General features: G+C 40.0%; 2 protein-coding genes across 6 annotated transcripts in view; one reads left to right on the top strand and one right to left on the bottom strand.

The window, feature by feature from the left end:
* Window positions 1-6,144, bottom strand: part of LOC145410796 (dynactin subunit 1-like) — a 102,705-nt gene extending 96,561 nt beyond the window's left edge. The window contains exons 1-2 of the mRNA XM_080280909.1: window positions 6,068-6,144; window positions 2,378-2,502 (exon numbers count right to left, since the gene is read on the bottom strand). Of these exons, the coding sequence (XP_080137035.1) occupies window positions 2,378-2,502; window positions 6,068-6,119 (177 nt within the window). The 5' untranslated portion in view covers window positions 6,120-6,144. The remainder of the gene's footprint in view (window positions 1-2,377; window positions 2,503-6,067) is intronic.
* A 6,748-nt stretch (window positions 6,145-12,892) lies between these two features.
* On the top strand, window positions 12,893-67,890 carry LOC145410795 (uncharacterized). 5 transcript variants are annotated; one of them, XM_080280908.1, is made up of 10 exons: window positions 12,893-13,001; window positions 21,454-21,589; window positions 39,309-39,419; window positions 44,170-44,359; window positions 46,033-46,165; window positions 48,413-48,622; window positions 52,884-53,006; window positions 58,991-59,115; window positions 63,761-63,910; window positions 66,417-67,890. In XM_080280908.1, the coding sequence occupies exons 4-10, from the start codon at window positions 44,193-44,195 to the stop codon at window positions 66,496-66,498; spliced, it is 990 nt and encodes a 329-aa protein (XP_080137034.1). In that variant the 5' UTR covers window positions 12,893-13,001; window positions 21,454-21,589; window positions 39,309-39,419; window positions 44,170-44,192; the 3' UTR covers window positions 66,499-67,890. The 5 variants fall into 5 exon arrangements, with proteins under 5 accessions (XP_080137034.1, XP_080137031.1, XP_080137030.1 ...); XM_080280905.1 differs by lacking the exon at window positions 39,309-39,419 and adding an exon at window positions 29,945-30,284 and having other exon boundaries at window positions 59,057-59,115; XM_080280904.1 differs by lacking the exon at window positions 39,309-39,419 and adding an exon at window positions 29,945-30,284.
* Window positions 67,891-72,089: the final 4,199 nt, after the last annotated feature.

Raw genomic sequence — 72,089 nt, 5'->3', positions numbered from 1 at the left:
ATATGAGTGAGTTGTCCCAGATGATTGGATAAAAAGAGTAATTGTAAATGTATACAAGGGGAGGGGTGATGCCCTGGAAAGAGGAAATTATAGAGGTATAAAACTTTTAGTTCAGATTATGAAGGTAATGGAGAGAGTTCTAGGAGGGATGATTAGAGAAAGAGTGAATATTGATGAGATGCAGTTTGGGTTTATGCCAGGCAAAGGGACCACTGATGCCATATTCATTGTTTGACAGCTTCAGGAAAAATATATAGGTAAGAAGAGGGAACTGTACCTGATATTTTGTTTTTGTTGATCTGGAGAAGGCTTTTGCCAGAGTCCCTAGAGTGCCTAGAGTGGTGGTGAAGTGGGCCATGCGAATGCTTGGGATGGAGGAATGACTGGTTAGGGTGGTTAGGGCTATGTATGCAGGAGCTTGCACCCAGGTAAGAGTGAATGGATATTAGAGTGATGAGCTTTCCGTGAATGTTGGTGTGCATTAGGGGTAAGTCTTGAGCCCCTTGTTGTTTATCATGGTACTGTACTTGAAGCCCTCTCACATGACTTCAGAAATGGACTCCCATGGGAGATGTATGCGATTTGGTGCTGATTGTAGAGAATGAAATGGAGGCAGAGGAAAGATTTAAGAAGTGGAGAGATGGTATGGGGCACTAGGGCTTAAGTGTATCCATCCATCTATCCATCATCCAATCCTACATTGCCCCATGAGGAGTGTAGGAGCCCAGGGCTGGGCAGTTGGTCCTGACATTTAAGCTGAGAATGACCAGTCTCACCCATCCCTGAGTGGCATTACATGAGCAATAAACCCCAACCATCCCTTGGATATAAATCTTCACCAGTTCAATCAGATTGGCATGCAATAATTACCCACTAAACCACCAGCTGCCAAAATTTGGTTATATGGTTCCCACCCAGTGTAGTAAATGGTTTCCTAGTGTACAAGAGATCAGTTGGCTTGTCACTCAGTGTAGAGTCACCCACAGAAGGAAGGAAGAGGAAAGAATGAAGGAAAGAAAGACAGAAGAGGATGGAAGGAAAGAAGGATGGAGGAGAGGAAAGGGTAGACACCCGACAGCAGCACTACATCGAGTGAGTGTATGGTGAGCGCCCCTACCTGCAACTATCCACTCCAAAATATAAAGGATTCTTTCTTGATCTATGCCCTACCCTTTCACAGAATTTCATTGAAATTCATTGAGAACTTTTGGAGATATTGTGCGGTAGGTTCCGGTTACGGATCTGCCCGAAAATTTAAAGAATTTTTTCTTGACCCATGACCCAAACATCCACAAAATTTCATTGAAATTCATTGAGATACTGTGCAGTAGGATCCGGATCTGGATTAGGATTCGCTCCAAAATTAATCAATTGTTTCTTGGCCCATGAGCCACTCTTCCACGAAATTGACTAAAATTCATTGAGAACTTTTGGAGATACTGTGCAAGATACTCCAGGTCCAGATCCAGATCCAGCAAAAAATTTAATCATTTCTCCCTCAGCCCATGACCCACCCATCCATGAAATTTTATCAAAATCCATTCATAACTTTTTAATTAAAGTTGCTAACACACACACACACACACACACACACACACACACACACACACACACACACAAAAGGATGCAACAGAAATGCACAAAGGTGCTGGTATCTGCAATGATGTACAAGTGTGAAACTTTGACATGGCATGATTTAAGAAAGTCAAACGTGGAAATTTCAGTACTGTATTATGGAATATATGTGGGCTGTACAAAAAGGATAATCGAGATTTATGTGGGATGCAAGTCTACAGATAAAAGGATTGATGAGGGTTCCAGATAAAAGGATTGATGAGGGTTCCTCACTGGTATGGTCATAGAAAGAATGGATATGAAGAGGATGGTAAAAGAAAGAAAAAAGTGTACATATGAATGACTAAGGGTCATAAGAAGCATGGACAACCAAGATGATGGATTGATATCTCAATTTAATATGTGAAAAAGCAAGCATCATAAGTTGATGCAACAGACCTGAAGATCTTAGGAAATGGACAGATGAAGTATTTATGAAGATGCACCCGAGATGGGTTGTACCGCTTTTCAGACTCAGCACCTGACAGAATGGTCTCTAAAACACAGACATTTATGCACCATATATCGGTAAGAAATAAATACATAAAATAACTTATGCGGATGAACCAGCAATTTAAAAGGCTTAAATGAAAGGATGTGTGGACCATTTAGCTGGGCACTCTAATGATAGTTCTGTTATACTTTTCTTCTACTTCTAGATCATACTTAATTACTTATCCTTTCACCCTTTATTTTTTGGGGGGAGGGTAGAATTAGCAAGACAAAAGCTGCTAACCAACCTAAAAAAAGATATCCAACCAACCTGGAAATAGCATTTGCCTTGAACAGTACCATTGTTCTTGCCCTTTTTCTCATCTAGTACCACGCCTATCCATTTGCCCTGTGAGAAATGAGTTGATCCAACATACGCAACAGTTCCATGCGTATCTGTCGGGCAAACACACTTTATTGGGTATGATACCTTAATAATGCATTGCAAGGGTACCTTAAGGTTTAACTACATAATTACACAGTATAAAGCACGGTGCTCTCATAAGACACAAATCCTTTCAATTACTGCACTGCTCATACAAAATATATATACTGTATTTTGTATATAATCATCACCAGGACCTCCTATCCCACTCTAGGGCAGGGTGAGGAGTAGCAACGTCCAGACAGTCCAAATCTGCTCAATCCAATAGGCCACACTTCCATTCACTCATCATTCAAGCCCACAGAATCCTGGTTTTATCTGATACACCAAAAACTTTCACCATATTCTGTAGCTTCACATAAACATATCCAACAGAGTCAACCCAAACGCTGTCATGTCAAAAAGGGGTGCCAAATCCCTGATCATGCACTTCGTCTCACAACATTCATCCAGCCAGCTCGATCTTTTGTCAGTCCCCCAGCCTCACCAACTTCCAAACCTCTCTTCCTCACACACTCATCCACCATATCCCTCCACCTTCTCCTTGGCCTACCTCGCATCCTCCATCCATCATCCAATCCTACATTGTCCCATGAGGAGTTTAGGAGCCTGGGGCCTCCTTCAAATTTGCTCAGATATACCTTTTTCACCACGCTACAGTTAACCATTCTCTCCACGTGACCATAACATTTCAGTACACTCTCTTCGATTCTGATGTCCACCGACTTCCTCATTCTGCATCTTTCACGAATCACATTATTTCGTATCCTATCCACTCTGTACTCCACATACATTCCTTGACAGTCCTATCTCCACTGCTATCACTCTTGAATTTTCAGTTTCATGCCACACCATAGTCTCACAACCATATGTTAAAGTTGGCACTAACACTCCTTCATATAAGCCTTGCACAGCTGCAACACTCAAGCCTCTGTTTCTCATCAAGGCCTTCATAGCACCAGCTACTTTCCTTCCCTGTGTCCTTCATATAAGCCTTGCACAGCTGCTTTGCATATTTTCCCCTCTTTTCTATCACTGTACACAAGTATTTGAACTCTCTCACCATTTCCAGTCTCTCTTCATTCACCGTAACATCACACTGCGAGTCACCTTCCAGTCTCTCTTCATTCACCGTAACATCACACTGCGAGTCACCTTCTCTCTCGTTTACCAGTACTTTACTCTTTTCTACATTTACTTTCAAGGCACGACGCTCACAGACATCAGAAAAACTCTGCACTAGTCTACCAAGTTCTTGTCCGGTATTTGCAAGTAGCACTGCATCATGAGCATTCAACAAATTTGATATATTCCATCCATCACCATTCATTACCAACGTCATCACTCTCTCCATTTACTTGTGTTTTTACTTCTCTCATCATCCCGTCCATATATATATATATACTGAACAGCCATGGTGAAACCACACAACCTTGTCGCACGCCCACACTGATCGTGAATCATTCACTTTGATGCCCATTCACCCTTACATATGTCTCACTACCATCATAAAAACTCTTGACAGCACCTAGCAGCTTACTAACTACACTGACTCTGTTCCTTCTTTACCCCTGCACCGTTGTTAACTTTATACACGAGTTTTATCTGCCTCTGTGTAGAGTACAACTCTCATGTGTGGGGAGGCTCCCCACATACAGCTCTTCTCAACAGGGTGGAGTCAAAGGCTTTTCGTCTCATTAACTCGCCTCCTCTTACTGGCTCCCTTCAACCTTTGTCTCTTCACCACACTGTTGCATCTTTATCTCTTTTCTATCGCTACTTAAATGGTCACTGCTCCTCTGAACTGTCTGCTTGCATCCCTCCACCTCTATGATGGGCACGTAACACAAGTCTAGCAGCAAACTCTCATCCCTCTTCTGTCCAACTCTCTAATGCAAGAGTTAACCATTACTCCCAGTCCTTCATTTCTGCAACAGGTAAACTCTGGAACTGTCTCCCTCTGTCTGTATTTCCAGCTACCTATGATCTCCAGTCTTTCAAACGCAGTGTCCAGGTATCTCAAAATGATCGGATCTTCATTCACGTAGTATGCCTTGGCAGTCCATATTCCTCTCCCCTTTCTTCTTCCTCTTGATGATTTCTAGCTTGGTGGCCTGAGGGAGGTGCAGCCGCTTTTTAGGGTTGTCAGAAGGCTTCCTAGGCATCGTGGGCAGAGTAAAATGCAGTAGCAAGGGCAGAAAATGCTTTGAGAAAAAAGAACCGTCCAATGCAAATTATGCGACTGAGTGGCCCTGTGGCGGGAGAAATTTAAACAAAACACCACGTGACAGCAGAAGCGTTTTTAATTGGGTGACATCACGATCACATCACAATAGCGGGAGGGGGAGGCTACTTGATCGGAAGTTTTGATTGGCTGTCAGCGTCACAGGAACGTCCAGTATGGCCGTGTTGGACCGGAGGTGATCGTGCTAGAGGTGAACTCAGCGAATTTCGCCCACTTCTCGGAGTTCCGTCTGTGTTATGCTAATGCACTCGTGTTACAGTAATCAAATCATATTAAATTGTACTAATTTTTTGCTCTCCGTGCTGGACGCGAATCATGCTGGACAAACGCGTGTTGGACGCAAGGGTACTGTATATATATATATAGCACAGCTCAATGGAAGTACAGGAATAGTACATTTTTAATAGCTAACCTTCCTTTAATTGAATCTATGGAAGTTACTTTACAATGCAGTACAGCACATCTTTGTCCAATACAGATATAAAGTGCAAGACACACCTAATACACAGTGGGAGTTAACAATAAAAGTTTTTGTCTAATTTTGAGTACATGGTCTCTATGCATAAAACACACTCACCTAATGACGAAGTAATTCTATTGTTAGACTATTAGATAAACAATTAAGGCCAGACAGCAAGGTCAAAATATTCAGCAGACAGTTTAAACCATATCCATAAACCTTTACCTTCGGCTTCAATGGAAAACTGAACCATCCGGTCACTGTGAAATAGTCACGTACAGTATATATCCTCAATGTAAAATCAGGTTCATGGGAAAGCCATTGCTGCCACATTCACCCATTTGGCCAAGGTAGGACTTGTAAAGTTTCTCAATTCAGTACTTCTATGTATTGTCCCTAATGATAATATGTGATCATTCACATTTAGTTTGAGATTTCAGCACTGTAATTTAGCTTAAACTCTCATCATCCTGAGGAAAGCATTTGTATTTTAATTTTGCTGGTGCCATACAGCTTTACTCAGCTTACAAGAGCCACTTATTAGTAAACAGGGTCAATGAAGACCATAACCCCTACTGTTCAAAGGGTCTATCTTAAGGAGCTCAGAATTATCTTGAAACAGCAAGAATACAATAGGAAATAAGTCATCAAACTGATCATCAAACAGAAAGGCTTAAAGGGGGAGATACTTGGGTACTTACACAACATACCATTCAAGGAAAATTTTTAAGTGTACAATATAAACAACTGTACATACATAACTATAAATCCAAAATGATGAATAATGTAATAGCTGCTGTATAGTGAAGTAAAGTAAATTACAGTGCTGTACCCAGCCCCGACCTTTTCATATCCTGAATGGTGTACCAACCTTTACCAATGACCTCAACTCGCTGGCCCACTCGCACAGGCTTCTCAGACATGTTGGCCTATATCATTAATGCTGCTGGAAAAAATGAAGAAAAAAGCTTTAAAATTATACACAACTCTTTTATTTTTTATCAATTCTGATATCAATACTAATGGTTGACATTTTAATGGAATGACCCTACTGTATTGCAAAAGCACACCAAACCTAACTGATTCTGCAACAGAAAATACAGTACTACAGTACTTGGCTATGTTTACAAAGGCATAGAGATCATGTCCAAACAAACTGGGACTGGTGTTGCAAATTTTACCATAAAATATGTATCCATCTTGATTATGATATAGTAACCCACACAAGGCTGCTCATGGACAGCAATGTACACAACAGGTGTGCAGGCAATTAGAGGACTGTGGGAAGGGATTAGTCAGCCGAGTTTGAAAAATGCCGTAAGAATGACTATTAACTACCGGTATGTGAGATGGAAGATAATTCCACTCCTAGGTGGTTCAAGGAAAGAACGAGTGTCTGAAGATGTCTGTGATGTGGGATATTTTAGATTGTGGCCGTCTCTGGTGGAACATGTATTTGCAAGATGTAACTTAGTGTTTTTGTCTATGTCTATCTATCTACATTATGTACAATTAGACACCTTAATCCCTTAAGGGATGGCCACTAACAAATCGTCTCCATGTTGCCCTGCCCCCTGCCATGTTGCTGCCCTTCCCCCAAATAACACCCCCATCTCTCATAGACCTCTCTACTCCATCCCTCCATCTCATCCTCAGTCTCCCCCTCCACATCACTCACATACACTCTCCTAGTTAGTCTCTCACTCCATCCTCTCCACAGGGCCAAAACACCTCAGAGTATATCTCCTAATGCTTTCTATCATATTCATATCCATACCACAATGCACTTTCACTTTCTCATTTGTCAATCTGTTTCTCAAAGAAACTCCACATGCTCCTCTCAAATAACTCATTTCCACTGCTCTCACTTTTGGCTTGTGTCCTTCCAAAAAGGTCTATGCTTCGCATTCCATACGTTAAAGCTGGGATCATGAGACAGTACTGTACTGTCAATTAGTGACTTTTTTACTTCCAGTGCTTGAAAGGGTACAACAAGGAAGAAAGGTTGCTGGTTCCTTGAAAGCGGTGATAAGAAGTGAGCATGGAAGTGAAAAAGTTACTACATGACAGTACTGTGATACCAACTCTAGCATATGGAAGTGAAGCTTGGACCTTGTTGGAGGGACAGAAGTCAAGAGTGTGAGCAGTGGAAATGAGTTATTTGAGAGGAGAGACAGACGGACAAATGAGAATGTGAAGAAGCGTTGTGGTGTGGATGTAATAGGAAGCGTTACGAGAAACACATTGAGGTGGTTTGGCCTTGTGGAGAGGATGGAGAGTGAAAGACTGACGAGGGGAGTGTATGTGAGTAAGATGGATAGGGGTAGAAGGAGGAGGAGGCCAAGGATGAGATGGAGGGATGGAGTGGAGAGGTATATGAGACAGGGGTGTGTGAGCTGGGAGCAAGCCACTGAAATGGTGGGAGAAAGGGCAACATGGAGGTGATTTGTTTGTGACCACCCCTTATGGGATTAAGGCATCTGGCAATAGATAGATTGATAGTTTATTTCCCTATTTTTTATCACTGCACTCAGTGAAACAGCAACCTTTCTTCCTTGCTGTACCCTTTCAAACACTTCATCCTCCAAACTTCCATCACCACACTACCCAAGTACTTAAATGCACTGAAATTTTCAATTTCCATACTATCTAACCTCACTGGCATTCAATGACTTCGTATTTCTTGAAGATCACAACTTTACTCCTCCCAACGTTTACCTTTACATTCCGTTTCTTACACACTCTCCCAAACTCATACACCAAGCCTGGCAGTTCCCCTTCATCTTCACTAAACAATACAGTATCATCTGCAAACAACAGAAAAGGAAGTTTCCAAATGCTGTCCTCTCATTAGGGATGTTCCAACATGTACTGCCCTACCTTGAATCTCTTTTATAACTCCATCCAATGACAAACTAAACATCCATGAAGACATGAGCTGTAAATTATATCCATGAGAGCTTTCCCATATTTTCACCATATACTGATTACATTTATCAAATCTCTTGGCTACATCCTAGATTATTTACAAAATGTAGCACCAATTTCACACTGAACAACTGCAACCTTGTATATAAAACAGCACCTAATAAACTAGAAATATGCCAGAAACAGATTATCCTCGACATGCGGATTTGATAAGAAAAATTAAAGTAATCCTCCTAATAACCTTCACTTACGATCAAACTTAGAACTGACAGCTGAGGCACCACCCATCCCAGTGTCACGAACATACACATCACATTCCCGGCACACACACCAAATCACCTGCAACTCCACCTCTTTAGACAAACGATCTGCAGTTGCTATATCAAACCTGTGTGCACAGACTGAAAGAGAAGACAGCGGAAAACATACATACAGATATGAAGATCGATTAGCCACCAGACTGAGTCACCGAGCTCCAAATGATCGCTTATAATACGGTATGTCTCCAGCGCCTGGGCTTTAAGGAAAACGATATAAAGTATAACTAATTTATCATACTCTGCATTATTCAGAAAAATTGGAAATTTACGGACGAGATTATTGGAAAAATCGAAAATATCATAGTGACAAATTTCTCTCTATCTGTCTATCTATTGCCAGACGCCTTAATCCCTTATACGGGATGGCCACAAACAAATCTCCTCCACGTCACCCTGTCCCCCGTCATTTCACTGCCCTGCTCCCAGTTCACACCGCCCTCCCTCATATACCTCTCCACTCCATCCTTCCATCTCATCCTTGGCCTTCCCCGCCCTCTCTCTCCCTTCATCTCGCTCACAGAATTCAATTATTCAGCTACTCTCAGTGTGGCTGGGATGTTTTGCTGGTAACGAGGGAGGTATTGCAATAAGGCTATCTCTGCATTATCTGTCTGTAACCAGATGCCACAATTCCGTAAGAGGTGGCCGTTTGTCTTTGAGCTGGTAATTGTTTTACGGGGAGGGGCACTAACCCTCCGCCAAACCACTTGCTGACACGCAAGGAACACGTATGAGTTGGTTAGATGGTTACTATCTAGGGTTGTACATGGTTTTCTACAGGAAATCATAAGACTTGTCAGTGTAAAGTCACCTAAAAGAGAAAGGTATTATCATCATCCGAACATCTCTTCCCACCCTAGGACAGGGTTGAGGAGTATAGCAACGTCCAGAAAGCCCAAGTTTGCCCAATCCAATAAGCCACACTTCCATTCAATCCTGGCTCTATCTGATACGCCAAAAACTTTCACCACATTTTGTAGCTTCACATAAACGTATCCGACAGAGTCAATACGAACTCTATCACGTTATAAGGGATGCCAAATCCATGATCATGTGCTTCTCACATTCATCCAGCCAGCTCGATCTTTTGTCAGTTCCCTGGCGTCAACCGACTTCCATACCCCTCTTCTTCACACACTTATCCACCATATCCCTCCACCTTCTCTTTGGCCTACCTCGCCTCCTCCCTCCTTCAAATTCGGTCAGATATACCTTTTTCACCACTCTATTGTTATCCATTACTCTCCACGTGACCATACCATCTCGGTACACTCTTCGGTTCCGGTGTCCACAGCCAGACTTCCTCACTCCGCATCTTTCACGAATCACATTATTTCGTATCCTATCCACTGTCTGTATTCCACATACATTCCTCAGTAGTCCCATCTCCACTGCTGTCACTCTTTGACTTTTCATTTTCATGCCAGACCATAGTCTCACATCCATAGGTTAAAGTTGGCGTTAACACTCATATAAGTCTTGCGCAGCTGCAGCACTACACACACCACAAAGCCAGCCAGTAGACAGGGCGTGTGTGCTGGGCAATCCCCAGGCCCTGTCTTTCCCCGTTACTCTTTTTTAAGTCAGCCATTACCCCACTGACCGGGCTAATGTATGACCCGGCCTGCACTATAGGTGCAGGAAATCTGCAAACGAACGAACTGCGACACTCAGTTAAGCCTCTGTTTCTTATCAGGGCCTTCTTGGCACCAGCTACTTTCCTTCCTTGTGTTACTCTACTTTCCACTTCTTTTGCACATTTTTTCTCTTTTCTATCACTGTACTCAGATATTTGAACTCACTCACCATTTCAAGTCTCTCTCCATTCACTGTAACATCACACTGGGAGTCATCTTCTCTCTCGGTTACCATCACATAACTCTCTTCTACATTTACTCCCAAAGCACGGCACTCACAGACATCAGCAAAACTCTCCACAAGTCTCTCAAGTTCTTGTCCGGTATTTGCAAGTAGCACTGCATCAACATACAACAGATTTGAGGTATATTCCATCCATCACCAACGCCATCCCTCTCTCCGTTACTCGTGTTTTTACTTCTATCACCCCATCCATAAATATTCTCTCTCTCTCTCTCTCTCTCTCTCTCTCTCTCTCTCTCTCTCTATATATATATATATATATATATATATATATATATATATATATATATATATATATATATATATATATATATATATATATATATATATTAAACAACCATGAGGACATCACACAACCTTGTCGCACGCCCGCACTGATCGTGATCCATTTACTTAGATGCCTATTTACCCTTGTAACGCATGCCTCATTGCCATCATAAAAAGTCTTGACACCTACGGGCCTACCATCTACAGTACACCTTACACGCGCAAAACCTTCCACAATCCTTCTCTGCCTATTTCGTCGTATGCATTTTCCAGATCCATAATTGTCATAAACACCTTTTAGTCCTTTTTACAAGCTCTTTCCGCTATCTGTCTCACAGCAAATATTTGATCCACACATCCTCTGCCACTCCTAAAGCCACCCTGTTCATCTCTCACTATAGGACTTGATATCTCTCTTACTTTATAAAAATGCTTTCATGCACCTTCCCTACAACACTCAATAAACTTATGCCACGGTTCTTCATGCACTCACTTCGCTCACCTTTATTTTTGTACAAGCAGTCACAGCCTTTTTCCACTCTGCTGACACAGTTTTACTCATCCTTGCCTTCTTACATATCTCCGACAAGCACCACTCTCTCCACTGCACTTAATAATCTCTGCATAAACCTCATCAGTCTCAGTTGCTTTCCCATTTTTCAGCCGCTTCACAGCGTTCTTCACCTATGCAAGTGTCACGTTTCCTGGCACTGTATTCCATCTCTGCACACCCCCAGAACCAATCATGTTTACAGCCGCTCTGCTCCCTCTATTCCCATTCATCAGGCTTTGAAAATATTCTTTCCATCCGGTTCTTACTTCATCCCCATGCGTTTTAATCTACCACTTACATCCTTCACACATTCACAGTTCTTTTCGCTGTCCTTTCTACATTTCCGCACCTGTTTCCGGCAACCTGTTTTTTTCAGAGGACAGTAACAAAAAGTAACAGGAAAGATGGGGAAGAGAGAAGGGCAGACAGAAAAACAATGATAAGGGTGAAGGAACAAATAGGCAACACTTCATCAATTGAGTGGATGCTAGTCTCTATACAAATTGGAACCACAGCATTAAATCCAAGTAGTTTCATAGTTGAACAAACTTTTGCGGCAAAATCTGGTAAATGCGCCGGTAAGACAGCACATTTATTTCTGTGATCAAGTTTATGTGATATGTACAGTAGTCTGTATGCTGTACAGCAATAAACATTTCCAAGGGTCTGCAAAAAACAAACGTCTGACAAAGAACTGTGTGCCATATATATATATATCGCACATAACGAAAATATGTTTATAAACATATTCTGTATATACACACTTTGGCAACAAAACCATTCCATTATGTCGATATTTTCTGTCTATCTATTGCCAGACGCCATAATCCCGTAAGGGGCGGCCATTTGACTCTGAGTTAATTGTTTTAAGGGAGGGGCACTAACCCTCCACCAACCCACTAGGGAGCACGATATTTTCCACTGGGAAAATAATCAAGGCCCAGGCAGTATTGCCAAGTTAGCGGTTTTCCCGTTAAGCTGGTAAAATATTGATTTAGTGACTAGCGCGAAATCTAGCTGGATTGCATACTCGTCTGACGGTTTGCTAAAGGGATGGAAAAGATATATTTGTCATGCAGTTTCCCAAATTCAACCTGTAAAATTAATGAACTTGTAATCAATCTGCCTCCCACTCGTAAATATGTACGTATGTTACACTACTTCCTACGTTCAGTTGCCAGTTCACGTTCCTTGGCTCACGTATATTTCCTGCTCATGAGCGTCGGCGAGTCGGTTACTGCCCCCGGTGAGTTAGTTTCATTTTTTTTTTTTTTTTTTTGTGACGGAGGTACTGTTGCTTTCAACATTCACAGAACACATTTTCACCTTTCAAGATCTGGAAATCACATGTATTTTCTTTTTAAATTCATTGATTACTAAGTATAGCACAAGATAATAAGTAATTCCCATGTTTAATTTTTCCATTGTATAGCCAGATCTCTATACTGATTAATGTGTCCAATGAACAATAAAAGCAATAGTACTTATTTTTTCTTGCTGTAATCAGGCTAATTGTAATCGAATTATGAAACATTTAAACTCTTCATTAGTATCTCAGATTGCGTGAATTATCCTTATCTTAGTGTTTTTATATGATAGACATTTTAAAATCTAGCTTGTTTTTGTCCAAATCTAGCGATTTGGGGGTCCAGTCTAGCGAGTTTTGAAATTTGTAGTTGGCAATACTACTTCATTCTGATGCAATACAATCTCGGGCGGCTTTTAGAACCCACGCTAAGGCAGATGTGGATTCGGAAGTGTTGAATTTCCTTTCATTTCCAGCAATGATCAGGATTACAAGGTGAAGGGAAACTTTGTCGTAGGCAGAAGTTCACCGACAATCGCCTGCCAGCAAAGTGCGTAGCCTTCTGTATATCCTGTTTTTGGTAATCTTGAAGATTACAATACCTTGATAACCGATTTCTGGAATATCAGAAGTATCCATTCTCATTCTTTTGTGTGTAACCTAATGCCATAACTCTTTACTACCCATGCCCCTTTTTATTAGTTTAGTTATTTGTTGAATGCTGTGAAGAGTATGTATGATGGTGCTAAGGCTGCAGTGCGTGTGGATGGTGAACTACGGTAAGTGAATTTTTCTCTTTGAAGGTTGGGTTGAAACAGATGTGTCATGTCTTCATGGTTTTTCAATCTGTACATGGATGGGGTAATAAAAGAGATACAATAGCCGCGTTTTTGTTGTCCAAGCTGAGGGATTGGATTCGAAGCCATCTTCGGTGAAACCAAGCTGCGCTGTTTTTGTCGGCCAAAGTGATACGAAGCTGGCCCAAGCGTTTGTCATCAAAACCAAGACGCCTTCGTATCCCACCCAAGCGTGGTCGGGAGAAGTCTTGGTGTAGCTTGGGGAGAGTGAGATTGGCCAGCAAGGGCACATAAATGATAAATATTCTGAAATTAGCATTATGTACATAAAATTTGGGTGCAGGTGGCTAATATTAACGACATATAGAGCCAGTTCAGCACAGATAACGGCTACATGTAAGTTGCATATTCGTCAGAAGATCGTCTTCGGCGAACCCCTCTGTTTACTTTGCGATTGGCACGTAATTTTTCGGTTCTACGTATCCTGGACTGTTTTTGCGGACAAAAACCAAGCGCCCCAAGACGCACTTCGAATCCCGAGCACCAGCTTGGATGACAAAAACACGCCTAAGGTAGGGCAGTGGGTGTTGGAGTGGCCCTAGTGAGAGAGGGTAGTGTTTGGAAACCCCCTATACTCTTGTTTGCAGATGATACTGTGTTGTTAAGTGAAGGCGAAGGGGAGCTACAAGGCTTGGTGGATGAGTTTGGGAGTGTGTGTAAGAAATAGAATCTAAATGTGAATGGAGGGAAGAGTGAGGTGATGGTCTTTGAGAGAGGTGAAGTCAATGAATGTACAGTGAGGTTGGATGGTGAGGAAATGGAAAATGTGAGTACGTTTAAGTACTTGGGTAGTGTGATGAGTAAGGATGGAAGTTTGGAGGGTGAAGTGCTTGAAAGGGTACAACAAGGAAGAAAGGTTGCTGGTTCCTTGAAAGCAGTGATAAGAAATAGGGAAGTGAGCATGGAAGTAACAAAGTTACTACACGACAGTATTGTGATACCAACTCTAACGTATGGAAGTGAAACTTGGACATTGTTGGAAGGACACAAGTCAAGAGTGACAGCAGTGGAAATGAGTTATTTGAGAGGAGCTTGTGGAGTCACATGGAGACAGGCTGACAAATGAGGATATAAAGGTGCATTGTGGTGTGGATGTAGATGTGATAGGAAGCATTAGGAGGAACACACTGAGGTGGTTTGGCCATGTGGAGAGGATGGAGGGTGAGAAATTGATGAGGAGAGTGTATGTTAGTGAGGTGGAGGGTGGGAGAGGGAGGGGGAGGCCGAGGATGAGATGGAGGGATAGGGTGGAAAGGTATGTGAGAGAGGGGGGTGTGAGTTGGGAGCAGGGCAGTGAAATGACTTGGGACAGGGCGACGTGGAGGTGATTTGTTTGTGGCTAACTCTTACGGGATTGAGGCGTCTGGCAATAGATAGATAGTTACTTGTAGGAGCTGCCAATAATGGGCCAACTGGCATACTATTGTATTCCTCTCATGTTCTTATAACAATGTTATTTGTAACACCAACAATTGCTGTAGCCGGCAGACTAGCATTGTTGAACAGAGTGATGGGTGTCATGTCAAGATGACCCCAGTACAAGGACAAGCCTCCCTGACATCCCCACATATACCATGACAATCCTTCCCTTTTCCCCTCGGTGACCCCACACATACCACGATATGAGTCACACTCTTGACAGCTACTTCAGTACCAGCCCCTGTAAGCCAGCAGATTAATACTTTCCACACAGGCTCGGTCCTTCCATATTTTGTATTGAAATTAATCTTTCACCGGTTACTTGTTGCACTTCATAGATAACAATGGATACTGGGCATTTTTTTAAATATTACCTGTGTACTAGGTAAAAATATTACCTGTGAAATATGTAAAGATTGTTTAAATCACATACCCTAACCCCAACAAAGTTTCCACGAAGCAAAACATGTTGCCAGAACTCTCCAAACACATCTTACTATTAACATGGCTAAATTACAAATCTTTACGAATATAATAGGTTTGGATTATTTCAGATAAGTTAGGGTAGAGTGGGTTAGGTTAGAATAACATCAGTTAATTGATTAGATTAGGTTCATTGCAATAGGCAAACTGACAGCTTCTTCAGATACCCCAAATGGTATAATATATTTTTAATCTACCCTTTTCACAGTGTAGAAAGAAAGGTTGCTGGTTCTTTGAAAACAGTGATGAGAAATAAGGAAGTCAGCGTGAAAGTAAAAAAAGTCACTGCATGATAGTATTGTGATACCAACTCTCACGTATCGTATGGAAGTAAAGGTTGGACCTTGTTGGAAGGACACAAATCAAGAGTAAGAGCAGTGGGAATGAGTTATATGAGAGGAGCATGTGGAGTTATATGGAGAGACAGATTGACAAATGAGAAAGTGAAGGAACATTGTGGTATGGATGTGGATGTGATAGAAAGCATTAGGAGAAATACAATGAGTTGGTTTGGCTATGTGGAGAGGATTGAGGGTGGGAGACTAACGAGGAGAATGTGAGTGAAGTGGAGGGGGGGAGAGGGAGGGGGAGGCTAGGGTTGAGATGGAGGGATGGAATAGAGAGGTACTGTATATGAGAGAGGAGGGTATTAGCTCGGGGGAGGGCAGTGAAATGGAGGGGGACAGGGTGATATGGAGGTAGTTTGTTGTGGCTACCTCTGATGGGTTTAAGGCATCTGGCAATAGAGAGAACAAGTGCTTGTGGGCCCTTCGGGCCCCTCGCACTTGCTCCTGCGGAGGGCTCTTGTGTTTGTGTGCTGTTCTAGTGTAATGTTGTCACTTGGATTTTTTGCAGCTAACCAATTGATCATGTTATTTGCAGCTTCGGGAATGGAACCCAAGTTGTCCAAACGCAATTCCGAAATTCTTTAGTTGTACCTGTGGGCAAAAAATTTTATGGAGATCCTATGCCGGGCGCCAGGAGTGGCATTTTTTGGTCAAAATGTGATCGCTCATTGAAATATAGTAAAAGTTTTTCAGTTGTGATTGGACCAAGTTTTTTCTTCTCAGCGAATTTTTTGCAATTTCTGTGCCAATTTTGGTGCGATTTGAATGTGTAGTTCCGGGTGCCCAAAATATACACACACACACACACACACACACACACACACACACACACACACAGCTACTGCTGTAGTATATTAGACAGATAGCATTTCATAGTCAAAAATTACCAGATAGCTGTCAGTGTTGCATTCTGTAATAAAATTACTTCATGAAGATCATGACATTGTAAGAAGAGTTGCAATTGCAGCATGTGTGTGGTAACACTTTACCTTTTATTTTTACTCTACACTTTTTGTATTCTAAAATAACTAGATAACTATCTATGTTGCATCCTGTAATAAAATACTTTCATGAAGATCATGGCATTGTGAAAAGACAGTTGCAATCGCCACACCTGTGTGGCAAAGTTTGCTGCCAAGAGTTTTAATGAGTTTGTGTGATAAAGTTTACCACCTTGAGTTTATGGAAAGTCAGTACAGTAATCCCTTGACTATCTGTGTAGTCCGTATCCTTTCATTAGGCCTTGGCTGTATTATAACCGTAACTGGATTTATTTGTTCGTAACTGTTCATAAAGGCTCTGGCTTCTGCGGTTGGTCGGCTGCCAACAAAGTAAAAATTGATTCCGTGTCTCACTGGCATCTGTGTCCATGCGTGGGTAATAGACCCTAACCTACGAGGTGAGCGAGAATGGCTGTACGGATCCCTAATGTATGGTTGAAAGCACTCGTCCACCCTGATCATTGGAAACATACCAGCTGCACGCGAGGAAAACAGACGTAAACCACAAGATGAATGAGAATGACTGTACGGGTCCTTACCGAACGGTGAAAGTTCTCCTGCTGGCTGGATCAACAGGAATGTACTGCCCTTGGTATGATAACATAGAGCCTAACCCACCAGCAGAGCAAAAGCACCTGTCTGCCTCCTCACGGAATGATAAGAGTCCTGTGGCATCCCATGCTTCTCCCCCCCTCCACCTCCTCGTTCCTCCTCCATCCCTGCCCATGATCACAGCTGGCCGTCTTACCTCTTTCCCTCTCCCTCAGTCCTCCCCCACCCTCATGTTGCGTACCATACCTGCTTGAGTTTTAGTTTTTTGCAATTTATTAGAATACTATTGGTCATATCGAAATGACCACGAGAAAGCTCCTGAAATTCTGCATCTAGACATAGCTACCATATGTTTTGCTCTTGCAGAGCACAGGCAAAATTTTGTGCTAGGATGTTGGGAAGTTATTTGAGGATATTTTTTACACTCCAACAAGTTTGGTTTCACTGCTTTTTTGTACTTTTACTCATCAGTTTTGTGTGTTTTTATTAGCTTATTTAAACACCAGTGAAGATGTTGGTATACAATTTGTACCAATATAACCAATTTCAGGGGGGCATATTGAAATTGAGAGAAATTTTTTTCTTTGTGAGCGGAGTCAGCCATTACAGTACTCTTACTGTCTCAGAAACTTTTTGAATTCCCGAGAGGGTTAGAACACTGCAACCGTCGTCTTCATTGATTTTTTTGTGGACTTTTGTTGTTTGGGAGGGGTACTGTACATTACAATTAGGATATTTGTGGATTTTTGTTGTTTATGCATTGCATTCTTAGTGTCTAGCATTTCAGTGGATATTCCCATGTGTGTTTTGATGTCTAAATACTGCTGACCAACTGCAGAACACCGCCCAAATTAGGAGGGATACTGTGCATATTGGTATTTTTATTTATTATGTATTTTCTTAGGATTTTACTGCATATTGCAGTGTGTGCTTTGATGTCTAAAAACACTGCAGAACACTACCCAAATTTGGAGGCATACCAATACTGTGCATATTGGTATTTATGTTTATTTATTATTATTTATTTTTTTAGGATAGTATTGCATATTGCAATGTGTGCTTTGATGTCTAAAAACAGCCAAAAAACCTCAGAATACTGCCAAAATTAGGAAGGGTACTTTACATATAGGTTGGGTGTGGGTACAGTACAGGATATTGTTCCATATCCGTTCATTGTCCATATCCGGTCATACCTTTGGCTCTGTTATGATGGATAATCGAGGAATTGCTGTATTTCTGTATTATCAATAGTAAGGAGAGCTGGAACAGAAGTGAACAAAATGAGTGTCCTCAGAAAACATGCAAAGCCTACATACATTACCAGCAGGCATCATTCTTCAGGAAAAATTTCATAATACACCCATACCCCGTTATCTGGCGCATCGACAGCTGGCACTTCACTCAACTGAACACAAGAAATAGGGGAACATTCCCACAGTCCGAACAATATGAATGTCTGTTGCCTTGCTGGTCCAACACCTTGCCTCTCCCTAGGTTTGAAATGAGGCTCTTCTGGTCCTCCCATCCTCCCTGTCCCCTCTCTTCTTCCCCTCCCTCATTCCTTCCTCCATCCCCCACCACAGTGCTGCCAGGCATGTCTCCCTCCCTATCCCCCTGCCCTCCCCCACCCCAGGTTGTCTCCCTTTCCATCCCCCTCCCTCACCCACCTCTGCTTGTCTCCCATGTGTATGTGTGTGTGTGTGTGTGTGTGTGTGTGTGTGAGTGAGTGAGCGGTGAGTGAGTGAAAAAGTGAGCTGTTTGGGTTTCTTGTCTCCTTCCCTGTCCCCCCACCCTACCCCACCCCCCCTTGTCTCTCTCCCCCACCCCATCTTGTCTCCCTCTCCATTCCCCGCCCTCCCCTACCCCCTCATGGCACACTGTCAGCTGCCTGCCTGCCTGTCACTCTCAGTTGACCTGAAGCATCTCTCAGCACTGCACATCCCCCTACCCTACCCTCTTGCATGTGATGTTTTATGTGCCATTTTTTAGCAGTAGTATTGTTTATGAGGATAATAACATTACCTATGGTGTTTCTGTCAGTCTGTGTTGTTTGAGTAAGGTATATGAGAGTTTGGGTTTGGTTCTGGAACACATCTCTGGCTTTTCTTCAGTATTTTGTGGGGAAAACTGCTTTGATATCCGACATACTTGCTGACTGAACACTCCCACTGGTACACAACACTGCCAGATATCGGGGTATGGGAGTACTGTGTTATCCTTGCAGTCCTATATAACATCAGATGAAAGATACTTCAAGTAAATACTAAATATTTCATTATTCTCGATATAATCTTTGTGCAAGAGAAAAATATGAACTGCAAACCATATCAAACTGAAAATAGGTGAGTGGTGTGTGTAACAGACCAAAACTTCTGACCAAAGACAGACCTTTCATTTTTAGTTTCCTGTTGTGTTGTTCCGTCAGGGACGCTCCACTGGCGATCTTCTCACCTACCTTTCAGACTCCTGGTCATCCTCCCTTCGGGACTTTGGCGAAAGCTTTGCCATTGCACTTGACATCTCAAAGGCTTTCGATCGAGTCTGGCATAAATCTTTAATTTCCAAACTGCCCTCCTACGGTTTCTATCCTTCTATCTGTGCCTTCATCGCTGGCTTCCTTTCTGGTCGTTCTATAGCCGCTGTTGTAGACGGCCTTCGTTCTTCTCCTAGATCTATCAACAGTGGTGTTCCTCAGGGCTCTGTCCTATCACCAACTCTCTTCCTTTTATTCATCAATGATCTTATAAGCTGTACATCTAACCGTATCCACTCATACGCTGATGACTCCACCCTTCACCTTTCCATTCGGTTCCCGCAACGCCCATCTCAACAGTTACTTCAGCAAACAAGGGATGAGGCTATGGCACACCTAATGTCTGACTTGGCTCGTATCTCTGACTGGGGTAAAAATAATATGGTTGTTTTTAATGCATCTAAGACCCAGTTCTTACACCTATCAACCCGACAAAATCTTCCACAGGTATACCCACTAATGTTTAATAATATTCAGCTTAATCCTGCATCATCCTTGAACATGCTTGGGGTTTCATTTACTCGGGACTTATCTTGGAAAGATCATATTACATCTCTTGTAAAATCTGCTTCCAAGAGATTGGATGTGCTAAGCCGACTCCGCTCTTTCTTTACCCCTGCACAATTGTTGACTCTATACAGGGGTTTTATCCGCCCCTGTGTGGAGTACAACTCTCATGTGTGGGGAGGCTCCCCACATACAGCTCTTCTCAATAGGGTGGAGTCAAAGGCTTTTCGTCTCATTAACTCTCCTCCTCTTACTGACTTCCTTCAACCTCTGTCTCTTCGCCGCACTGTTGCATCTTTATCTCTTTTCTATCGCTACTTTAATGGTCACTGCTCCTCTGAACTGTCTGCTTTCATTCCTCCACCTCTACGACGGGCGCGTAGCACCCGTCTGGCAGCAAACTCTCATCCCTTTTCTGTCCAACTCTCTAATGCAAGAGTTAACCGTTACTCCCAGTCTTTCATTTATGCAACAGGTCAGCTCTGGAACTGTCTCCCTCTGTCTGTATTACTTGCTGCCTATGATCTCCAGTCTTTCAAACGCAGTGTGTCCAGGCATCTCAAAATGATCGGATCTTGAATTTGGCTCTCTATTGTATTTTGTTTTTCTCTTGGAGGGAACTGTTACTGCGGGCTCATGGCCTTTGGTTCCTTCTTCCTTGCATAAAAAAAAAAAAAAAATGTTATTACACATATAAAGCAAAATATATACTGTATACAATAAAACCTCAATATAATGGTTGTTCCAAGTGTGGCTTCAGAGTTGAACTAAAGTTGTTGATTTTTCCAGTAGCTGATCAAATAACACTCAAAGGCAGCTATGCTGAGGGCACTGACAACAGAAGCAGGAAGACTGTTCTAAGCAGCAGCTGTTTTCTAGGTGAAGGAATATATACTCATTTGGGTCTCTGCCTGCCTCTTGAACAGCTTCAGCTCATGTCTTGTTGTGATGCCCTAGTGGTGTTCCCATTTTGGCATCACCTCTGTGTCATTTTTCCCATGCTAGATCTTAAACACATCTATTTTGTTCCCCTCTAGCTCGCCTGTTAGGATGGATAAGACCAACTCATTCAATCTCTCTGCATATGACAGATTCCTCCTTCCAAGCAGGATCATAGTTGCTCAAGCCAGAACATTTTCTGTTGCTTAAATGTTTTTTTCCCCATAGACTTCTATTGAATTGGGTACATTTGGTATGTGGTCTTGTCACTACCTTGAAAGGTGTCTGAACTTCTGTGCATTTAAGAATTCAGATCTCTGAATGGTGTGGTAGAGATATGAATTTTGTGTTGGAATCTTTGCAGACAGTGAGCCCAAGTGAGCCTGTGAGCAGTTGATGTTCAGTTTCTGTAGCTGCCAAGAGGTTTGACAGCATGGAACCAACCGAGTCAAACATCAGGGTGCCAGGGATTTTGGTGCCCTCGTACCAAAAACTGATCAGTGAGTAAATACAGTACAGTACCGTAGATGAGGTGATATGATCAAGTTGATACAGAACAAGGTTCTTATGCATTCTGTTAGTGGGTGAATGCAGTTTAAATTTTGTTATTTCACATACACTCCGGCTCAGATGATAGTGAATTATAGTATAATAAGAACTGACAGCTGTGTATGTTACAAGTTAGTACTGTATGTTTCTGACCAAGAAATGTTACAAATTAGGATGTTTCTGACCATGGATAGCTGGCTTTCTTTATATCATATTCCTGACCACATAAAGCTGTGTTTATTCCATAATTATCTCTGACCACAGATAGCTAGTTTTGTCTGTTCTTTATGTCTGAACGCAGATACATTAGAACATCTCTGTTCAAATGTACCTTTTTTCAACCCTAGTTCAGTACTTTAGTTGTAGCTAATAAATAAACTTGTGTTGTATGAGCACATTTACAGGTAGGTGAGGTGGAGTCCATCATCCACTTGGCATGATATAATGCTACCTACAGGTGACACTGTATTAAGTTATATATAAGTTAATTGTTTTTCTTTACACTACTCAAAGAAACTAGTTAGCTACTACATAGTGTGGTAACCACACAGCCAACAACTAGATGCCTGGTAGTCTAGTGAGTTAAGCTTATTCCACCCAAATGTGGCCCATGAGAGTTTAATCCAAATGAGGGTTAGAGGGATATTTTTGACATTATACCACACTTGGATGTGTGGCAGGCCACCTTTACGTTTAATGTCTAAACTGAATATAGCATTGCCTCAGGTACCTTTGATCTTGATAGGACAGTACAGGAGTACAGTATTCACAGATGGATATTTTTGTCCTTTTGAATAGTGTATTTACAGGAATGGTACAGTATGCCAGTTCTAAATACATACCTAGTGTCATCATCATCGTTTTTTTTGTATTTATGTTATTTATTTATTTATTTTTTCCAAGGTAGGAGGAACCAAAGGCAGGAAGCCTGCAGGATTGTTACCTCAGAGAGAGAGAGAGAGAGAGAGAGAGAGAGCGAGAAATTCAAGATATGTTTATTTGGAGATGCTTGGACACATTGCATTTAAAAGACTGGGTGTCATAGGCAGAAGGAAATGCAAACACAGGAAAACAGTTCCAGAGTTGACCTGTTGTATACATGAAGGACTTGGATCTTCGGTTAACTCTGGCATTAGAGAGTTGGACAGAAAAGGGGTGAGAGTTTATTGCCAGATGGGTGCTAATGGAGGAGGAATGCATGTAGATAGTTCCGAGGAGCAGTGACCATTGAAGTAGCAATAGAAAAGAGATGAAGATGTAACATTGCAGTGATAAGACAGAGCCTGAAGGAAGCCAGTATGTAATAGGAAGAGAGTTTATGAAATGAAGAGCATTTGACTTCACTCTGTTGAGAAGAGTTGTGTATGGGGAGCCCCCCCACACAAGAATTGTATTGTACACAGGAACAATTAAAACCCAGTGTAAAGTCAACAGGAGTGTGGGCTTAAAGAAAGAATGGAATCTGTCGAGCATACCTGATACTGCATCCTGTAAAGGGTGGCTCCAACAAAATGAGATCCCGGTATTTGTTTCCCTACACTGCATCGACTCCCATTGCATATCATCATCTCATCTACCAGTACCTCATATAGTGCTCCTTGTCTTTCCACTTGGTTCTTAAGCCAGCTTCTTTCAACTTACCACTGTCACTGACCATTTTAGTCAGTCTTTCAGCTTCTCTGTGCTCTTATGGTCAAACCGTGTCATTGTGCACACATTTCTATTTCCTATTAATACAGCATTATCAGCATATAGAGAAGGTAAGAGCCTCCCAACATTAACCTTTCTGGCTCATTTTCGTATCTGAACCTACTGTTTTTACTGATTTTTTGTATAATATCATTCACGTAAACATTAAATAGCCATGGTTATATGACAGCCCTGTCTCAGTTCCACTCTCACCCCAGAGATGTCATCACTCAGTCTCACTTTAACTCTCACACAGGCATTGTTTCCTATGTAGAAGGCTTTTACTACCTCCATCATGGTGGTCTCCTTTTCGTATCATACATACAGTATTCTCGGCATCTTCCAGAGGGTATTCCAGTCAGTTTTGCTGTAAGCTCACTTCACATCCATGAAAGGTGCAGATAGTTCCCCCCTCCCCTCATGTCAAATGCAATCAGAAACCATGGAAATGTACAAGGTCTGTCCAAAAAAGAAACCAAACTTTTTCAGTACCGCACCAACTTGCCAGCATAGCATGATTGCGTCAGGAGTGTTGTATAGTGGGGACTTTGAGCTTAAATCAGACGCAGCTACATCATGCTCTTAAGGTTTTAACTCCAGGGGCCGTTTATTTGCTCACATAATGGCACTCGTAGGCAAGTGACAGTCATTTGCCTTAAATGGTTGGACTGAGTACCTAGGTATGAGCCCCTGTCTCCTTGATGTGACAATGAAAAATGAACCGATGGAAAAATAAATAATAATGCTTTTCATGTAGATCAGAAAGACAAAAGAAAGACTCATAGAAAACATGCAAGAGATGGAATGGGAAGGGGAGATGGTCGGGGTTGAAAATATAGGCAGTAGGGGAGAGTGTCGTGTTTTCTCAAGTGACATTCTGCAGCCATCTTCAACATGTCACAGAGTTTCACACCTGCCCTAGGTAAGTAATAATCTGATTCTGCTGTTATTTAAGTTGAATTGCCAGATATTGTATTGTGGGGTAGGTGGGGGTGCTCACCATCCACTCAGTCGATGAAGTACTGCTCTCGGGTGGTTGCCCTTTCGTCTCTTCCTTCCTTCCTCTTCTGCCTTTCTTTCTTTCATTCTTTCCACTTCCTTCTGCCTATAGGTGACTGTACTGAGTGACAAGCCAAATGGTTTCCCGTACACCAGAAAACCATATACTACGCTGGGTGGTGACCATATAACCTAACTATGGCATCTGGTGGTTCAGTGGGTAAAGGTGCTCCAACCAGATTGAGCCTGTGTCGGTTCACATCCAAGGGGTGGTTGGGGTTTATTGCTCACGTAATGCCACTCAGGGATGAGTGAGGCTGGTAACTCTCATCTTAAATGCCAGGACCAACTTTCCTAGCCTCGGGCTTGTACACTTCTCATGGGGCAACAGGTTTAGATGGCAGATGAATGAATATATATATATATATATATATACTGTATATATATATATATGTATATATATATATACACACACACAGTATACAGTATATATCCCTCAGTTATCCAACATAATAGAGCCAAAGGCATGTCTGGATAATGGACTTCTCCCCTGGCCCCCATTCGTACATATCCTATCTTTGAAAGCCATTGTTAAAGGCCACTACAGTACCATACATCATACAGCACTTATTTATTCCTGGTGTTTTACACTTCTGTCTGGTCAGGCAGACCTATAAACCACAGCCAAGCAATTACCATGGTCAGGCAGACCCATCAATCACAGGCAAGCAGTCACCAGTGCAGGACCACACCCTGCAATGACCCAAAAAAAAAAAAAAAAAAAAAAAAAAAAAAAAGGACCTGCCAGACAAAAATGTTCGCTCAGCCATAATGTCCGCCTGGACGCAAGCATTTTGTCTGGATAGAATGGAAAAATGTATGAATAATGGTTTCAAACAGCCAGATCACAGCGTCTGGATAATGTATTGTTCGGATAATGGACGTCAGGATAATTGAGGGATTACTTATAGTAAAAGTCCTGTAATCCGAATGGCTGGAGACCAAGAGTCTTTCCGACTTTTTTATTTTTTCCTCCAGATGATTGGGAGGGACCTCTTAGACCTTTAGAAATATGTGCATGATCATTAAATAAATACTTTAAAAGACATTGGTTATTGTTTTACTCACTGGAAATGCATAGAACTGTAAATGAATACAGTAATTGCAAGCAGGTGCATCCAAGTTGAAGAGCAAGTCCAAGCCAGATATGTCCTTAGATGAAGCCCAGAAAAATTTGAAAAATTTTGCCTTTAAGAATTCTGAATATTGGGATATTCAAATTATTGGTGGTCAGATCGAAGGACTTTTCTGTGTGTGTGTGTGTATAAGTAGAAGTCCGATTTTTCAGCATCTATGGTACCAGGCAAGTGCTGAAAAATCAAAATTGCCGAATTATCAAAAACCCTACCCACTCAGTGAACACTATCATCACTACTCATGTCATTACAAATGTGTTTGGAGAGAGTACTGTATACTGTTTGATACTGTACAATACTGTAATGAATACAGTACTATACATGAATATGAAAAATAAAGAAATTAGTGAACTTACTGTATATAAATGTAATGGTACAATAGGCCTACAAGTTCACATGCACTTACCTAAACTTATAGTAGGTTCCTTATTTACATATGTACAATAGAAGGGGTTGATTGGAGTCTGCTACTGCTGGAAGAAGTCCCCAGCAGTAGAAGGTCCTGCAACAGGCTCTAAGGACTCATGGAGAATTTCAAGACTGACGAAAAAAATCGGAAAATCTGCCGAACGATCAGAGATTTTCGTAAATGGGACTATTTCTCAAAACTGCCGAAATGTCAGATTTGCTGGGGAATTGGATGCCTAAGAATTGGACTTTTACTGTATATATATATATATATATATATACAGTATATATATATATATATATATATATATATATATATATACAGTATATATATATATATATATATATATATATATATATATATATATCGTCATCATCATCATCAACCATTACATGTCCACTGCTGAACAAAGGCCATCCCCAACCTTCTCCACGAATTCCTTGACTGAGCCAATCTTTGCCAAGTTTTTCATGCAAATTTCGCTATCTCATCCCTTCACCTCCTGTCTGGCCTTTTTCTGCTACGCTTACAATCTCTTGGTGTCCAGTCAGTCAGCCTCTTGCCCCATTGATTATCCCTTATTCTTGCTACATGGCCTGCTTACCTTCATTTCTGTTCTTTTATAACTTCTATAATATCTTTGATTTTAATCTGCTCTCTCAGCCAAGTTGATCTTTTCCTGTTTCTTAAAGATATTCCCAACATTGACCTTTCCATTGCTCTCTGAGAACCAATTAGTTTATTTTCCATCGATTTTGTCAGTTTCCAAGTCTCACAACCATACGTCATAACTGGAATTATACATTCGTTATATACTTTTCGTTTCATACAAACTGGCAAGCTACTTTTCATAATGTCCCTATGTTTACCGAAAGCTTTCCATCCAATTGTAATGCGTCTTTTTATTTCGTTATTATTATCTTTTTTTAATTTTAGTATTTGTCCCAGGTAATTGTATTCCTCGACTTCTTCAGGAATCTCTCTACTTATTCTGATGACGCTCTTTGGTGTTTGAGGATTAAACATTAGGTTTACTCCAGTTCATCTTTAGCCCTACTTTGAGACTTTTTCTGTTCAGGTCATTTAACATTTCTTGCAATGCCTCTGCTGTTTCAGAGAGTTTTTTTTTTTTTTTTTTTTTTTTTTTTTTTTTTTTTTAGTGTGTTCAACTCTGGGCATAGGCTTCACAGCCTGCTATCAAGGCCCAACAGTCCTCCTACATACCAGACACCTCTTCACTTCATGTCATCTGCAAATCTTAAATGGTTTAGCTTTTCTCCATCTCTGTTCACTCCTGTGTTTTCTCAGTCTATCTTTCTGAAAATACTTTCTAGGCATGCTGTAAATATCTTTGGTGATTTTGTATTTCCCTGATGCATGCCCTTCTCAGTCTTAATTATTTCTGAGTCCTTATGTACTTTAATTGTAGCAGTTCCCTTTTTATATATGTTTTCGAGCAATTTTACAATGTTCTCATTCACTCCTTGTTCTCGCAGTGAATTTATAATTGCTATGTGCTCCACTGAGTCGAAAGCCCTTTCGTAATCAACAAAACCTAAGCACAGTGATTTATTATATATATATATATATATATATATATCTATCTGTCTATCTATCTATCTATCTATCTATATATATATATATCTATCTATCTATATATATATATATATATATATATATATATCTATCTATCTATCTATATATATATATATATATATGAATGAAAGTCTGTAACAGTTGGATTTGAGCTGCTGTGGGTTGAAGTTTAGGGAGAAACTAATCTGGAGAAGTGAGTTCCTAAGAGAAATGATTCAGAAAATACAGGAATTCTGATAAGAAGAAGTTGTACAATATGACAGTGTGACTGTCAAGTAACGAGCACTACCAGATGCCTGTGTAGCACAGGAGAAGGCATGGAGAGGCGGCTCATGGATGTAACTATATTTGAGCATTTAGTATAAAAGTTTCAGTAAAATAATGCTAGAGAGGCAACAGTCCTTCATACTCGTAAGGATGTCAGTAACCTTGAAGTACTGATTCCTCTCATCCTTGTTATCTGTTTGTTAAATATCTCCAACCTGTTTATGCATTATAGTTTATCTGTTTTACATGTGCATTTAGAGGTCTCTTAATGTGTTGTTGATGACTGCAGGCTTAAATTTCCAGTAGCACTTTCTTTTCCTTTTGTTTACTGATACATATTATTGCAAACCAATTGGCTTTTAATTCATAGTATAGGAAAGTTACCATTTGAGGAGCATTTATTACATAGGGGATGATACTGGGGGCAGTTTTAATGCATTCGATGGTCAAAAAAGAGAGCTTTTGCTTGGAGGGTGGTACTGTGCACCCTGGGTGGAACAGCGGCGGCATCCACCTGGGAACCAAATGTCCATATATTTCCCTGCACCTTGCAATGGGAAGGACTCTTGTCCATTCAGGGTAAGGTATTGTGCATCACATTGGGGTGCCAGGTCTCTATGCAGTGTATTTATTGTACTGTACCTGTAAGATGGGTCCACAGAAGCAGTTGCCTACCTGTGATTTATAGGTCTGCTCAATCAGACAGACAGGGGTTAAAAAATATGTATATATATACTGTGTCCATAATTCAAAGGTTCAGTATGCAGCTTTGAGATGGACCCATATTTTCATGTTACAGGCAGGTTCATTGCTCATACCTCAGCCATGATCGATTAAGAAAGTCATCACCAGAGCTGGGTTAGACTGTCAGTAAACAAGGCTGCTGATACTGCTAAGCATAATGCAGTAATGAGTAATGCGATGAAGATAATGACCAGGGCAATAAGTTCACTCCTTATCAGAGTTTTTTTATTTGCAAGACACATTTTGTTTTCCAGCTCAGAATAGATATCCTTTGTGCAACATTGCTATATTTGTAGCATATCGTATGGATCTTAAACCTATATTGCAACCACTGCAGTTCTTCTCTGGGTAGGATCAGGATGATGGTTAACAAAATTGTGAACAGTCTTCATTGGTACATATTAACCCCTTGATATGGGAAAATTAAGGGCTTAGGCACGCCTGGGATGGTGATATATCAGGTACCATTCGTTTTAGGAAGTACACATACAGTACTCCACCCATAACCACCTCAAGAACAAGCACGAGAGTTCTGTACCAGCATTCCTCTCCTAATTAAGGGTCTAAACTCATTGATGAATCACTCTTTATCTCATGCAGATACTTAGTGGTGTTTGCACAGCCTTGGAGATGAACCTCAATAAGTGCTGTATTGTGCAAAATAAACTCTTCATATACTGTATATATATATATATATATATATATATATATATATATATATAGGTAGGTAGGAAGAAAGCCATAATTACTATGATTAGCTTTTGCAGTCAGGATTTACTGGCAGTGAGACCAGATTAGCAACATTAGCAGAATGCATGTCTCGGTCATTTGTCCATGAATTAAACTCACCAGGTACACTTAATCTTTAGAAATTTTTGGCACTTATAGGGCATAACAGTGATGTAGATGAATAACCAGATGCAGCCTAAGTGGACAGTTATAGATTCCTTAGTCAGCAGTGGGAATAATTGTGTGGAATTGATATGTACTCTGCAGTACAATTCTGCACTTTGATGCCAATCAGAAGGATGTAATGTAGTCCTTGAGTTTGTCACCTACGGTTGTGTGCCCTCACGAGGACAGCCAGACCTTGGCAAGAAATCTAAGAAAACATGGAACACTGGAAAGTTTGAATAAATGAGATTAAATATGCATTATTATGAGTGGATCTGTATTAAGCATACAAACAGTGTACCAATATAGTAATACAGTATTATAAAGTCAGAAACTGAGTTATGAGTTCACTGTTACTCCCAGTACAGTACAGGTAATTCAGTGCTAAGATGATCCTGTGGTGAGTATTTGTAGACTGATTGACAGCATTAAACCTGAGAGTATCCAAGGTGGAGGGATCCACCAAGAGACAAAAAGAAATCCATTGCTAATGAACTTTCAACTTTCCTCAGCTCTTTGGTGAGGACGAACCTGTAATACATCAGTCAAAACCAGCGCCTACTAAGCTACGTAAAGACCTGCATCGTACAGCCATCTAGAAAACTTCTTGCTAACAACATCAAAGAGGACATATTACTTCCTCTTTATAAGCTGCTGCTATGCCATATAGCAATACTTGTTGTGTTCCTCAGTGCAGTAACAGAGGTGGACATTTATTTCCCCGGGATAGGTTTATTAAAAAGCTGTGGATACAAACAATTTGGAGAGGAGAGAAGTGGTGGCCAGATTCAAACAGTGTTGTATGTAAGGAGCACTTCACTAACAAAGATTACATCCTTGCAACCAAGTCAGGTACGTTTGTACGTTTGTTTCTGTTTAGCGAAACTTCTTTTTAATGTGGCTGTTCCAACAGATCATTTACAAATGCAAATTGGTGGTAGTGCCATTGATGCTGCTATGTCTAGTTGATAAAACCACATATTGCTTCCTATTATCATCAGACATTAAGTTGTAGTATTTTGTAATGAAATTCAGTTATGGATTTCTGTTGAAGAAAACTTTCTTGTTTGTAGCAGTCTTGCATTCTTAAGATTCTGTAGCACGAGCCAGTCAGGATGGTACTTCCAAGAAAGACGAGAATACAGGTGATGGGGAGAACTGGAGCTCCTTTTTCACCAGCCCACAGAATATCCTAACCATTCCCCTTTGCTGACCTTTCGATGTGACGCTAACAAAGATTGTAGGCAAGAATACTCTACCAAACACATTTCTCTATTTTATGCAGTACTCTACATGTGCATTGCATACCACACAATATACCCCACTGCATCACAGGGGTTGGTGTTAGCAAGGTCATGCAGTCAGAAAACTTTGCTCCTGTTACCTAGTGGCGTACCTGAGGGGAGGTGTGGTGCATGCTCCACCACCACAGTTTTGGGACTAGGATGGGATGAGGCTTGAATCTGTGCCAGAGTGTACAGGGCATTTCTGTTCCCAGGCTTTCCCAGGCTGCTGCTTCTGCCCAATAAAGAGGAGCCTGAACCTATGAGTAGCATCCCAGGAGGCTGTCCTATCAGTGGGTATATAATGGCAGGGTAGTTACAGTGCCAAGGTGCTCTTGGAAGGTGTCCCTATAGCTCTCCTGGCAAGGTACTCCAAAGCCACCAGTGGGGTGAAGCAGGATGGTGGCCATGTATGAAAGTATCATTTTGTGTGTGTTACAAATGGCCTTTATCAAGTCTAAACCTTGCTGAAATTATACTGTGTTGTGCATTTGACTGCTTATAGTTTTATATGAGGGAATAATGGCTGATTTTTTGTGAGAATCCCGGACTCGTACAGGCATATGTCGGGCATTTGATAATATTGCCCGGCCTCAGCCCATGTCCATGAAGTCTGAAATCCGGGAAATTGGGGTACGGGAAATGGAGGGTCGAGTGTACTATCAAAGCAGAGGCAGTGGGGCCATGTGCAGTTTGCAACAAGGGTGTAGGAAGTAACTCCACCTTGTGTAGTGTTTGTGATAAGTGGGTGCATAAGAGATATAGTGGTATTAGAGGTAGGATGCAAAATACTGCTGATTTTGTGTATGTGGTGTGTCAGGGAGAGCATGTGGAGATTGTCAGGTGTGAAAGGATTGATCTTGCTGGAGAGTCTTTTGAGTGTGTTGTGGAGTTTTGTTATTTAGGGGACATGTTATGTACTGGAGGTGGGGCTGGAGCTAGCTCTGTTGCTAGGGTAAGGAATGGTTTTAGGAAGTTCATGAAGCTGTTGACTCTCCTGGCATTGAGAGGCTCCCCCCCCCCCCCCCAATGCTAAGAGATCTTTGAATGCAGCATGTTGTTAGGAGAGTATTGCTGTATGGTAATGAGACCTGGACAGTAAAAGGAGAGGATATTCATAGGCTCAGATGTACAGAAATGACAGTGTTTAGATAGATGTTTAGTGCATCCTTGAAATTGAGGGCTGGGGGAGCTAAGTTTACAAATGAAAGGTTGAGAGGAAGGACTGGACTGGAGTGTATTGGTGCTGTAATGAGGAGGGGCATATTCTAGTACAGGTATACCCTGGTGTAACGATGCAATTGGTTAAGTAAAAACCCATCGCTAGGTGGGGTATCGTAAATCGGGATAGATTTAACGTGTAAAATATAGGGATGCATTTTTGAGCCTTGGGCTTCCTTCCAACCAAGTCCTAAACCTATCCAAATGAGTCCCAAAAACAAGTTTCCAGCTGACCTAAACCCCAAATAGCATTAAAACAAGCTAAACTAAGCCTAAAAGCAGTTTATAACTCACCTAAACCCAAAAATAAAATTAAAAATCATCAAATATAAGTACGGAAAAAATCCAACTTAGTAAACTGTACCCCAAAATGACAATGTTCACCCCAGCTATGACAAAAGCACATTCATATAAGTCTAAAAACAGTTTATAAATCAAAGTAAACACAAAATTTAAGTCTAAAATATATTCAAAATCAGTAAGAAAAAAATGTAAGCTTATCGTTCAACCGGGTTTGACCATCGTTAGGCGGTGTATGGTGGTATTTCTACCCCCATCACTAAGCTGGAGTATTGTATATTGGGATATACTAGTACTAAAAATGAAAATTCTACCCATTTTACACTAGCTTGTCCCTTAATTTTGCCGTTTTGCAGCTTATTTCACATCTTTGTCATAGCACTTCATGACTAGTACAGTATTACTGTATGGTAGTCTGTTATTATAACTAGGCAGACATTGTTAGGAGAGGGCAGTTTCAGGCCAGGTTAGAGTAAAAAGGATAGGAAATGCGTATTGCGATCCATTTGTGCCCCATTTAATGGATGTTATTTGTTATAGCTGACACAAGTTTGGTGGCCTTCGTAGGGTCCATTGTATCCGATATCCATTAAAATGAGAGTCTACTATAGATGGATGTGTAATGCGTCCTTGAATGCAAGGCCTGGGGAGCTAGGATTGCGACTGAGGAGTTGAAAGGAAGGATGGGACGAATGTATTGGTGCTGTGATGAGGAAGGGTAGATTGAGATGGTTAGGGCATGTTGAGAGGATGGAGGATAATAGCTGGGTGTAGAAGGTGAGAAGTGTGAATGTCAGGGGTAGGGTAATGAGAGGCAGATCAAAAAAGACCTGGGAAGAGATCATAGTTTGTGACCTCAGGGATAAGGGAATGAATAGGGATGTTGCCAGAGATCGAGGAGCGTGAAGAGCTGCCATTAGGTGACCACAGCCGATGCTTGCAAGCATGTTGGAACCTTTATAAACAATACGATTGGATATGATACAAGTTATAAGAAATGCAGTACCATGCCGTTTAAGTACAGTTTACAGTGTATCAGCCATAAGAGCATATACAGATGCATATATAGTACAGGTATGGGATATAGCCATGGTTCTTGATTTATTATTTACCATTAGTAGGAGTGTCAGGTGAAGGTAGTGAATGAAGTTCATTTTCCACTCACAAAAAGTTTTCATTGCATTTTTTTTTTTTTTTTTTTTTTTTTGTAGACATAGGTTTGATGTTTGTATAACTCATAGCAGTATTGTTTATTTATTTCATAAGCTTCCTTTAACATCTGATCAGGAAATTGATTTGAATACTGCATGTAGATGTAAGTATGTAAATGACATGGAGTCTGTCATGGCAGTTAATGCTAAGAAATATGCATTGTTTGACTTAACATTCCCTGCTACTTGTAGAACAATTTGGAAGTTAGTTGACTGAACTGCTATATCATGTGTGTGTATATATTGTATATATACTGTGTACAGTATAATTATGTCCCTACTTTGGTAGCAGCTTTCCTATGATTCGGATTTTGCTGATACAGTGTTTCATTTATAAACAGATTTAAAGCCAAAATACCAGAAACTCAAGAGTGGGGCAATCCCCTCGCGTTTTGAATGGACAAAAGCCTCATCAGCCAACTCTGAGTTAGAAAGGGGTCATCATTCAGAATGCTCTGAATCTGAGCAAGAAATAGATGCTGTCCAAGCCCAAACATCTACCATAAAGAAATCTACAGAAACAATGTGCAGTAAGCATATTTTATTATGACATAGTACCAGTATTCCATCTGCTTCTTATTCCAGCCTTGGCTTTTCCACGATTATGCAGTAGTTTGGCTTGTAATTCATTTCGTTGTTTTTATGTAGATGTGAATTTTTGTGTAGATCTTAGTCATTGTCATGCCGTATCTCCTTAAGAGCAAAACATTTCTCATCCTCTTACTCTCTATTATTGCTTTAAATTATGAACTGATTGGATATTGTACTGCATGTGTAATAGTCACTTACAGCCTATGTTTACTTAGGCATTAGTAAATGTTGTAAGTCATGTAGTTAACTATGACTTAAGTGCACAAAAATAAAATATCAGTGTCATTCAATTTATTAGTTATTATCATGGATGCAGAAGACTCAAATGTGATTGAGTTTTTTTTTTTTCTTGTTATAGTTTTTGTTGTTAACTTTTGAAATTATAAACTCAGTAGACTATGGATACCTAGAAAGTTCAACAGGTTGCTTCCAGAGAATTTTTGTAGAGGTTTGGATGCTGAAGAATTGTTTTTGTTGTGAAAATGAGGGGCATGAAGTAAGTAAATATATAGCAGTGTAAGGAGCAGCATCACAGTGAGGGCAGAGTGGATTATGTGTGGATTGTATTTGTGATGGTACGCAGAGGTAGAAGGGTTGTATCGGTATCACACTGTGTAAGAGGGAAGCTTATCGTTGTGGGAAAGATTTCTGTAGGATGTCATCACTCTCATCTTAAATGTCAGGACCATCTTGCCTAGCCCCAGGCTCCTATGCTCCTCATGGGGCAATGTAGGATTGGATGATGGATGGATGGATGTCAGTATTTCTCATGAAGAAAAGGTAAAAAGAGCCATAATGTAAAGGATGAAAGTGAGGTGAGAGAAGGATACGGTAGCAGTTGGAAGGAAAATGTAGACTAGTGGAAAGAGTACTGTATTTTGAAAACTGATGAGTGGGACTTACTAGTGCAGAGTGAAGGGAAACGTGATTGACTTTCTCCTTAAAGAAGGAATGTAGACCTTAAGAATTTCATGATTGTACAAGTGCAGAATACTGCAACCGGGTAGAAGAAATGGAAGGTATAGGTGTTGATGAGGTAGATAATATGATGAAATGTTGTAGTGATGTGGAAAACACCAGAAGGCTAGGATGAGTGGAGCTATACCAGTGGAGTGGATGACAGCCATGAGTGTGCCTTTGTGCAAAAGTGAAGGTGACCAGAATGAATGAAAAAATTGTGGAATATGTCTTTTGAGTGTTTTAGGAATGGTTTCTTGAAGAAGACTAATAGAGAAGGTAAAGATATCAGAATATCTAGTGACATTAGGGCAGTTTTAGGAGTGGTAGAGGATGTGTACATCATATATTTGCAATAAGGGGCATAGATGTGGATGTGATAGAAAGCATTAGGAGAAATACATTGAGGTGGTTTGCCTATGTGGAGGGGATGGAGAGCAAGCGACTGACGAGGAGAGTGTATGCGAGTGAGGTGGAGGGGGGAGGGGGATTGGGAGGCTGAGGATGAGATGAAGGGATGGAGTGGATAGGTATATGAGAGAGGGGGATTGTGAGCTGGGAACAGGACAGTGCAATAGCATTGGACGGGGCGACATGTTGGCAATTTGTTTGTGGCCACCCCATATTGTATTGAGGCATCTGGCAGTAGATAGTTAGGGTAAAGATTAATGGTTGACTAAGTAAAAGCCATTCATTTCTGTGTGTGTCACTCTTCCAGTGAGTGCATGTGCTATTGGAGTGAGTTTGCTGCATGATGCATTTAGAAGTGTTATGATGCTTGTTGTTAAGTCAGCATAGGAGACTAATAATGGAGGAGGGGAACACAAAGGAAAGTAGACTGCAACAGAGATAATGGTTCTTTCAAAGCTGTTTATTATAGAGCAGTCTGTGCCTATGGTGTCTTTGTGATGAAGATAAGGATAGCCAAGCAAAAGGACTGCCCTCAGCCACCAGTTATTCCAGCCAAAGCTAGCATGAAAAAATAAGAGCCACCAGACAGCACAGAAAAACTGTCATATAAATTTCACTGGAAAGGATGAGTGGAAGATTGATCATAGCAGCTTTGAATGAAGAGTGAGGGTGAGATGATGGAGCCTTGCAGTTTGGTGTTGGGGTAGATGACCAGTAATTACATCTTTGAACTTTGTTAAAGACTTGCACTTTTCCTATCTGAATATAAGGAAGACTTCCTTTTTCTTAATGCATGTTTGTTGAGGATGCTGATGACAATGTGTGCTGATACTGTGTTGAATGCATTGCGTAAGTCTGCTGCAGATTGTTTACTTATTACTGGTGTATATTTTGTATTGAATTCATCCAAAATAAGGTGTTCTGTTAAGTTGATAGTTGATTTAATAATAGTTTAAGATGTTAACCCCACATTCTTAGTTTATTCTTGCATTTCCTAATGATTTTATTCAGCAGAGGAAAGATCTGATATTGACTGGGTCAGTGAAGACTCTAACCACCCCAGTTTTAAAATCTTTTCCTCGATAAACAGAATTGTCTGAATGTGGGAAGCATAAAATAAAAAATGCATCAACAGATGGAAGGGGTTAAGGGTGAATTACAGAATATACCAATTCAGGTGAATATATGTAGCCATGACTTCGGTAGAGATAATTTTTAGACTTCTATCTTTGCCATATTTTATGGGGACATCCCTTGGGGAGCTAGGTCTCAGATAAGTAGCATCAGTACATTCATCCTATAATTCATTGCACGTAAAACATAATGTCCATTATCCCTTCTCTGTAAGAAGTCTCTCATTATTTGAGTACATCTAGCACTAGCAAGAATAGCTTAGAAAATATGGGGTCATAGTGAATGTATAGTGAATTTAATTTCTGACTTTTTCACCATGAGAAGCCCAAAGCAAGCACTTAAATTGTATATTCATTCTTGTAGTCTGTACTCAGGTTTATGATATAGATTGGATGCTCATGATATGTTCAAACATACAAACTGTATCTGGTTCTATAGTAACACTTCAACCCAGTACTGTGAATGTTGTGAAAAAGGTATTGTTTATGTGGCTTTTGCAGCAGACAGGTCATGAGTTATGTACTGGCATCCATTTCTGTACACCCATCTTAGACTCATTTATTGCTCCACGAAGAGCTTAATCCATAAGGGGTCGGCTGCGTGTATTATAGTAATCTCTCAATTATCCATCGTATAGTAGTCAGGGGGGTGTTGGATAGTAACATAGTGATAGATAATGACGTAGTATCCCCAAACCTCCCCAAAAGAGGTCTGACCCTCTGTAACTGCATGATATAACTTCAAAAAAAAAAAAAAAAAAAAAAAAAAAAACAGAGCAGAAGTTGCCTTTTATCAGTTTCTGATGTTTACAGTCCTTCTGACTCACCCAAAATGGCAAAAGGATCAAAAGATAGATATATGAGGTTGACACTGTTTTGTCACATCAGCCACCACATACAGTATATATGTGAGATTGACACTCTGTGGCTTAGGAACCATGGACTAAGCTATTCAGTCCAGACATTAAAGGCAATGGTGGCACACTCCTTTTTGGCATTATTTTGCAGTCGCTAAATTCCAAACATCTGATAAACTTAAACCTTATGGGCTTTATCCAGTTAGAGTGCCTTAGCCCACCAGTTTACCATGCATTCGGTTGTTTTGTAGATACCACTCAGTATAGTAAATGGTTTGTGGATACAAGAAGCTGTTTAGCTTGTCTATCTATCTATCTATCTATTGCCAGATGCCATAATCCCATAAGGGGTGGCCATTTGACTTTGAGTTAGTTGTTTTACGGGGAGGGGCACTAACCCTCCACCAACCCACTTATTGACATGTAGGGAACACATATGGTTTGGTTACATGGTTACCACTCAGCGTTGTAAATGGTTTCTTGGCTTACTGTAAAGTAACCTAAAGTTAGCACTAAATCAGATGGGTAGATGGTGGAAGAAAAAAAAAAAACATACATAATAAATTAAGGAAGACCTAATGAATTTCGTATTGCTGATATGAAATGCAAATGTGCTGAGTAGTCTGGTGGGCTACTTAGCTGAGCAGTCAGTTTACTTTACTTTCAGGTGCTTTGGCTGTTTAACACACTGTCTGAGCTGTATAAAGTCGACTTTGTATGTTGCAGTATTTGCCCATCCAAAACAGATCAAGAGTAAGATCTTGTGTATAACATGCAATTAACAAATAGAAGTGCCAAACTTCTGACACATTCTAAAATCTGGGGGACACAGTACTGGCAGGAAACTGTTGCTATCAGTCATAATCAGTATTATGGTGTTTATTTAATGAAATCCTAGAAAAGATAGGTTAAGGTATAAAGTAAGTAGAAAGTAGAGTGGCTCAAGGAAGACAGATGGCCAGTGTTATGAAGGCCTTGATATAAAAAAGAGGACTTAGTGTGGAGACTTCAAGAGGATTGCATGACATTGTGTTATTGCCTTCATTAATGTATGTTGTGAGATTTGGTACTTTATGAGCTTGAAAGTCAAAAGTGCGGGCAATGGTAACAAACCTGTTAAGGAAGGTGTGTGGGTAGTTTAAATTGGATAGGATAAGTGTGGTAGGTAGCCCAAGAAAATAAATGGATATGGTAAATGACTGTGTGACAAAGCTTGGTATGAAAGTTGAAACTTAGGACATGGGGTCAGAATGGAAGATAAACTTTGTGGTGATTCACGTTAGACATTGCACCTTTTGCACTTGGTGGTCTCATAGGTTTGTGTGAAACTTTAAAAAAAAAAAAGTGTGGATGGTTTATAGGTGGGAGATAGTCAAGATTTAGTTGACATTGATGATGATGATTAAATGACTGCTTCATTTTACTGAATGTGCTGTATGATAGTTCCCTTACTTTTCTCCTTTTATGCTTCCCCTTTTTATATTTTGTTCAAGCTCCTATTTAACATTATGTATTGAGTGGAATGAGGGTTGAAAGATTGATGAGTTTTGTGTAACTTCTTTACAAAGAAGTTTATGTTATATGTGTACATTTTAATCACAGTGAACTGATAGTGAAGATACTGAAGAAGCCAGCAGATATTTCCGTTGTTATGAGTGCCTGGATTGGCCAAAACCCAGAAAGTAACATAGATGACCTTGCTCTCTTTTGCTTTGATTTCACAAACATCCTTTTGAAGAAAGTATATAATGCATATTTTTATTGATTAATATTATCATGAAACTCAATTGTGAAAGGAAATATAAATTTGAAATTCCACTCACAAGAAAAAAAAAAATCTCTGGCTTTACGTCCACCAGAGAAGATATCTGGTACCAGAATGGACTGTCAAAAATTTATTTTTCTTCCATAGGAAGATTGCAAAGACATCTGAAAGGGACTCGTGGCTGTCAGACATAATCCATACGTCTCTGTGAACTAAAGATGTTGGGGACCATCTCCATTACTGGCCAGATCTGAGGAAGTTGGTGCAACACTGTACTGCACAGTATTGGATTACTTCAGTGTTCAGTGCCAGTGTTCTTTTGTTTTGTTTTAGAACAGAGGCAAATAAAGTAAAACCTCAGTTTAGCGGACTAATAGCAGCAAAACCTTGTCGATTAATACCTATCCATCAGTCTTAAAACTTCACTCAAATATCTCCCACTAACATACACGGTAGGCATTCATAATACAGTAATTAGCAAAGCAAATGAAAAACATTGAAAAGACATAAGATATAGCATTGTTGTTGTTATGACGATGATGATGATGATTATTATTATTACTAGTACTGCTACTGCTACTACTACCAGCACAACTACTACTACTACTGCTGCTGTTACTACTACTACATTATTACCGTAAAGAAAAAAAAATCATAAATCCCTCTGTGCCATCTGAATTGGTCATGAATGCAAACAAGATGGTGTTATCTGGCATTTTCCAGTGTCTTCTTATCTATGGGGAAAAAATCCAAAACATTATCACTGTAACAGTAGAAATATAAAAAGCATTTTTAATATTGCCATGAGTTATATTAGAAAGGAAAGAACCTTGGAATGTCACAGAAAAGGAATAACAGACCAAGTTTGACAGTACAAATATAGAGATGAATATTGTGGTCTTGTTGTTGCTGTTCGAAAATTTTTACCTTGTGGACAAGTAATTTGATTTGATGTATGAGGTCCGGTCTCTTAAATTGGAAATCTGCCAAAGTGTTGTCCACTAAATCAAGGTTTTACTGTATTTTGATTTACAGTAGTAGGTAAGATCAGTAGGTAATTACAGTTATAACAGACTTGTAGTTGGTAAATAACACAGACCTGAAGTATAGTATGTGCATTTATACATGCTGTATATAATTGTTTTCACAAAATGAGTTACAGTATAATGATTATGAAGTGCCCTTCCAGTAAAATGCAGATAATTTAAATAATACTGAGTTTGCTGTTCTGATGGAGAGCTTTGAATAAAATCTTTTTGAAAGTACAGTTATGCTCATTATTATTATCCTGTTACAGTGACATTTTTGTTACTTCAGTCTGATGTAATACAGCTAGTATTTATCTTTCAGCATCAGCTTCTGTGTTTCTTTTAACTAACATCACAAGGAAATGCTGAATGTTACTTAATGGCAAATTGCATACAAATGCCATGTTTCTTTTTACATTATACAGTACTTGGTTTCAAAATAAGTGCTTTATCTGTTTAACAAATAACATGATAAATACCGTAATTGGTTTAGAATGACTTAGTAGATGAGTGTGTGAGGGAGAGATACTGATGGCAGAATGGTGAGATAGAGTAGTGAACAGTGACAGAGACTTAAAGACATTTTCACAAAGATCGTGGAGTAACTCTGGGATATTTTTACCTGATCAGTCTGATGCTGTACACATATACTTAATGTTAGTTTTGCTATCTTCAGACTGTTTGATTCACCCTGCAAGAGACTTTCTGACCTGTAGTAGTTATAGTCACCATTCACCAGCACAATACAAGAAGCCATTCTTAAACTTAATGAATTTGCTTGCAAGTAGGAAGAATAGTACAGTATAGGAAAATACACCACCAAATTAGGGGGTTGAGGAGTTATATATTGTACATCAATGACTGATAGTTATAACAGGCTCTAAAGGAATATTACAATACAGTACCAGTCATAATTACCATCATTCCATCCATAACACAAAGTTCCACGGTTGGGATTTATTACTTGGTTTCAGAATATATTGCATCTTTTCTTTAGCAGTTATTTTTTGTAGTGTAAGCTGAGAACAGCTGTTTTGTTGAATGACTGACAGCGTTACAGAACAGTGTCAGTGTGTTGCATTATAGAAGCTGAAATGAATCTTTGTTATTTAAGTCTTCTTCACAAACATCCTCAACCTGAGCTCTCTCACTTTCTGCCCCCTTCCCCCCACTCTCCAATAGAAGCCTGTTAATTACCAGGATTGTTGTTGGTGGTGTTGATCAATCCCCAAAAACAGTCTAACCAGACAGACCCACCAGCTTCAGGCAAGCCACCACGCACCACTGGGCTGTCCTGTTCAGTAAAATGATATTCTTGCAAATGATGGTGAGGCGTGGTAAAAGTGCAGAGGGGTAGTTCCTAGGTGGATGCTACATTTGTGACCGCCCATTGAACAGGGGCACCATAATAGGCTCCACTTCACCCCATGATCTGGATATTGTACATGGTTACCACACAGCATTATAAATTGTTTTCTGGGTTAAAGGAAATCATTAGATTTGTCACTCACCTGAAGTGGGAAGAATAGTAAAAAAAAGTGAGGAAGGAAAGGGAGAAGAAGAGAGGAGTGCAGACACAGAAGTAGAATGATAAAATTCAAGGAAAAAGTAGGCAGCACGATATCAAGTGAGTGGATGATGGGTCACCGTCACTTGTCACTCAAGTGCCAGGGTAAAAAAAAAAAAAAAAAAAAAAAAGTGCAAACCTCATATAGTTTTTATCAAGAGAGTGGATGATGCTCACCTTCACTTGTCGCTCAAGTGCCAGGGTAAAAAAAAAAAAAAAGTGCAGACCTCGTATAGTTCTTTTTTTCTTTATGAAAGCCATCATAACACCAGCCACTTGATAAACTTGTTATTGTACGTACCACATCTTTTACAGGAGTTGGGTTTAATCTTGTACCCTAAAATGTTTTGGACTAGGGTGGGCTTACCTTGGACCCATACATCTCAAAGGGGATAGTGTGTGAACGGCTGTAACCTTTACCCATTGTATATTACTGCACCAAGTTACCCTTACCTGAAGTTCTCAGTCATCATGATTCTCCATTCACTGTCACATTACACCTTTAGTCTTCTTTCCTCACCATTCCTCAGCAGCATCACATGCATTTCAGTAACATGATAAAATTAGATGTGAGGTGGAACCAGGATTCTGGGGCATTCATTATTTATGAAAGATTTTATGGTCCATTTCATAGGGCATGCGGTTAATTACTTCTCCCACTTTTGTAATTTTCTTTCCTTGTTTCTGGATCCTGCCTCAAAAAAAGGCCAGAATGATGATGATGATTGTTTTGGTGTATCTCGAACTTCATCCACATACAGTAATATATACTGAATAACCATGAGGACATAACAGACTATGGCCTTGCTCCAATATGACTACCAGTGGGCCTCACCATACATTACATCGCTATGTGGTGAATCGCTATAACGATGGATAAGAAGTTCTACCCGGTCTCACTGAGCAATCACAAAAATTGCTATAATGATCATTTTGATCTACATGAAGCGTGACTGGTCGATGTATGATAGCTATTTTTGCTTCCACGATGACCAACAGTCAAGCTTACAGTTGTTTACTTTTTTTCAAGATGGCCTTTGAACTTGGTCACTTGAGTGTAGTAATGTCAGTGATGGAATATAATGTGGTGTTGGAATTCAAGCAGCAAGTGAAGCTAAATAACTAACGATTTAGGCAAATCGGAAACTAATTTTATACTTACTTTTTGGTGGTAAGCAGCATGTGAACTGCATTGAAGTTTAATAACTACCAGTTTAGAGGGTTAGAAACCAGTTTTTAGACTTTTTTGGGTATGTGGCCCTTGATCAAAAACATATTCCCATTGAACCCATGTTATAGTCACCTCGCTATGTACAGTATTAAACTTCTATGCAGTGAGTTTTACATGATGTAACCCTGTCATATAGTGAGGTTGGACTTAAACATCAGACAACCCTGACACTTGTTTCACAGCTATGAAAAAAGTTTTTCCGCTTGTGGCAACCCTACCCCTAATGTTAACACTTCTCATATTCTGCACCCAGTTATCATCCCCCATCCTCTCCACATGCTGAAAGCGACTCAATCTACCTCTCCTCATCACAATACCGGAAACAGTCCGGTCCCATCCTACTTCTCAATTCTTTGATCGTAAACCCCCCAGGTGTTGCACTCAGGGATGCACTGCACATCTACCTAATCATTGCCATTTCTATACATTTGAGCCTGTGAATAACCTTTTCCTTTACTGCCCAGGTCTCACTGCCATACAGTATTACACTCCTAACATGCCTCACACAAAGAGCCTTTAGTATGGAGGGAGAGTCCTCTCAGTGTCAGGAGAGGCAACAGCTTCCTGAATTCTTCCAACCACTCCTCACTCTGGCTATGGAGCCAGCTCCATCCCCACCTCCAGCACATAACATGTCTCCCAAATAACAAATCTTTTCCACACACTCAAGAGGTTCACTAACAAGATCAATCATTTCATATCTGATAATCTCCACATGCTCTCCCTGGCACACCACGCACATGAAATCAGCATTATCTCACAGTCTACCTCTAATACCACAACATCTCTAATGCATCCACTTATCACAAACACTGCACAAGATGGAATTACTTCCCACATCCTTGTGGCAAATTGCACAAGGTCACTCTCCCTTTTCTTTGACAGTACTGCCACCAGCCCTAGATTAGGTTATGGAACAGTTCGAGAATATGAATTTTGTTGAAGTAGACCTTAATAAACTACCATAAGACCCACCAGCATGTCATACAACTCCCCACCACCACCATAAATACCATTACAGGACACCAGTCCACGAGTTGAAATGGTGAGATGTTGAGGGTAGTGGTATGTAAGAGGACAGCTGGAACTCAGGGAATGGGCTGTTTGAGCTTATGCCCAGAATTGCATAAAGGAAAAAATGTAAATACAGTCATTATAACCAATAATTTGTTCTTTCCTCAGGTACGGAAGAGGGGAAGGCTGCAATGAAGAGGATAAGAGTGGAGTGTGGTGTCTGCCGGGCAACTCGTTTCTATTCTATCCATCGGGGAATCACTCGCATCTCTGGAGTAGTTGCTTGTGAGGCCTGCCGTCAGTTCTACCAACGCTTCAACAAGCAGCCATTTTCTGTAACTTGTTCAAGAGAAGGAAGGTGTGGAGGAGATATTTTTATATTTGGTTGCTATTTCATACAATGTATTGCATTCAGTATAGTAGAAATTTTCATGCATGCCTAGTTGGAGGAATTAAATACTTAAAAATATAATGCTAATATTGTACCTGTACTGTAATGTGTAGACCAGATATAATCATCGTCATCTAAATCCAGTTTTTCATGTTGACTTGGAGTTGGGAGATATATTGTCATACTCTTTTATCTCTCTGTAGACATAGATCATATGAAAAAGGAAACCCTAGATACATTCTCCGTCACAACCCTGTAATTTCTGAATAAGGTATAAGGCTGTTTGTAACCAAAGTTGTGTGTGGTGCAGTTAGCCCAACTAAAGCTTTGACAAATCTTTATGCCATGACAAAGATAGAGGACTTTCAGGCCTATGCTCATGTCCATTTCAGTAGCAGTACCTCAGACAAGCCCTACTGTAGGGATGTTTTTACTCGCACAAAGTTCAGCATGATGCAGTGCATCAGTTTATATTATGTTAAACCTTTCAATTCAGTGACATACGGTACTGCATTTTGATCCTTGCTATCAAGACAATATTACTGACATGAGGATAAAGAGCTGCCATTAGGTGACTAAGGCCAACATTCAAGCATGCTGGAGCCTTTGTAAATGATACGTTACAATGGGTAGACTTTTTGAACTCGCTGGGTTAGATGTAGTCGTCATGAACACTATCACTAGGCAGGTGCTTTCTTTTCCAGTAGCAGCAAGAACATAATATTAAATAATGCCATCAAGTTGACAGGGTTAACATCTTTGTTGTGAGTTACTCATATTGCATTTATTTTTGCCGTCCTCAGACGATTGTATATTGCTCAGGATAAACATAACGCACCAAAAATTATTAAAGTTCTAACGATTGACATTTTTATCCAAAAATGTATTCCCGCATACAATAGACAATTTTATTCAGCTAAACACACCCAGAGAGTTAATATTGTCCTTTGTTGATGCTGAAGTCAAGATCAACTTCTTGGTAGAGTACTGTAATTTGTCCATCCCTAGACATAAAGGGTAGATTGGTGCTCAGATTGCAATGAGAATGAGGTTCAGAACTTCATAGATCCAGTCATCCATCACGAGGTTCAGAACTTCATAGATCCAGTCATCCATCTGGCAGGTGATGGATAGGTTGTTCTTGGTAATCAACCCCAGTCTGTCTGGCTGAGCAGACACATCAGCCACAGAGCAGTCCTCCCAGCAGGGCCGTCCTGTACATTGAACCGATGTTCCCTTGAGGTTGACAGTACCTCACTGTGGCGAAGCACAAGGAAAAATATGGAGATTAGTTCCTGGATGGATGTTGCATTTGCATCTTCATCCAGTTAACAGGGGCACCATAGTAGGCTACATTTCACCCCATGATTTGGTTACATGGTTACCACCCATTATTGTAGATGATTTCTTGGGTTACAGGAAGCCATTAGACTTTTCACTCAGTGTAAAGCCACCTGATGTGGAAAGAAAAGTAATAAAAAGTGACAGGAAGGGGAGAGAGAAACAGGAAGAAAGGAGGGCAGAAAAAAGTGAAGGAAGAAGTAGGCAGCACCACATCAGTTGAGTGGATGTTGGCCGCCATCACCTAGATAGGTTAAAGAATGATTATGAAAAACAGCTGGATGAACTTTTTGTTCCAGGTGCTTTGAACAGGATGAAATCCCAAGAACCTTCAAATGCAAGGCTTGTTGGGTTGCCCAGATCCTCAGGCGTTGTCCTGTGTCCAATGGTTTATATAACAGATTTGCAGCACAGCTTCCTGCAGATATCAAGGTAATATACATCATCCTCATTATGCAGTACATTGTTTTTTTTGTTTTTTTCATACTTGATAAATTGCGGCATGCGCTTAGTCTCATAAAACCACAATTTAGGAGCTTCCAGTATGTATATATATATATATATATATATATATATATATGTGTGTGTGTGTGTGTGTGTGTGTGTGTGTGTGTGTGTGTGTATGTATATATGTACTATATACATATACAGTATATATATATATATATATATATATATATATATATATATATATATATATATATTTATGTGTGTGTGTGTGTGTATGTATGTATGTATATATGTACTATATACATATACAGTATACTGTATATATATATATATATATATATATATATATATATATATATATACAGTAGAAGTCCAATTTTTCGGCATCTGTGGGACCAGGCAAGTGCCGAAAAATCAAAATTGCCGAATTATCAAAAACCCTACCCACTCAGTACCTTATATGTTTCGGTGAACACCATCATCACTACTCATATCATTACAAATGTGTTTGGAGAGAGTACTGTATACTGTTTGATACTGTACAGTACTGTAATGAATACAGTACTATACATGAATATGAAAAATAAAGAAATTAGTAAACATACTGTATATAAATGTAATGGTACAGTAGGCCTAAAAGTTCACATGCACTTACCTAAACTTATAGTAGGTTCCTAATTTATATATGTACAATAGAAAGGGTTGATTGGAGTCTGCTACTGCTGGAAGAAGTCCCCAGCAGTAGAAGGTCCTGCAACAGGCTCTAAGGACTCATGGAGAATTTCAAGACTGACGAAAAAAATCGGAAAATCTGCCGAATGATCAGAGATTTTCGTAAATGGGACTATTTCTCAAAACTGCCGAAATGTCAGATTTGCTGGGGAATTGGATGCCGAAGAATTGGAATTTTACTATATATATATATATATATATATATATATATCATCATCATCATCATCATCATCATCATCATCCGGACCTCCTTTCCCACCCAAGGACAGGGTGAGGAGTAGCAACGTCCAGACAGCCCAAGTTTGCCCACACCAATGGACCACACTTCCATTCACTCATCATTCAAGCCCCCAGAATCTTGGCTCCATCTGATATGCCAGAAACTTTCACCACATTCTGTAGCTTCACATAAATGTGTCTGATAGAGTCAGTACAAGCACTGTCACATTAAAAGAGGGTACCAAACCCCTGATTATGCACTTCTCACAACATTCATCCAGCCAGTATATATACAATATACTGTATATATACTGTATGTATTACTACAACTTCTGTATCCAGCTTGATAGTACTGTACTCTAATGGAACTTCTCAAGACATCTGTCATAAGAGCATAGAATATGTGATATCAGGAACTTGAGATGTAATAAATTGTGCCATGTAAATTATTACACCATTGGGGGTAGGGCTGCGAGAGGCAGACCAAAAAAGACATGGGGCAAGGTCATAGAGTGTGACCTCAGGGATAAGGGACTGAATAGGGAGGCTGCAAGAGATCAAGCAATGTGGAGAGCTCTGGCAGCCTCCCTCACCTGACTGGTGAGACGTGGGGCGGGAGCCATGGTCAGAAGTTGATGTGTCGAACCGGTCGGGATGAGTGATGTGCATGTGATCCACTGACTTCCGCCCTTTGTAGTAACTTCGTATTTATATTAGTACCCGAGTTTACAGGTGGATGTTAGTATAATTGATATAATTGTGTACTCACCATTCCAGTGCTTTTTCAGTATTTCCAAAAGTATCCCATCCTCTTTTCTGTTACTTTTTTTTATGGTGATGCAAATTCTCACTTATCTGAATTTAAATCATGGGTGAAATCCATTAGTTTTCAAAATGACAAACATGCACAAAAAAAGTTAGCTTCAAGGTATTGCTGTTATTACTGTATCTTGGTATAGGTTTGCCTTATCGTGCAAATATGTATTGTGAATACTGGACCTGTGCAAATGGACGTTTTTCTGTACTGTAGAGCGTTTACCTTTACTTGGCCCAGATTTTTGTGCTTTTGCAGCCTATTTTTACGTAGTTCACTGGCATAATAAGACAATACTAAGGCTGTACTTCCTTTCCATTGCAACTCTTCATCGCAAGCATTGTGTTTCAGTGTTAATCTGTTTTTACAACTCAGCATTCAAAATGAAGAGGTGGTAATTTCAGGCCAGGTTAGAGTAATTGCAGTATAGTCATGAAAGAATTACTGCTGATCTTGTTTTCCAGGCAGACCTACCCAGACAGCCAACAAGCTTGGATGATATATCACCTGAGGATCGTGGTGGCTTGGGATTGGAGATCTACCTCAACAATGACTGGGTGGACGTGACTGATGACAAGGGAGAGAATGTTGTCGACACTAATGATCTAGATGACGGATTTGAACCAGATGTGGGATTAGAGTTTGAAGCAGAAGAAGAGATAGTAGATGATCCAGTGAGTGATAAGTTTGGCTGGGCCACATTTATTTTTACTTTTGTGTTTTTCAAGGCCTAAACCAACATACATGTACTGTATAAACCTTTTTTTTCACATAATGATTTGCCTATGATACTGGGTACCTTGTCGCTCCAGCACCACTGGTTTATAACCTTTTTTCATTTATTTGATGAATTGCCCGTGATACAACTGTATGTGCCTTGTTGCTCCAGTATCACTGATGTACCACCAACAAAATAGCTTGGTCATGTTATTTTAATGGCTTCAAACCTTTACAGTCACCAGCTGTTACTAAGGGCATTAGCTCTGAATTCAGAGTGTTCCTGTACTGGGTCAGCAGACATTCAAGACTAACAATATGCAGTATTAAGCAAAGTTTCATTGGGTTGTAAAGTAGAAGTTTGACATGGAAATATATTTGGATTTCTTTAAGGTACTATATATATATATTTGGATTTCTTTAAGGTACTATATATATATATATATATATATATATATATATCCATCCATCCATCCATCATCCAATCCTACATTGCCCCATGAGGAGCGTAGGAGCCCGGGGCTAGGCAGTTGGTCTTGACAATTAAGATGAGAGTGACCAGCCTCACACATCCCTGAGTGGCATTACATGAGCAATCAACCCCAACCATCCCTTGGATATAAACCTTCACCGGCTCAATCCGACTGGAGCGCAATAATTACACACTAAACCACCAGGCGCCAAACTTTGGTTATATGGTTACCACCCAATGTAGTAAATGGTTTCCTGGTGTACAGGAAACCATTTGGCTTGTCACTCAGTGTAGAGTCACTCACAGGCAGAAGGAAGCAGAAAGAATGAAGGAAAGAAAGACAGAAGAGAGCGTGTAAAGTTACCCGTTGGCAGAAGGACAAGGAAAGAATGAAGGAAAGGAAGACAGAAGAGAATGAAAGGAAAGAAGGATGGAGGAGAGGAAAGGGCAGACACCCAACAGCAGCACCACTACACTGAGTGAGTGGATGGGGAGCGCCCCCTCCTACCACAATATATATATATATATATATATATATATATATATTGTGGTAGGCGGGCGCTCACCATCCACTCACTCAGTGTAGTGCTGCTGTTGGGTGTCTGCCCTTTCCTCTCCTCCATATATATATATATATATATATATATATATATATATATATATATGAGGCGTCTAGAGCCAAAGGGGCAACCCCACCAATATACGGGTTTTGAGTTAGGTAGGGGAGACAACAGGCTTAACCCTCTTCTCAGTGACAGCACTGGTTGCCATACAAGATTCGGCCTTCTGGACATTGGTAGAGGGGCTCAAAGTCACGTGGTTTTGTCCATGCTGCCGGGCGAACAAATCAGAGCAGGCAGGCATCTAAGCCACACAGCCCAAACCAATTAGCATTCTCACTCTCTGCCACTCCCCAGAGCAGCCAATCAGCAAGCGTGTGGCCTGCCCGGGTGTGCTGGTGAGACTTCCTCCCGTATTAACTGAGGTGTCTAATTATTACGTATTGGATTTTTACCCCATTTATCGTAGATTGTTGGTGACAAGATGAGCTGTTGTTATTGGGGTTGAAGGGGGGGTGACAAGATGAGTTCATCACATAGTTACAGTGAGGAGGTGGTGCCTATAACCTCTCGTAAGTGTCAGAAGTGTGTGGAGAAGTGGAAAAGGTAGAAAGGAAGAGGAAAAGAGAGTGGTGAGGGGAGACAGCGTGAGGCGTGGCACCGAGGAGGCAGAGTTGGATGTCGTTCTCCTAGATGACGACCCCACCATTTAACCCCCCACTACCCCTTCTCAATTTACTTAAGCACTACACTACTTTTTTTTTTTAGTGTTATTATTTCAATCTATTATGGTAGAGGAAAAATAATAGCTGCATTGATTTCAGATTTAGTTGTCAAAAACGTGAAATTACAGTAATAATCATTCGTTTATTAATATTAAGTGAACTGGAATCTTCAGTTAATAAATTTTTGTACATTAATACATTCGTTGATGTTTTTTCTGCCATGTTTTTAAATCCCTACAATATGTTATTATGCCCATTTATAAATTGGGGGTTTGGTTTACTGCCTATTTTGTGGTTACGGTTATTACTGTTTTGTTTTTTTGGCTGTACATGTAGAGCATAGGCGCTGATGATCATTTAGATGTATAAAAGGTCTGTTTATTGCCTTCTGGTTATGACGTTGCCATAAACACAACTTTAAAGCGTCATAACTCAAAAGTACATTTTGGCGCCGATGCCCCTTTGGTTCTAGACGCCTCATATATATATCCATCATCCAGTTCTGTGTTGCCCCATTAGGAGCATAGGAGCCTGGGGCAAGGCAAGTTGGTCCTGACATTTAAGATGAGAGTGACCAGACTCATGCATCCCTGAGTTAGCAATAAATCCCAACCACCCCTTGGAATAAACCTACACAGGCTTAATCCAACTGAAGCACCTTAATTACCCACTAAACCACCAGGTGCCATAATATGTAAATATATATATATATATGTATATATATGTATTATATATATATATGTATATATATGTATGTATTCAGTCACAGTCGCTAATTTCTGCCCAGGGGTGCCCTCTTCCTACCCCTGTACACCCAGAGAAGAGGGGAGGGAGGGACAAATGAGCTCCACCCGCCTCTACCCCAGCTCCCAACCCTTCCCCATAACCCTACCCAACCCCCCCCCCACCTGTCATTCTTAACTGGCAGTTATATCTCAAGCTGATTTCATGCTTAACACTCTTGGTCCTACTACTAATACAAACATAGAGCACTAGGATATGTTAAAAGTACGGTACATAGTACAGTATAACTATTAACGAGCTGCAAGATATTAGTGCATTATGATGTTGGCAGTAAAACAAAAATGTTAACAACGGCCACCTTAGGCCTCATGTGTTGGGTGCACTGCTTTGAAAACACACACACACACACACACACACACACACACACACACACACACACACACACACACACACACACACACACACACACACACACACACACACACACGTAAGCACTCAACACACAAGGCCTGGGATGGCCGTTGTTAACGTTTTTGTTTTACTGTCACTGTTAAAATGCATTAATTTCTTGCTGCAGCATGTTCGTAGTTATATACTTTTTACATATCCTAGTGTTTTATTTTTGTGTATTAGTAATGTGACTATGAGTGTAAAGTACAGTATGAGGTTAGCTTGAGATGTAACTGCAATTTGAGAATGACAAGTAGCGGGTTGGAGTGGGTAGGGGTATGGGAGAGGGTTGGCAGCTGGGGTAGGAACATGCAAAGGTCATTTCTTCCCCCCCATCCCGTCTTCCCTGGATATATAGGGGTATAAAGGGGACACCTCTGAGCAGAAATTAGTGATCGTGAGTGTACATGATCATTAAGTAAACATTTAAAATGACATGGATTATTGTTTTACTCACCAGAGAGGCATAGAAGTGTAGATGAATAGTTGTAGGTAGGTACATCCAAGTCCAAGAGCAAATCCAAGCCAGATAAATCCTTAGACAGAGCCCAGAAAAATAAAAAAAAAAGACCAGAAATTTTAAAAAAATTTCTCCTTGAAAAATTTGGAGTACTGTATTACTGTACTGAGATTTTTGGATTATTGGTGGCTGGATCGGAGAACTTTTACTGTATGTATAGATAACAGATAAGAACAGTAAAATTACCCAAATTAGGTTACCTGTGCAATAGATAATAGTGTAAATGCAGAGGTAAAGTTGTGGAGGAAATACAATAATTAATTTTCCACAGGTAGTAGAATACTGAAGGTTGAGATTTTATTAGGAATGATGAAGTCAAACTGTGAGTAAGTTGAAGACATCCTTATATGCAGGGTGTGAACCCACACATAGAAAAGTCTTTTGAGAAAATACAGTACATCATTTTCAGCCAGAATCAGACCCTATTCAGGTTTTGTTGCAAGTTGACCTGAAACTGGTATTTCTTCTCAGTACACAGCTTTTACATATTTGGGTGGTGCTGGAGAGTGAGTGATTGAATGAAATCCAAATGCCAGATAGCAAAGATCATATGGCACTATGTTATGATCTGAAGGTATAGTAATACAAACATCTCTCAGGTCTCTCCGAACCTCCCAAGAGGAGATGGTGTACTACAGAAGGGCACTTTAAGCTTGTAGTTCATTGGATTCCTGCAAATATGGGTATAATTCTCCCTTTAGAACAGTTCACATGACTATGATGTCAAGAGACAATATTTACTTGCAGGCTCCAGTGGCTTCACCTGCAGATGATACAGCCTCTACTTCAGTTTCTGAAATTGGTACCCGGAGGAAGTTGAAGCGCCTCAAGAAGTCCAGAATCAGGGACGAGATGGATCCTGATGATCGGGTAGGTGGCTCCAGATGTTTGTCAAATAGGGAAATAATGAAACTGAATTTTTTTTCTTGTTGTCAGTTGGGGACAAATGAAACTGATTTCTTTTCATTTCTGAATGAGGCTCAGTGTACAGTCAGGAACAGAATCAAGCCAAATACTTCTTCACTTCTACTCCTCGCTTCCCTCTATTGGCTGATATTAACTTGAGAGAGGCTTCCTATTTACCTCTTCCCATAGATGTAGCTCTTTGATATGATGCATCTGAGAGGAAAATGGCAGACATGCCCTGAAAGTGAGGTAGATGCTTCAAACTTTTGTGACAACTTTTGTCATTGACTGCACTTTTTTATAGGAGAAGGATGTTAATCCTCTCAGGAAACCTGGCCCATGCACCCCTACTGCCCTGCACAGTTTCGAGCCAACCAGATATTTTCCCTGCAGTAAAAGTATGTTTTATACTTTTCGTTACAGAACGGGCCCTAATACAGATACCAATTGCAGTATTCTTTTTTCACATTGGAAAGCCAAAAGGTGTAGCTTTCGTTTGTTCTCGGACAGTAAATTTGTAAACTTATAAATTTATGTAGAAATAAACTTGCGGAATGGAGATCATGTTCAAAGGAACCTGATTGATTACGTGCTTGTAGAGAAATCGATGCTGGGTAGCATTGCTGATATGAGGGCATTGACAGGAAGATTTGGAGGATTGTCAGATCATATGATTGTGGTATGGAAGATCAAACTGGGAGGAATGAGGTGGACCAAAGAGAGAGAGGAGCTGTCAGGCAAAGACTCTTGAAGTCGAGAAGCTGAGGATCAAAGAAATGACAGATGAATACATTTCCAAAGTAGGGGAGGAGTTAGAATCAGTGAATTGGAATGAAATGGATCTGGACAGCTCGTGGAATGTATATAGGGGCTGCTTAGTTAGGAGGGCTAAAGCAGTGTGTGGTGTGGCAAGAGTAACAACAGAGAAGAAAAGTGCGGCATGGTGAAATGAAGAGGTTAAGAGAGCAGTGGAGGAAAAGAGAAAGAAGTGGCTAGAGTGGATACACCACAGGGGTTCAGTTAAAATAAGAAATTAATATATTGAGATCAAGAAGCATATAAAGAGATTAGTGAAAAGGAAAAAGAAGGAAGGAGGAAAATGATGATCTAGGAAGAAAAATGAATACAAATTACTCTGAAAACAGGAAATTATTCTGCAAAGAGGTGCAGAAATCTAGAAGTGACAATGGAAAGAAATGTGAAAGTGTGAAGATGTAAGTGGTCGATTATTAACTCATGGGGATGACGTAAGGACCAGATGGAAAGAATATTTTGAAAGTCTGATGAATAGGAATGGAGAAAGCAAAGCAACTGTTAACATGATTGGTTTTGGGGGTTTACAGGAAAGGAATGCAGTGCCAGGAAATGTGACAGTCACAGAGGTGAGGAATGCTGTGAAGCGGCTGAAAAATGGAAACCAGTTGGGGTTGATGAGGTGTATGCAGAGATGATTCAGTGTAGTGGAGAGAGTGGAATGAAATACTTGTTGGAGATATGTAGGAAGGCATGAATGACCAAAACTCTGCCAGTAGAGTGAAAGAAGGCAGTGATTGTACCCCAGAACGAAACTAAAGGTGAGCAAAGTGACTGCAGGAATTATCATGGCATAATTCTATTGAGTGTGGTAAGGAAGGTACTGTATATGGAAGAATTGTAATAGAGAAAGTAAGAGAGATATCTGAAGTCCTAGTGAGTGATGAACAGCCTGGCTTTAGGAGTGACAGAGGATGTGTGGATCAAATATTTGCAGTAAGACAGATAGAGGAGAAGGCATGTAAGAGTGTTTATGACATTTATGGATCTAGAAAATGCACATGACAAAGTAGACAGTGAAGGATGGTGGAAGGTTTTGCGCATGTACGATGTAGATGGTGAGCTGTTAGGCGCCATCAAGAGTTTTTATAATGGTAGTGAGGCATGTGTAAGGGTAAATGGGCATCTAAGTGAATGGTTCACAATCAGTGTGGGTGTGTGACAATGTTGTTATGTCCCCATGGTTGTTCAGTATATATGTGGATGGGGTGATGAGAGAAGTAAAAACATGAGTAATGGAGAGAGGGATGGCATTGGTAATGAATGGTGATTGATGGAATGTCTCAAATTTGTTGTATGCTGATGATGCAATGCTCCTTGCAAACACCAGACAAGAGCTTGGCAGACTAGTGCAGAGTTTTGTAGATACTGTATCTGTGAATGTTGTGCCTTGAGAGTAAATGTAGAAAAGAGTAAAGTGATGGTTATTTAGAGAGAAGGCGACTCCCAGTGTGATGTTACAGTTAATGCAGAGAGACTGGAATTGGTGAGAGAGTTCAAATACCGGGGTACATTGATAGAAAAGACAGGAAAATGAGAAAAAAAAGTGGAAAGTAGAGTGACACAAGGAGGGAAAGTAGCTGGTGCTATGAAGGCCTTGATAAAATACAGTGGCATGAGTGTTGCAGCTGCATGAGTCTTACATGAAGGAGTGTTATTGTGAACTTTAACATACAGATGCGAGACTATGGTGTGGCATGAAAATGAAAGGTCAAGAGTAAGAGCAGTGGAGATGGGACTGCTGAGGAATGTATGTGGATTACAGCGAGTGGATAGGATATGGAATAATTCAATTCGTGAAAGATGTGGCATGAGGAAATCTGTGGACACTAGAATCAGAGAGAGTGTACTGAGATGGTTTGGTCATGTGGAGCGAATTGATAACAATAGAGTGGCAAAAAAGTGAGTTGAAGGAGGGAGGAGACAAGGTAGATCAAGAAGAAGGTGGAGGGATATGGTGGATGATTGTGTGAGGAAGAGAGATATGGAAGTTGGTGAGGCTAGGGGACTGACAAGAGACTGAGCTGGCTGGATGAATTTTGTGTAGAGAAATGCACAACCAGGGATTTGGCTCCTCTTTTTAACGTGACAGCATTCGGATTGACTTTGTCAGATAGATATATGTGAAGCTACAGAACATGGTGAAATTTTTGTTGGCTTATATGAAGGAGCCAGGATTCCATGGGCTTGAATGATAAGTGGATGGAAGTGTGGACCATTGAAATTGGGCAAGCGTAGGCTGTCTGGATGTTGCCACTCCTCCTCCTGCCCTAGGGTGGAAAAGGAAGTTCGATGATGACGACGACGATGAATGAACATGTGAATACCATATTGCGTTCTTTCATGAAGAAATTGGAACTCTCTGAGGAAGTAAAATATCATTATATTAAATACAATCCCTCTTCTGTTTGACATATTTTGCATTATGTTGTGAAATTTCTTATGATATAGTGCAAAGAGCACATGAAAATTTGCTGTTGTACTATTTTCTGGTCCTGATCAAAGTGATATTTATTGTATTATATTAGCCTCAAAAAGTAAAAGATTGTCACTTGCAACTTGTACCAACGAGACACGTTTACGGTTAGGCACACGATTGCCAGACATATGAGCCTATAAAATGTGCATGAAAACAGATCGTATGCCTTTTCTTTCTTGTGTTTTTTCATCCAGTGCTTCATATGCATCTAAATGTGTATGAAAACTGTGAGGAGGATAAGTACAGTACAGTAGATCATACGGGTCAGACGCGTATGAAAACTGTGAGAGGGTTAAAAACTTTAATTTAGAACAAAATCGTATAGATGAAACTAGCCCTGAATACACTTTTGTCCCTAGCTCATGCTTCTCTACATCACTCTGTGTGTGTGTGTGTGTGTGTGTGTGTGTGTGTGTGAGTGTGTTCATTTCACAATAAAGTGATTGATTTTGATTTTTTTAAAATCCCTTCATTTATGAATTAGAATATCTCATATTGGTTTAATCTGAAATTAGCATTATTACTGCATGCATCTTAGACTTTGAAGTAAGGACTAACTGTACAGTTCTGAACTATAAAGATAAGTTTTATATACAGTATTTGGTGTTGCTTATCACTAATACATCTCATATTGGTGTACGTAGCTGTTGGTTCAAATGCAATAATTAATCTTTAAAGAATTATATTCTTAATGTGACCTTTGCATCTCCTTTCCAATAGGAAGAAACAACAAAGGATTCAGCCTCGGTTAGTACAGCTTGCATTATTATGAGCTTGCTATAGATAGATAAATTGTGTTGTCATGATTTTTATGTTCCAGATTCATTACTGCCACATTTACTGGTCTTTTGTAAAGTAGACGAACATTACTTGAGCATTTTTCTTTTTCTTTTCTTTTTTTTTAATGCAAAATATGCAGAGCAGTGTTCACCAACAGCTCTACTTTCATAGCTTGATAATTTATGGTTTTATACAGTAATCCCCCATTTATCTGTCAAGTCAGCGAAGGCCCTGTTGGATATATATATATATATATATATATATATTTTAATTAATGCTGCACTACCCCAGACCGCTCAAGAAGGGGTATGTCCATCCATCCATCATCCAGTCCTATGTTGTCCCATGAAGAGAGGAGGAGCCCAGGGTTAGGCAAGTTGGCCCCAACATTTAAGATGAGAGTGACCAGCTTCACTCATCCCTGAGTGGCATTACATGAGCAGTAAACCCCAACCACCCCTTGGATATAGACCTATGCAGGAGCAGTCCAACTGGGGTGCCTTAATTACTCACTAAACCACCAGGCACCATAATTTGGTTATATGTAACCATACAACCAAATTATGACACCTGGTGGATTAATGGGTAATTATGACGCTCCAATCGGATTGAGCCGGTGCGGGTTTATATCCAAGGGGTGGTTGGGGTTTATTGCTCACGTAATGCTACTCAGAGATGAGTGAGGCTGGTCACTCTCATCTTAAATGTCAGGACCAACTTGCCTAGTCCTTGGCTCATACACTCCTCATAGAGCTCCATAGGATTGGCTGATGGATGGATGGGTGGATTATTATTGTTATTATTATTTTAATCTCGTGTTTTAGTTTCCATATTTTGGTGCCTCTACACTGAATAACAGTCCAAATGGTTTCTTGTAATCTAGGAAGCCATTTACTATGTAGGTTAATAACCATATACTGTAATCAACTGAATGCCAAGTGGTCTGGTGGGTTGTGGTGCTCCACCCAGATGTGGCCCATAATGTTTGCATGATAACCTTTTTTGTAACCTAGTAAGCCATTTACTATGTTGATTGATAACCATATAATCAGATGAATGCCAGGTGGTTTAGTGAATTATGGTGCTCCACCCGGATGTGGCCCTAAATGTTGGAGTTTGATACAGTACTCTTATAATGCAGCTCATGATTGAGGAACCAATTGCACACACCTTTATTATCCGCACTAAGTAGCTGGGCATAGATGAGGAGCCAGCATGTGGTGGCACTGTGCACCCTGGGTAGTGTAGATACATTTTCCACTGAAGAGCCAAGCCTCATCATATTTCCCTGCACCTTCCTCTTGGAAGAATGATGGTCCAATCCTGGTGAGGTACTGTTTGCTACAAGGTGTTGAATCTCTACATGATACATGTACTGTACTATACCTGTAAGATGGTCCCACATAAGCAGTTGCTTACCTGTGGTTGATGGGTCTACTTGACTAGACAGACGGGTTAAGCAACAAAAACAGCTAAGTTGTCTATCCTTGAGCCCCCGTGGCCCAGTGGAGCAATAAAGAACTTAATAATGGATTGGTAGAGAGTTGATTTTTGTGTTTTAAAATATCTTTTCTTTTATGTTTTAATATTTCTTGCAAGTCCCAGTTAATTAATATGGAAAGAAATTTCTCTCGTTAAAACAAAAAAACATGTACAGTTTCATATGACGGTAAGCTGTTACTTTTTTTTTTTTTTTTTTTTTTGCAATAATAAATAAAAGAATAGTGGTGATCATCACAACACAGTGAAATTTACTTATACCTTTCACTACACTGTATGATGAAAATACTAAAACCTTTGTTAAAACCACATGTTGAAAATACATACCGTCAGTATGTTTTGCAAGCTAAACAAAGATTAAAATGTTTATTCCTAGGTGATGTCATCACTATTGGAGGGACTACATGTTAACAATCAGTTCATGGAGAACTTTAATCCCAAGAACAGTGAGAGGGTCCGCCGCAAAAAGAAGAAAGTCCAGTACTTCAACTCTACTGGCAGGTAAGTTTTGTTTAGATCATTGTAACAGTTTTATTAACTCTGATAAAATTTAAAGAACTTGTTTTTCATCATCTTTGTCATATATATATATATATATATATATATATATATATATATATATATTTTAGATTCCTGAGCTAACCAGATAATCTTGCTGTAGTAAGTCATATAACAGAGTAGTTATACATTGCTGATTGTTTTTAAATGCAGTACATGACCTTCCTTAGCATGCCATTATGAGAATATTCAGGCTGAATAAAATCATGGTGGTGGCAAATAATGAATAAATAAATAAAATACAGTTAAAAATCATCATATTATGCTAGTATACTTACAAGAGTTATGCTTTACAGTAGCCTAATTTTGATATATTTAACATCATCATCATCACTGGCAGATTTAGGGGAGGGGCCATGGCCTCCCCAGGAGGTATGTTGGCATCCCTCTGTAATTCCCTCCAGTTGTTTGCTGCGCCTCTTGTTCCTTTCAACTCCTAGGGCCATAGGCAAGAAGAAGCACCTCACCGTCACCCAGACATATAGATACCACACACAAAAAGTATCTTTTAATACATGTTTGTGTGTGTGTGTGTGTGTGGAAATGGGGATGTTAGTCATTCGCTGTATATCTATCCTAACTCTCCAAAAGTTACTGATAAGAATTAGATATGTATGTACAGTAATAAGCAGTGAAAATTTAAATAAGCTGGCTACTAGCGGGTGCCCTCATTCTTGTTTGCCCCCCCCCCCCCGAATAGCCATCTATGGTGCCCCTTTCTTGCTTGGTCCTCCCCCCCCCAGAATAGCTGTCTATGGCACCCCTTTCTTGCTTGGTTCCCCCCCCAGAGTAGCCATCTAGGTCCGCTTATGATGATGATCATCATCATCTTCATCTAATTTTGTGTTGCTCCACAAGGAGCATAGGCAAGTTGGTCCTGACATTTAAGATGAGAGTGACCAGCCTCACTCATCCCTGAGTGGCATTATGTGAGCAATAAACGCCAACCATACCTTGGATAAAAACCTGCACATGCTCAGTCTGATTGGAGTGCCTTAATTACCCACTAAACCACCAGGCGCCATAATTTGGTTGTATGGTTACCACCCATCATATGAAATGGTTTCCTGGTGTACAGGAAACCATTTGGCTTGTCACCCAGTGTAGAGTCACTCATAGGCAGAAGGAAGAGGGAAGAATGAAGGAAACAAATACAGAAGAAGAGGTGTAGAGTCACCCGTAGGCATAAGGAACAGGAAACAATGAAGGAAAACAGACAGAAGAGATCGAAAGGAAAGGAAGGAAGGAAGGAGGAGAGGAAAGGGCAGTCACCCGAGAGCAGCACTACATTGAGTGAGTGGATGATGAGGGCCCCCACCTACCACACACCAGTAGTTATACATATATATATATATATATATATATATATATATATATATTTTGTATGTGTCGTTTCTGCATGGTTGTTCAGTCTGTATATGGATGGGGTTATAAAGGAGATACAAGGTAGGGCAGAGGATGTTGGAGTGGCGTTAATGAGAGACTGCATTGTGTGGAAACTCCCTGTACTATTGTTTGCAGATGATACTGTGTTGTTAAGTGAAGACAGAGGGGAGCTGCAAGGCTTGGTGAATGAGTTTGGGAGAGTGTGTAAGAAATGGAATCTAAAGGTGAATGTAGGGAAGAGTAAAGCTATGGTCTTTGAGAAAAATGAATGTTCAGTGAATGTACAATGAGGTTGGATGATGAGGAAATGGGAAATGTGAGTGCATTTAAGTACTTGGGTAGTGTGATGAGTAAGGATGGAAGTTTGGAGGATGAAGTACTTGAAAGGGTACAACAAGGAAGAAAGGTTGCTGGTTCTTTGAAAGCAGTGATAAGAAACAAGAAACTGAGCATGGAAGTGAAAAAGTTACTACATGACAGTATTGTGATACCATCTGTAACATATGGAAATGATGCTTTGGCTTTGTTGAAGGGACACACAGGACTCAAGTCAATGGTGAGAGCAGTGGAAATGAGTTTTTGAGAGGAGCATTTGGAGTCACATAGAGAGACTGACTGACAAATGAGGACGTGAAAGAGCATTGTGGTGTGGGTGTGGATGTGATAGGAAGTGTTAGGAGAAGCATATTGAGGTGATTTGGCCATGTGGAGAGGATAGAGAGTGAGAGACTGATGAGGAAAATGTATGTGAATGAGATGGAGGAGGGGAGAGGGAGGGGGAGGCCAAGGATGAGACGGAGGAGTGGAGAGGTATATGAGAGAGGGGGTTTGTGAGCTGGGAGCAGGACAGTGAAATGGCAGGGGACAAGACAACATGGAGGTGATTTGTTTGTGGCCACCACTTATGGGATTAAGGTGTCTGGCAATAGTTAGATAGATATTTAGATATTTGCTGATAGCTGCAATCAAGTCCACCAGAGCAATATTACTTCCTGTTTTTACAGTAAACTCTCAATTATCCAGCGCAATTCAGCCAAGCCCTGCGTCAGTTAAAGTAAAATGCCAGATATTGCATAATACCCCCCATTGGTTCAATATTTGGCCTCGAGCCAGATATTGCATTACTATCCATCTCAAACTTCTATCCTAAAAACTTTTCCATGAGCAAAAGATGAAAGTTAAGTATATAATCAATATAATTAATGATACAGTACAGTCATACAGCACCGGTTGGCTACTGTTTATGAGCTGGTTGATACGTCTCAGCACCGAATGTTTCATAAAACCGCCAGATGTGTCTTGTTTCGGTGCGGAATGTTCCATAATTTTGCCAGATATTACTTTAATAAAGCTGAGCCAATAGAGCTGGTTATTGGATTGTGCTGGATATTGCAGTGATGGATAAACTAAAGTCTGCTGTATTGTTAGGGCCCAAGGCTTATCTGGACATGAATCCAGTGGACTTGCAGGATGAAGCTGTCCTTCTCCGGTCTAGTTGGACACTTGATGTGCTAATGTGTTATGGTTTACAACCAACATAGGGACCGGAGTTGTAAATCTGAATGTAGTGTTTACAGTAATAGTTTTGGGTAGCAGTTTTCATCTTTTTTTCAAGTTGTCTCCCCTCCCCTCATAGCTTTAATCCACAAATCCATGCCTCCCCACCCCTGTGTCCTGCCATCATCTGATTCTAAAAACTCATTCCTGGATTGTTGTTGTTATTATTGCCACTGGTTCAAATGGATATTAACCCAGGTGAATACAGGCTGAATTAGCCCTTTTCCTGCAATCCATTATCCCCTTATTCAGGAGATAAATGAGGGAGTTGAGGGAGATTTATATTTTAGTTGGGATGCCGTTCATTTTGCAATACAAGACTTTTTGGTACCTGTAATTTTCCCTTGAAATGACCATTTTAAATAAAGAGAGAGAGAGAGAGAAAGAGAGAGAGAGAGAAGCAGGAAGGTGACTAGGTGACAGACTGAAAAGGAAAAAAACAACCTATTACATTGCTACAAAGAAAAATGTGCTATGAAGGCTGCACACGCACGCACGCACGCATGCGCGCACACACACACACACACACACACACACACACACACACACACACACACACACACACACACACACACACACACACACACACACACACACACACACACACACACACACACACACACACACACACACACACACACACACACACACACACACACACACACACACACACACACACACACACACACACACACACACACACACACACACACACACACACACACACACACACACACACACACACACACACACACACACACACACACACACACACACACACACACACACACACACACACACACACACACACACACACACACACACACACACACACACACACACACACACACACACACACACACACACACACACACACACACACACACACACACACACACACACACACACACACACACACACACACACACACACACACACACACACACACACACACACACACACACACACACACACACACACACACACACACACACACACACACACACACACACACACACACACACACACACACACACACACACACACACACACACACACACACACACACACACACACACACACACACACACACACACACACACACACACACACACACACACACACACACACACACACACACACACACACTCACACACACACACACACACACACACACACACACACACACACACACACACACACACACACACACACACACACACACACACACACACACACACACACACACACACACACACACACACACACACACACACACACACATTGTTCAGGGCACCCTATTTTTGCTCTGAGATCTTTTGCCCTCCTTGGAAATTGCTTGCCCCCCTGGTTGAGAATCACTGGTTTAGGGGAAGATTAGAGCTTATCAGAACTGAATGCCTGCCTTTGACCCATTTGTAGCTGATAGCCCATTGAACCTGAGGACACTTTTTTTTTTTATTATTTTTTTTCTGTCAATGAATTTATGCAGTTTAGGAAAGATTTTTAAAACTGTAAGAACCCAGTAAGAGGCTTTGCTTTAGTTGAATATACCGTTATCTTATGGTAGTAGCAGGAATATAGTACTGTAAACTAAAAATGATGCCACTGAGATGCCAGAGATTTATCTCCAACAACTCCTCAGGGGGAAGAGAGATTGCCAGACGGTCCATGCATCTGATGGGAAGCTGGCTGGGACAGGCAAGGACCTGTGTGACTGCCTGCATGCTGACTGCCCTGGCTGCCACTTCCCCTGCCCCAAGTGTGGCTCGGGCAAGTGTGGCAATGAGTGCAGGTGAGGACAGTAGATCATTAAATAAGGAAACTGGATAGATATACAGGTCCTAATGTTTTTACTGCTGTGATTTTTCTCACCTGAGCAAAATTTCTGGTGTTAGCCCAGGTAAAATATCTAGGTGTAGCAGTCGTATAGATAGCATTACTCAAGATTGTTGTTGAAGTCTTTGACCAAGATTTCTGTCAGTTGAATAATGTTGTTTGTTAGCTTGAATAAAAAGCTGAAGTACACCAACCACAGCAAAAGGATTAACATGCTTGCTTTCTAGACCCTATAGTCGCGGCACACGACTCTGAGGTTATCATTATCGTACCCTGGCAACCTACCATTCAAAAGTGCATCCCATTTCGTGTATAATATGGGACGCATGTGATTCGTTTATAATTTGTTTGTGTATTATAATATTCGTGTATAATATATTCATGCATAATGATATGAATTGTGTATAATATGATTAGAAATCGGACGCACTTTTGAATGATAGGTTGCCAGGATACGATAATGACAACCTCAGAGTCGTGCTCTGCGACTATAGTGATGTAAAATTTATTCTTTTCATCCCAAGGACAAAATATTTCATTCTTTTGGTGTGTCCCGACAGTTTCATTAGGCTTAGGACAAACTTTGAAATGGAAGGGTTATACATTGTGTAGTCTTCATTGACCCCAGCACTACTAGCAAGCTTTCCTAAGGTGAATGAAGTTGTCTGGTTGTAGCAAGAATTAAATTTTAAAAGCCATTCTCAGGATGAAGTAATATCACCAAGGGGAGTAGTCTGGTCATTTATCCATAACTATATTGGCTTGTGGTAGCCTAGCCATGATTTCCTATACTTCTAAGGGGGGTAATATGGGATTGGCTATTAGCATTTTAACATTCATAACCTCCTCTTCCAGGTGACATTTTTGAGCTTCTTACTACATCCAGATTATTTTTTTCGGCTTAGGAAAGGCATTTTGGACTGGACATGTTATGTATAGCATGAGTCAGCTTCTTCATTACTAGAGTTAAATAAAATTGTTGCATAATGTCATGGAAAGAGCAAGAATAAAATAAAAATGCTGTCATCATGTTGAAGGGATTAACAATTTGTCCCAGTAGCTTCCTTTTCAACTATTCCTATAATTTCTCTCTCAACCTATTCTCACTTTCATCACTCTATTCCCACTCCTTTCACCTTTTCCTGTCTCTTCCTCCCCTCGACACGCATATTCTTCTTGTCTTCCATTCACCTCCTTCTTCCTTTCCCTCTACAGTGTCTGCTAATTCCTCAACCCCCTCTGATTTTTTCCTCTGTCTACAAATTTTGCTTTCTTCCTTTGCCTCATCTCCTTGATATCTTTATTTACCCATTAACTAAGTAATGAGAGTTTTAATTATCTGAGTAATGAAGCAAATTTCTCACTAATTTTTAGTTGTATGTGAATATGCTGTTGGTAGTTCTTCCTTTTTCATACTTTCTTTTTCCTTGTTATCTTTGTTTTACGTGAGCACGTCCTTAGGTGGGAAGAAAAGTCAGGATGATGATGATGATGATGATGTATTCTTTTCAGCACTTTCTGTCTGTTCCCTCTAATCCTCTGTTCTCATACCGTACTTCTTGAGGCTCACTATTGGCCAGTATACAATGTGTGAAAGGGATTATATACCTCCGCCAGGAGATGTCTGTTGTACCCCACGTTGGGTTGTTGGTTTGTCTTTCTGTCTGTTTGTTAGCAGGATTACTCAAAAAGGTAAGAACAGATTTTGAAGAAATTTTGTGGAAAGGTTGGCCATGAATCAGTGAATAAATGATTACATTTTGGGCTGGATCAGGACCTGGATCTGGAGTATCCCACACGATATCTCCAAAAGTTCTCAGTGCATTTCAATTAAATTTTTCAGAAAGGAGTGCCATGGACCAAGAAAGAATAGATTAAAATTTGGGGCTGATCCAGATCAGATCTGGATCCTATATCCACAGATCCAGATCCAGGATTACTCAAAAAGTTATGAACGGATTTTGATGAAATTTTGTGGAAGGGTGGGTCATGGGCCAAGGAAGAAATTATTAAATTTTATGCCGGATCCGGATCCGGAGTATCTCGCACAATATCTCCAAAATTTCTCAATGAATTTCTGTGAAATCTTGTGGAAAGGTGGGCCATGGACCAAGAAAGAGTTGATTAAATTTTTGGGTGGATCTGGATCCAGACCCTATATCCATGGATCTGGATCTGGATTCTTTTTGATGGCACTGGCATTGGCGGAGGTATGCGCTGTCTGAGCTCTTTCTAGTTCAAGAATTGTTTTACATCATAATCGTGTACCTTTATCATCATCATCATCATTCACAATTGTCATATTTGTGTTTTCATATTTCTAATGTGAGGCAGGAGAAAACTAGAAAAGGAATATGCAAAGTGTAGTATTAGACAGTTTTTTAAATAATACTAATACATGTACACTGCAGTAGAGTTGTAGGTGATAGTCCTTGCGCTTACTTCTTTTCCTTCCTTTTCAGAATCAGTCGGAAATGGTATTATGACTCTGTTGAAGTTGAGGGTACAAAATTGCGGTGGCACAATGAATACATGAAGAAATAATGTGGCACTCCCAGGAAGTGAGATTTGTGGTTGTCTCAGGCATTAATGGCAGGCAGATGAAAGTTTCAAAACTAAGTAAGGATGGTAAGAATGTAAGTATAAAGTTGTAAAAAGTACATGCAGAACTCTGGTATTTTTTATGTCTCCAGTATAATGAACAGTATTTGAATAGATGTCCTAAATGGATACTGTATTTTGAAATGTTGACCATCAGTATTATCATTAATATTATTGAAAATTAGTAACTTATTGATATTAATCATCTGTATCTACTCCATTAAATAACTGGTTTATTGTTTGTACAGTAGTGTATAAGAGCAAATACTTCATATCTCGAAATTAACTCTGTCGGATATGTTTTCTGTGAAGCTTCAGAATGTGGCAAAAGTTTTTTGGCACATCAGATAGAGCCAGGATTCCCTGGGCTTGAGTGATGAGTGAATGGAAGCATGACCCATTGGACTGGGCAAACTTGAGCTGTCTGGACACTGCTACTCCTCACCCATCCCTAGGGTGGAAAAGGAGGTCTGGTTGATGATGATGATGATGATGATGAAATTGTGACATAATGTCAAGATATTCCTAGTTATAAATTGAGTACCAGGTCATTATAGTATACTGTATAGCAGTATTAATTTACTGTATAGACATAAGTGATAATATGTAATGTAGAAATGACAAACATATGTATAATGATATAATTTTCATATACTGTAATATGTTAATGGATGTCATTCTCTTTAGTTTGCTAAAATCTTACTTGTAAGTATGAACTGGAGGGCTTATTTTTTGTAGGCACAGCTAGTATAGTAATACACTGATTATTTGTTTTTTATTTTGATATTATTTAAGTATGTGGATATATGGTGCCATTTACAGAGTCCTGTTGACGAAGTTGTATCTATATTGACACTTGGGCCATTAGCTTTCATCCCCTGACAGGGAAAGCAGTAAAGATTTTTCATCTCAAAGGGTATGTTGGTTAACATTTTTACTTTAGAATCTGAATTACATCTTTCGTCATAACTGTAAAGCAGTACGTGCAGCAGAAAACAGCCCAGAACTGCAATATTAGCTTCTAAATGGTTTAGTGTTGTATTTCTGCTACTGCCATTTGATTTTATTCAATTCTGGTAGATCTCTGACCTTCCGGCAGTAGCCTGTTAACAGTTATGTCTTATACTTTACTGTTGATAGTTTTAGAGAATTTCATTTATCTTTTGGAAAATCTCTCACTATACAGCTGTTAAAAAGTGTCCATTAAGCTCATCTGCTGTGATTGATCCCCACAAGGCTAAATCAGATCATCAAAAGAGAGAAGAAAATATAGATTACAGTACAGTCTTTTTGTTGACAAGGTGTCACTGTCACAGGCTGTATATTAGTATTCACTGTTCAGTAATCATCCAGATTTTTTTAAATAAATAAGAAATTACCATTTATAAAACATGAAAATAATGGTATTATTATTTGCCCTTATGAATACTCATGAATACTCACTACATGCTGAGGCAGGTAAAAAGGTTGGGAAGATGATGAACTCTTTTGTTACTCTGACTGCTGTAAATGCATGCAAATTGCTCGTTAATACCTTTTAACAGCTCATCTTTCAGTTTGGCATTTTGAAAATACAGTATTGAATTATGGCAAATTGCATGTATTAAGTAAGTAGACTATTGAACTAATCCAAGTAAAAGGTTTTGATTTATTAAATCCAGCTATAAAGTAAAGATTGTATGGTCCCCACAGTATGGTACAAGAGAAGTGGAAGAAGCCTGTAAGAATAAACTGTAATTTGTTTAGAGCAAATGATGCTCTTGGTACAATGTGTTTGTGAATGGAGGGAGACTTGAGTATTTTGAGTATAAATTCTTAGGTGCAATAGTAGAAGAGAGACATAATGGTTAAAGGAGATGGAGTTCAAGTGGCTGTAGTAAGAAGAATGGTTGGTGCTACAAAGACCCTAATATGGAACAAGAAGACAGTATGGTAGTGTACACATTGACATAAGGGTATGAGGTTGGTAAAACATGAGTGAAAAGTCACATGTGAGTAGTGTGAAATCAGAACTGTTAAGGAATGTATGTGGATTGCATAGAGTGGAGAGAATAAGCAACCTAGAGGTTCGTTGAGGTTACAGAATAAGGAAATTTATTAATGGTAACATGTAAGAGAATTTATTGAAATTGAATGATCATATGGAAAGAATGGATATAGATAGGATGGTGAAACAGGTATATGTTAGTGTGAGTTTGAAGGTGGGAGGATGACTGGTAATCCATGCTGAAGGTGGATGGGTACAGTAAATGAGTTTGTAAGAAAGGAAGATATGAAAGTTGAGGAAGCTAAGGAGCTGACATAAGATCCAGATGTTTGGATGAAGCACATGACAATTTTGGCACCCCATTTTTAACCTGAGAGCGAAGGGAATGAGTCTAGCCCATGTGTATGCATAGTTCATCTTTAAACATTAGTACTAAAATGTATGTGCAGATGGTTACTGCTTGGATTTGAAGCCAACATTTCAAAGGCTTGAATGGAGCCTTGAAGTACAGGGCAAGAATTCATATTGGAGGAAGTTGTGTGCTAAATTGTGCAAAGCTAAGAAATGCCCAAAGGTTTTTATGTACAGTACTTTCAAAAATAAAAGGTGATTTGTTGCTGAAATGATCTGGGCTATGTTAACCCAACTTTGTTCCCTCCAGGGTCCCCCAAAGGAGATGCCAGTTACCATTTACTGAATGATGTTTGGATTGCCCTTTTTTTATTTATTTATTTTTTTTATGTATTCGACTCCGGACAAAGGCTTCAGGGCCTATCCCAAGGCCTAGCAGTCCTCCTACACACCTCCATATGTCACCACTTTGGCACCAACACCCACCATCCATACTGAATACATGCTAAGGCTGTCTCATACAGGACTGGTGTACTGGTATTGACCAATTTCACTGGGTATGCTGTTTCACAGTGCTCCTACTTAAAGTGCTTTGTCTTCCTTTGTTTCTACATCCAGCCTCATCCCATCAGTGGAAATTAGAAATCCAGGAATGGGAATGGAACAGCAGGGATTTCAGTTTCATTAAAATGGTTCTGCTCTTCCACAGGACCCATTCATATGTTATTAAAACACTCCACTGGTATAACCACATCTTTCCCATGTATGGTAGCTCAAGCATCTATAGCATGGGTATGCACCCAGTTGCAACAGATATTCTGCTGCCTGAGCCTGATTACTCTCAGAAGTCTTTTGTTATAGTTATGTTGAAGGATTGTAAGTGTTTATCATAAAAACTGGTGAATGTTTCCACAGAGGTACGGTAACCTTTAAGCCAAGAATCACTCGTCTAATCACAAACTTATCTTGGCCAATTATGTCACATCATCCGAGCCAAAAAGATACTGTATCTTGATAACCTCTAAGCTTGACTTACTTACAAACAGCTGTAACCAGAAGATAAATGTAGCTATGGTTTTTTTCATTCTTTCATTCATCATCTAATCTTGTGTTGCCCCGAGAGGAACGTAGGAGCCCAGGACTAGGCAAGTTGGTCCTGACATATGAGTGACCAGTCTCACTCATCCCTGATTGGCATAATGTGAGCAATAAACACCACCCACCCCATCAATATAAACCTGCAAAGGCTTAATCCAATTGGAGCACCTTAATTGCCCCCTAAACCACCAGGTGCCATAATTTGGTTTATCGTTACCACCCACCATAGTAAATGGTTTTCTGGTGTATAGGAAACCATTTGGCTTGTCATTCAGTATAGTCACCTGTAGACAGAAGGAAGAGGAAAGAAAGACAGAAGAGGATGGAAGGAAAGAAGGAAGAAAAAGAAGAAAGGGCAGTCACCCGGGAGCAGCACTGTATCGAGTGAGTTGATGGTGAGTGCCCCCTTTAGTATTTGAGACTGTTTGGATCTTTGTACCTGTTCAGTTATTATGAGACTGAGTTGTCCCTAGGTGAAAAAATGAATCCACAAGAAAAGGAAATATTGGGTAAGAATTAACAACACAGTTTATTTCATGTTATTTTACAGTTTTTCCATTTAAAAATTTTGATTGCTTAAAAATTTAAATTCATATTATTTATTCATTTATCCAATACCAAAACTATACTTTCTTTGAGATGCGGATTTATACATGACACTTTGATAGTTGATGAGGAAGACAAGCAAATGCTTCTGTAAGGCAAGAGAGGATTGATCACTTGACTTCATGAGGGTTAATCTCTTCAGCCAGTGGATGTATTTTCAGTTTTAGTCTTGCTATCTGTGGATGTTTTTATTCAGTTTGGATTTAATTTTTGGACTGGAAGGGTTACATAGTCATTATAAGCCATTTTACTACCAGTGACTTTCCTACGCTGAATAAAACTATCTGCAGGTGGCAAAACATAAACTGATATAATACATTATCATGGTGAAAGGATTAAGCTGTGTTATGTGGAAGTATCCATGTGTGTGTACACCATATGTATATGTTTGTTAGTTAGTATGTTGGAAGTGACAAAATGATAAGTTTGTATAGTTTTAGCTATATAAAGGAATAAATATAAGTATGTATAGTTGTATCATGTATGTATTGGAAGAATGTTTAGTTGTATTGTGTGTATTGGAAGGAATGTGATTGATGAGTTAATGATAATATTTGTCTTGGGTGGTTCTGTGCTATCTGTTTTATGTATGAGATTTTTTTTTCCAGAAAACTGAAATATGTCAAATGTATTGCTGTATTTATGAGGGCATGCCTTTTTTAACATACTCTGGATCAGATGATCAAGTACAGTATACTACACATGAACATGGAACAGTATCAGTGTGTAGCAGAGGTCCAGTAGGTGGTATACCAGGCAACCTTGACATATTCATGTGTTTGTTGGCAGTAGTAAGATGAACAAATGAGATTGTCAGTTATTAACTGCAATGATCACATAACTGTGACACATGTATGCTCGGAAATAAAGAAAGCCAGACTTCTGCTATACACTGATCCTGTCCATGATTCAGGTATGGTATACTGTATGTCATGTGTGTGTTTGCACTTGCAGTATTTGAATGTCTGCTTGCAAACCATGTGAGTGGACTGGTGTTACTTGGACTGTTGTGTCAAGGTGCTCACTAAAACATTTCATCTGACCTACTCAGTGTACAGAACAGTGCAGTAAGTCCTGATTACGTGTTGGGGATTTTATTCTTCCCACATACAACCGGCACTGTAACCTGGGGGAAATTAGTATACCAGCTTTACAGTTAGCAGTTTATTTTTGATAGGCTAACTTTTTTGTAATTTTCTGTAGAATTAATAAGAAAAAAAAAGAACCTTAAAAAGGCGCACATAATAAGGACTTACTGTAGTTTCCTTAATTACCAACAGCTGCTACTCTGTCATTATTTTGTAAGGTATAAGGATTACAGATGCCTTTTGATTTGTTAAAAAAAAAAAAAAATTGCAACTGAGATGTAACAACAATTCATATACTATTACATGGTTTTCCTTAAGCCTCATCTCCATTACAGCAGACAAAATTCTTCCTTGTTTCGATTAGAAATTGGTATGAAGATTTTCAAGTAATGAAAATCTTCATT

The sequence above is a fragment of the Coenobita brevimanus genome, chromosome 86 (genome assembly GCF_032717465.1).
Source record: "Coenobita brevimanus isolate Jiangsu-jjx chromosome 86, ASM3271746v2, whole genome shotgun sequence".
Taxonomy (NCBI): domain Eukaryota; kingdom Metazoa; phylum Arthropoda; class Malacostraca; order Decapoda; family Coenobitidae; genus Coenobita; species Coenobita brevimanus.
Note: the sequence above shows the minus strand (reverse complement) of the source record. Positions and strands in the feature narration are given on the sequence as shown.

What these genes read in the sequence shown, in the direction of transcription:
- LOC145410795 (XM_080280904.1), top strand. Translation starts at nt 30,092, where the DNA reads ATGCCATATAGCAATACTTGTTGTGTTCCTCAGTGCAGTAACAGAGGT. An exon ending in CATCCTTGCAACCAAGTCAG is followed by an intron (nt 30,285 to 44,169) that starts GTACGTTTGTAC and finishes TTCTTTCCTCAG; the next exon opens with GTACGGAAGAGGGGAAGGCT. An exon ending in AGCTTCCTGCAGATATCAAG is followed by an intron (nt 46,166 to 48,412) that starts GTAATATACATC and finishes CTTGTTTTCCAG; the next exon opens with GCAGACCTACCCAGACAGCC.